At 41.6% G+C, this 72,089-nt stretch overlaps 1 protein-coding gene across 1 annotated transcript; it reads right to left on the reverse strand.

Moving 5' to 3' along the window:
* Positions 1–35,036: 35,036 nt before the first annotated feature.
* LOC105923475 lies at positions 35,037–43,499 on the reverse strand. Its single transcript, XM_036129719.1, has 3 exons — positions 43,409–43,499; positions 39,656–39,730; positions 35,037–37,385 (listed from the first exon to the last, which is right to left on the reverse strand). Exons 1-3 carry the CDS (start codon positions 43,489–43,491, stop codon positions 35,780–35,782), a joined length of 1,764 nt encoding a protein of 587 aa, XP_035985612.1. The 5' UTR covers positions 43,492–43,499; the 3' UTR covers positions 35,037–35,779.
* Between the last annotated feature and the right edge of the window lie 28,590 nt (positions 43,500–72,089).

Below are 72,089 nucleotides of genomic sequence, written 5' to 3' on the forward strand. Positions count from 1 at the left end.
CCGAGTGCTCACGAGGATAGCCGGTGGTTAGCAGCTGGAGGGCAAACTGATGGTAAGTCAGCGAGGGATACGGAGCGAGCCACTACAGACAGGGGAGACAGACGGTTCGACCAGAGATCAGAGGGAACCAGCAGAATCCAGGGAAGGGAACCTCGAGCCCGGCTGAGTAACATCCAGAGAGTACAAGGGGAAATGCCAGAGTAACATCTGAGCTTCGGGGATTCTCGGAAGCTGGTTCGTCGAGCGAGACGTCAAGGCGGGTGAGTAATCCAAACACAAAACACGACTGGGTAAGGCTCTGGCATCCTCCATCTGTCTGTGTCTTCCTTAAGACGCCAGTAAACAGCGCTCCAAACGAGCCACAGGTGTGGGCCACGCCCCCAGCAAACTAGACCCACCTGTGGAGCACAGTTAGAGCACCGGCCAAACAGAGAATGCTGACAGATGGCAGCATCATTGATGCAATCAGTTCTTTTAGCTGTTCTTGATGTAGTACTGGACTGCCATCTGCTCTTCTGAAACCTCTTTGTTTCCAAACAGCAGCAAACAGATAACACACCCCATGGGCATAAGCCGAGTCTATGAATATGTTTGCTATTTTTCTTTTTGCTAGTTTGAACGCTTCTGTCAATGCTTTTAGTTCTGCCTTTTGGGCAGAGCACAGTTGCTCACATTTTTCTGCTTTGACTGATACAAAATTGTCTCCTACTTGTTCTACCACGGCATAACCTGCGTGGTTTCCAAGATGATCTCTGAAACATGACCCGTCAACAAAATAAGTGACTTCCGCGTTCATTATCGGAGTTGACTCTAAATCGGGTCTTAGTCTTGTGTATTTCAATGTTTCTGCAAGACACTCGTGGTTCTCCTTCACAGTCCAGAGGTACCATTTCAGCAGGGTTGTTAGTTGTACACCTCTGTACAGTCACGTCTGGATATGTTAAAAGTGGCATGTACTGTAAACATCTTGCCTGAGTCATCACAAACTTTGCTTGATTTCTTAGTTCTGTGATTTTGTGGTGGGTCCGTATTGTTATCGGGTAACCCATTGTTATGGTTGACACTTTTTCATAAGCGTAGTAGACTGCTGCTAGGCCTTGATAACATGGTGGCCAGCCTTGGGCCACATTGTCTAGTTTAGTGCTGTAATAAGCAATGGCTTCTTTCTTGCATTGGTACATCTGACGCGTACATGTTTTTCCTGTTGGCTACATACAGGTAAAATTGCTTGTCGTAGTTTGGCAATGCCAAGGTTGGTGCCACTTTCTTTTCCTGTTTTAGTGTTTCAAACGCTATTTTAGCTTCAGTCGTCCATTTTAACACTGCTTTCAACGACTGGTTTCCGGTTTCTTTTATAAGTTCTCTAAGTAGTGCTGTTTTTTCCGCATAGTTTTCAATCCAGTCTGCATTGAAACCTGTCATTCCCAAACATGTCATCATTTCGCCGACTGTCCATGGACTTGGAGCTTTGCTGACACCTTCCAGTTCAGAAGGTGAAATGCCAACTGTGATATTTGTCTTCCTAGGTAATCTACCTGTGGTTGACAATACTGTATTTTTTTGTTTGGAGACCTTGTGTCCTCCCTCTGCTAATCTTTGTAGAACTTTGATTGAGTCTTGATGACAGTCATCTAGTGGGTTTCCGCAGATTAACAAATCATCCACATACTGTATCACAGTTCCGGTTAAATCGAGTCCTTCCAAATCTTTTCTTACAACCTGATTAAATATGTGCAGGCTGAGTTTAAACCCTTGAGGCAATCGGGTATAACTTAGCTTTTTACCTCTGTAGGTAAATGCAAATAAATGTTGCGACTCTTCCTAGTCCTCAGAGACATTTTTAGCATGCCCTGCATTAATGGTTGATCTTCAGAGGAACCACCTCTTTTAGATCAACAGACACTGTCACAACTTGTGGATTTGCTGTCATCGTTGTTTCACATAGGATCTTGATCATTGTTCCATCACATGATTGTGAAATTAATGGATTATCTGTTTCTTCCCATTTTGTATCAGTTGCAAGTTTCATCATTGGTCCCAGATCTTTTGCATGAAATCCTTTATTTACAAACAATGTTGTGTGTGGTACTGATTCTGGAACATTGTACCACTCTGAAATTAAATCATTTTGTTTCACATTTAAAGCTGCACCTTGGTTTCCAGTAACAATACATTGTATTTCAAGATTTACAGTTCTGTCTTTTGTAGAACTGTCCCATTTTTCTTCAAACTACGTGCTCTTTAAAATTTCATAGAACATGGTGCAATGGTAATCTAGAAAATGTTTTCTGGCTTCTGGAATTTGAGCTTTAATGTACCAGCCCCATTTAGTGACTGCATCTTCAATTGGGCCTGAAATGTCTCTAAGCCAATAAACATAAGCTTCATGTGTTTGCATATACATTTGAAAATCCAAACCTGTTTTGTCAACATACAAACCCTGAGGTGAACACCAAATTTTTAATTTCATTGTGCACAATGCATCTCTTCCCTACAGGTTAATTGGTGTTTGGTCAGAGACAAGAAGTGGTATTTTTATCTCATCCTCATCAGTTGCCAGTCGTACAGGAGCTGTCATTTGTATTAGCTGTCTTGTTCCCGAGAACTCTACTGTTGAAATGAATTTATCAGACATGGGGAGGTGCTTTGCACAATTTGGACTTACACATGTGCAAGCTGCTCCTGTATCGACCAGCATTGGTGTTTCTTTTCCTTCAATTAGAATTTTTAACATAGGTTCATTTTCAGCACCCTCGCTAACGATCGGGCACTGGTTCTCCCCTGTAAGGTTCTCTGGGCCCCCCTAGTAACCAAAATCTAGTGGGTTCACAGGACGTCTTGTTTGACCTGGGCGGAACCGGCCACGCGATTGCCTGCGGTAGATGTTGTTGCCTCTTGGGCAATGCTCGGCACGATGTCCAAGTTCATTGCATGTCCAACATGCTCCCATTATTTCAGGTGCACCAGGCCTGCCTCTGTTAGTCCAGGCGGGACCTCTTTGCTGTTGTCCACGAGGCCCATATGGCTGTGAGTTAAATGCTTGAGGATAGACATTAACCACCGGTTGTTGCAGCTGGGCAGGTTGAGGAGCTGAAAAACTCCTTTGTGCCTGATTTGTCACATCAGGTACAGGTTCTGAAAAACCTTGAGGTGGTGTTACATGTTCAGTCGCTTCAATCATTGTGGTTTGAGTCTTGGCTTTGTTTTTTCCTGACAGTTCTCCAAGCTGCATTTGTGCCAGTTCCCTTTGTATGTTTTTATCTTGTTCTGCAATCTTCATCTCTTCTCTTCTGTACTTCTCCACTGCATGTATCACATGGTCACGGAACTCTCTGTGTGGCATTGACGTCAGTGCCACCACATCCTCGAGCCTGCTTCTCACTGGACCAGGCATTGCTTCAACGATGGAGTTCCGGAACAGAGTTGTCAGCACAGGGCTTTTATCAACTTCCTCTTCTGTTTCCTGTTTCCACCTTTTTATCTGCTTTGCGATGTAAGTGGCTGAGTTTTCTGTGGCATCAATGGGATTTGCTTTTAATGGCTTAGGATCAGTTTTCATTGGAAATTCCTTCCGCGGTGCTTCCTACAGTGCTGTGCGAAATAAATTGAATCTGATTACATCCGCTCTCTGTTGGAGCATCCACGCAAAACATTCCATTAAGATGTTTTCCATAGTATGTGTTCCCATGCACTGTGCAAAAACAGCCTTTAAATGCTAGCATATTTCCGACAGATTCTTTTTCAAACACCTTTATCCACTTGCTGGCACCCTCGTTAATGTCTGGCAACCTGCCAACCAGTCCGACTAAGTCTCGGGATGTCCATGGAACATAATTAGCAACACTCCCTTTTACAAGTATAAGTAACTGTTTGTTATCTGTATATCTATCAGGTGAATGTATGTTGGGTCTGTATCTCAAATTAAAATCACTTCTCCTTCCAGTAGTGGGTTGTCTTCCTACTCCAGGGTCTTTCACTGCCTCTTGTTCTGCTATAAGTGGATTTTCCACTAAGAGCTCGCTGGGATTTTCTGGTACAATATTTTGTCTTATGGCTTCCTCTTCGATTTCCTCTTCCAACTTCCTCTTTCAATTATGGTGCGATCAATTTCTCTTTTCAAATCTAACCCTTCGTGATCTAGATTTACCCAAAATGAATCACCCTTTTGCTTCCCAGTGTAGTCTTCATAACAATCCACTCCACCCATAGGCTTCAGAGTCAACGACCTTCTCGGATTCCCAAATGTCTTCTTTGTGGTATTGCAATGCTTAGGTGCCAGATTCTGCACGTTTACAGGGAAGTTAATTGGGCCTGCATTATTCTGATGTGTTGCAACTGAAGCAACTGGAGATCCTGACTTATGTTCTTGTGCTGGAAATCTCCCATAATATTGACTGTGCCAGAAAGACTTGGATACAGTCCAACAAATTGAAAAATTTCTGCCTGAACATTTGCAGACTGCTGCTTCATTTCCATATATTTCTGCTTTAAAGCACTTCTATAAGCCTGACCTTCCTCCCTAAATATATTTAAAATCTTCAGCTCGAGGTCACGTTTCTCTTTTCTTTTTTTACTATTGTTGTTTGCTTTGTAATCCATAACTCTGGCTTCCATTTGCTCACAAAGAGACGGGTCAAAACTGCCTGTTTCAGGCCAGGGCGAGTTAAATTTCTGTGTTCTTTTGTTCCACTTTTTAGAGATCTTTGGAATTTTTTAAGCATATTCGGGGTATTTTAACCCAATAATAACGATAGGAATGTTTGCCATTTTGCTCTGCATTAGTTTAGTTAAACCAAGTTGTTAGAGCCATAAATGGAAAATATTTAAGTTATTTAAGATAAGATATTCTTTATTGATCTCACAATGGAGAAATTCACTCGTCATATCGGCTCATACAAGAAGGTGCAAAGTAGGGAAAGTGCATTCAGTTATATACAGTGAATCTTTATATATACAATGGATCAAAAAGAATACCAAAAAAAAATACAAAAAGAAATAGGAATGGGCATATGATGTCTTATTTACATTCATAGTGGTCTATATATATATAAACATATATATATACTTATATATATACATATATCTATACGCCTACATACATATGTACCTACACGTATATATGTGCATATACATTTGTGTATACATTTGTACATACATACATACATACATACATACATACATACATACATACATACATACATACATACATGTGGGCTGACTTATGTTCAGGTGTTGATAGCAGCAGAAGTCACTACATCAGGATTATTGCACGGGTTGTAGGACAGTGTATTAAATAGATTATTGCACCTTGGTTATTGCACATTAATTATTACAGTTATGGTCACAGTTGCAGTTACAGTCCAGCATTGTAAAATCTGATAGCAGCAGGAATAAATGACCTGCGGTAGCGCTCCTTTTTACAGACAGGATGTCTAAGTCTGTCACTGAAGGAGCTGCTCAGCTCCTCTACAGTCTGGTGCAGGGGGTGGAAGGTGTTGTCCATGACGGATGTGAACTTGGGCAACACCCTCCTCTCAGCTACTTCCTCCACTGAGTCCAGAGAGCAGCCCAGGACAGAAGTGGCCTTCCTCACCAGCTTATTCAACCTCTTTCTGTCCCGCTCTGCACTGCCAGGGGCCCAGCAGACGACAGCGTAGAGGAGGGCTGAGGCCACCACAGAGTCATAGAAAGTTTTTAGCAGAGGTCTACTTACGCCAAAGGACCTCAGCCTCCTCAGGAGGTGGAGCCGGCTCTGGCCCTTCTTATACAGGGCGTCGGTGTTATGAGTCCAGTCCAGTTTATTGTTGACGTGAACACCCAGGTATTTGAAACTCTCCACAGTTTCTATGTCCTGCCCCTGGATGTTCACAGGTGAGTGAGGTAGGGGTCTTTTCCTAAAGTCAATCACCATCTCCTTGGTCTTACTGGTGTTTAAGCACAGATGGTTCATCTCACACCAGTCCACAAAGTCCATGATGACCGACCGGTACTCCAGCTCGTTCCCCTCAGACACACAGCCCACAATGGCCGAGTCGTCAGAGAACTTCTGAAGGTGGCAGCTGTCAGTGTTGTAGGTGAAGTCCGAGTTGTAAAGGGTGAAAAGAAACGGCGATAGAACGGTGCCCTGGGGGGCCCCGGTGCTGCAGAGTGCCACCTCTGACTGACAGCCGTGCAGCCGCACGTACTGAGGGCGGTCAGTGAGGTAGTCCATGGTCCAGTCAGCTAGATGTTTGTCCACCCCAGCGTCCTCCAGCTTCCCCCTCAGCAGCACCGGTCTGATGGTGTTGAAAGTGCTGAAGAAAGTCAAAGAACATGAGAGCGCTCCCGGTGGTCTCCAGGTGGGTAAGCGCCCGCTGCAGCAGGTAGATGATGGCATCCTCTACTCCCATGTTGGGTCTGTAGGCAAACTGCAGTGGGTCCAGAGTGGGGCTCACCACGGTGCGCAGGTGAGCTAGGATGAGGCGCTCCATGGTCTTCATCAGGTGGGAGGTCAGAGTAACTGGTCTGAAGTGGGCCTGTTCCCTGGCGTGTGGCGTTTTGGGAACCGGTACCACGCAGGAGGTCTTCCACAGGGTGGGGACCACCCCCAGGCTGAGGCTCAGGTTGTAGATGTAGCTGAGGACCTCACAGAGCCCATCTGCACAGGTCCTCAGTAGCCTGGGGGGGATGCCGTCCGGACCAGGGGCTTTCCTCTGTTTCAGCCTCGTCAGCTGACCTCTCACCTGCATTGGTGAGACTGTGAGGGGGGGGGGGAAGTAGGGCTGAAGGTGTGGATGGGTCGGTCATTGATAAGAGTGGCGGTGGGGGGGATGGTAGGTCTCTGGAGGGCTGGTGGTTGGAGACGTGTAGAGAGTTGACGGCAGGGAGGGGGCCAGTGTGGGGGGAGTCAAACCGGGTGAAGAATGTGTTCAACTCATCTGCAGACTTGGTGTCTCCGTCTGCAGCCCTGCTGGTCCTCTGCCCGAAGCCGGAGATGTTCTTCAGACCTCTCCACACATCTCTGACGTTGTTCTGCGCCAGCTGCTCCTCCATCTTTTTCCCATAGTCCTTCTTTGCCACCCTGATCCTCCACTGGAGCTCCCGCTGGACTCTACGCTGCTCCTCTCTGTCCCCTGAGTAGAAAGCCCTCTTCTTCTGGTTCAGGAGGACTTTCAGCTCAGGGGTCCCCCAGCGGGGGTTGTTTGGAAAGCATTGTAGCCATCGTGATGGCACAATGCTCTCCACACAGAAGTTCATGTAGTCAGTGATGCATTTAGTCAGGCTGTTGATGTCATCTCCATGAGAGCTTTGGAACATGCTCCAGTCTGTCATTCTGAAACAATCTCTCAGTCTCTCATTGGCCTGATCTGACCAAACTTTCACTGACTTCTTCTGTGCCTTTTGTCTTCTCACCAGTGGAATGTAATGGGGGAGCAGATAGACGAGGTTGTGGTCTGAGCGTCCCAGAGGAGGGAGGGGGGCGGAGGTGTAGGCGTCTTTAACATTGGCATAAAAAAGGTCCAGCGTTTCAGTGTCCCTTGTTTTACACGTGACATACTGGGTGAGCGTGGGGAGGGTGGAACGGAGGGAGCCATGATTGAAGTCCCCTGTGATCAGCAGTAGAGAGTGGGGGTGCTGTGTTTGCAGATTGTTTACAGTGGCGTGGATCCACTCACACACGGTGGCGGCGTCCGTGGAGGGAGGGATGTAAACACAGAGCATGATCACGTGGCAGAACTCTCTCGGTAAGTAATAAGGTCTTAAACTCACTGCGAGAAGTTCAACATCCGAGCAGCATATCTGCTGCTTCACGTGAACATGCGCCGCGTTACGGCATGTATGGTTTGATGTGTGTTTGTTACTTTTACCTATACTCATTTATACTCATTTTGTTTGCTTTTATACTCATATATGGAGAAATTTTTTGGTAGATTCTATGCTTGAGCTCTTTGACTTTTAGATGAAGTATTTTTTTAGATTATGGACTACGTCGCTGCAGAAAAGCTCCATCTCCAGGCTCTACCTGGATCTTGAGGCTCTGTTAGCCCTAGCAGTCCAGCTACCATCTCGAGACTCCAGGCTCTAAACAGTCCAGCTACCACCTCCTGGCTCTGCTTGGATATTGAGGCCCTCCTGCCTCTCCAGGACCTGGCAGCCCAGCTTCCATCTTCTGGCTCTACTTGGATCGTGAGGCCCTGGTAGCCTCTCTAGGCCTTAGCAGTCCAGCTACCATCTCTAGGCTCCAGGCCCTAACAGCCTAGTTACCAACCTCCTTCTCTGGCTCAGCTCTAACCCTGCTACCATCTCTAGGCAGTTACTGTCTCTAGGTGCTGTATGGATCCTGTGGCCTTGCTGGCCCTTCCAGGTTTCACTTGCATCTTGGGGTTCTGCTGGCTTCTCTGGGCCCTGGCAGCCCAGCTAACATCTTCAGGCTCTGCGTGGATCCTGAGGCCCTGTCAGCTCATTCGGGTTTTGCAAACATCCTCTGCTAACATGGCTTTTCTTTTAATGCTGCTTTGCTCATTGTTTGTGCAAAATCTAAGATCAAGTGATTTACACTGGGTGAGTACATCTTACAACATTTATGGCTCTTTGGACGTAGCCTATGGATTCAACTGTTCAGCCTTTGTGCATTCCCCTCAAATGCCGAAAGAATTGGCAGAGGGCTTAAATTTAGCCTGGTTTCTACCCAGAGATATTCTTCAGCTTCAAAATCTCTTGATTTTAAATGACTATTTTGCATTTGATGACAGACATTTCTGGGACTCTCATTTTAAAAACTCTACAGATCTTTTGAATACTGATGGTAAACAGAGATGGTTAATATTCTTATTGCTGCTTTTGTCTGGCAATGTGCAGCCAAATCCAGGCCCTGAGTTGCAGTGTATTCCATTGCCATCTGATGTGAAATCCATGTCTGGTTTGAGTGTAATTCACCTAAATGTCCGCAGTTTGTTACCCAAAATGGATCTGCTTAGAATTCGGGTGAATTTAACAGATGCAGATATTGGTGTGCTGTCTGAAACCTGGCTGACAAAATCAATCATTGATACGGATATTGGAATGGGTGGTTATAATGTGTTTCGTACTGACAGAATAAGGAAGGGTGGTGGGGTTGCTATTTATGCTAAATCTAAATTTAATATGAAGTTAGTCCATTCAGAATCAATTGGTAAGCAGCTGGAATTTTTGGCAGTGAAGGTTGGCCAAGGGCCTTTATGTTACTGTTGTTGCGTGTTATAGGCCTCCTTCTGCCCTGAGTACTGCATTGCAGACTCTTATTCAACTCTTATCCAGATTGGACTACTCTGAAATTATTTTAGCAGGTGACCTAAACTTGGACTGGCTAAAACCTTGCTCAGATGAATTTAAGTCATTTTGTGATTCTGTCAATTTTACACAGTTAATCAACTCTCCCACTCGTTTAAATCTTAAGTGCCAGGAGAAATCCACTTTAATTGATTTAATTTTGACTAATGTCCCGCACAAATTTTCTGCTGTTGGTGTTTTTTGCAATGACCTAAGTGACCACTGCGTTATCACTGCTGTAAGGAATACTAAGTTGCCTAAAGGTAAACCTCGTGTAATATGTAAGATTTGTTTAATTGTTTAATTGTGATTGGAGTAGAATAGAGCTGATTCCCGATGTGGAGTCAGCCTGGATCTTTTTCCGGGATAGTTTTCTGCAAGTAATAAATAAACACGCCCCACTAAAGAGATTCAGAGTTAAGGGGCGGGATAATCCCTGGTTTTCCTCTGAGCTTGGAGATATTCTTCATGACCGCAATTTAGCTTGGGCCAAAGCAAGAAAAACGGGCTCTTCATCTGATTGGCTTGTTTTTAGACAGCTAAGAAATAAATGTTCTTCTTCTATTAAGAAAGATAAAATCTGATTTTTATCTGTCAGCCACTACTAATACCTTAAATGATCCCAGAAAATTCTGGAAGGCTATAAAATTACTTTATCCTAACAAAGATAGTATTAATGTTCCTTCTTCTATTATGAAAGAGTCTGTAGTAGTTTATGACAAGCTGGAGATATTGAATCATTTTAATGAGCATTTTATTAAGTCGGGTTCTTTGTTTGACACTGCTTGTCCTTATACTGTGACACCCTATGGAGATGTACCAGTCACTACAAGTGTCTTCAATCTCGCTCCATTTTCAGTGGCTGATGTTCAAAAAGCCCTAAAAGGACTAGTTCCTGAAAAAACCCCAGGACCTGATCTTATAGAACCCTATTTCTTAAAAATAGCTGCTGATTGTGTAGCACAGCCTCAAACGTACCTTTTTAACCTTACTTTAAAGAGCAACACTATTCCCAAAATCTGGAAATCTGCATTTGTTTGTCCATTACTGAAAGGCGGTGACCCGTCAAACTTAAATAATTATAGACCAATTTCTAATTTGTCTGTTTTGGCTAAAACGCTTGAATCCCTGGTGAGTGATCAGATGAAAGACTTCTTACACGCACAGGATATTTTATCCCCAGTTCAGTCAGGTTTTAGGAAAAAACATAGTACCATCACAGCTGCAATGGAGGTGATAAATGATATCTCTGTTGCTCGTGACAAGAAGCAGCACTGTGCATCACTTTTTATTGATTTGTGTTGGATTTATTATAGTTATTCTACTTTTAATCTATATTCTAGTTATATTATGTTTCACTTATATTAACTAAATGACTATGCAATCTTATATTTTACTAATAACATTCTTGACCATTTACAATATTATATTATACTTATTACTGAAGTGTTATTTCTCCTTGTATCAGAACACAAGCATGCGAGCAGTTGCAGGTTGCACCCAATTGTATCTTGCAGCTGCCTGTGGAAGATAAAGAAGTTACTCCCATAACAATGAATGCTGTTGTTGTGTATTGGTTCCCTGCCTAATAGATTTCAACTGGTTTGTTCCCCTTCCCTCAGCAGTTGAAATCCTGTGTAACTAGGGCGTTCCAATTTTCAATAAAAAGCCTGGCGAGCGGAGACTGCTTCAGAGTGGTTTGGAGGATTGTAACTAAGCAGTCTCCGAGCACTCTCCTTGCAAGTAAAATTTAACTAATTCTCTGTGTCTTCTTTGTGCAGGTTGCTGAATAAGATGTTTGGTGTTTAAACCTAACATTAAATGGTCCTTCGAGCCGGATTTCAACATACCTAACGATCCCAGCAGGTAAAGTGAGGTTCCAGCAAGTCTGTGGCCACAGCACTAAGACCCTTTCCGGGACTGGTCCCTCCTTTACGGGCTGGGATCCGAAGGTTGAAGAATTCCAGAGACACAGAGAATTGTGAGTAGAATTTCGTTAAAGAGGAATGAGTGAACATTTCAGATAAAAAACAGTTAAAGTCCGCAGGAGGACAGACTCCTCTAGTTTAAACTAACTAGTTAAATTCTGTGAAGGACGGCGGAGTCCTCTGTTTTCTGAGAAACAAGATAAAACCCTGACAATCCTAGGCACTATCAGGTAGCAGATAAAAAACAGTTAAAGTCCGCAGGAGGACAGACTCCTCTAGTTTAAACTAACTAGTTAAATTCTGTGAAGGACGGCGGCGTCCTCTGTGTTAGATTAAAAGTAAGAGCTCAAAAGTGTGACTGTGTGTGTGTGAGGAAATACAAATACCACTAGGTATTTTATTTCATACCAAAACAGGCAAGAACAAATATGACGAGCTTTTGTGGATGCATGTAGGCAAGAAAACTCCACCTTGAAGGTTGAAGTGAGTTTTACCACAAACAGTTATTGATTGTCATCTTGTCTAAATAAACCCAGTGTTAGAACACAGCAGGTGTTGCAACCCACTGGGTCCAAACATTCACCAAAATGGGAAAGGGACAAAGTGAACAAAAATGCGAGCTACTCAAGAACTTACATGTAAAGATTGGAAAGTTGTTGAGAAAGAAGATAAAGCAGCAATTGTGCCCTTATGTTATTAGATAAAAAAAAGGGTACAACTTCAATGGCAAACTATCCACTTCTGGCATAAACGAACTACAGGAAAAAATTAAATTAAAATGCAAAAACAAGGAGAAGCAAATGGCAAAAGAAGGTCTTGCCCAGACCCAAGTCTGGATAAAAACAGCAGGACCCACTCTGATCAAATTTAACATTTAGCTACATGGGTAAAATAATACAATTCAGGTTTAAGAGGTGACTTAACAAACAGAAAATAGCTAAAATTCCAGAAGGCTATCATTAATAAATCGGGAAATTTAAAGGGGAAATACAGAGCAACACTCTGGGAGTTTTTTAGAACAAGGAGGTTTCGTATAAAAAAAAAAAAGAGAGAGACGTCTCGCAGAACACTACGCGCAAGCTGTCTGTCTGTCTTGTACAACATATTGTGTCTGTGGAAATGAGATCATTTTGTTTGAGTGAGTGGGGGAGAGACTGCTTGGATCCGCGGAGATTGATGTCTGTGCGCAAATGGGTTTTTGTGTGTAAGTCTGTGTGTGTAGATTTGTGCGTATGACAGAGCTGAGAATAGCAACTGAAGCGTAAGAGAATTACGATGCATTTGATTGAAACTGGGGATAAAGGTTTTGTTTTTGTGTTATTTGGGTGCCTAATTATGGAGTACAGTTAACCAGAGCCGTGGGGAAAGTATTCAGTTACACTATTAATGCACGAAGCTTGTATTTGACAATGGATTCATGACAGCTGTAAAAAATAATAGAGTAGGGTTTTTTATATTGTAATGTTATAACTTTATTAACTTGGCACACAGCATATGGGGAGATTATATGGGAGAAGTGGAACTGGATGGGATATGTGTAAGGGAGACTTTTTACACTGAGCTGAGGCGAAACTCAGAGGGACAGTTTAACCTAAAATGGGACAATAGAAATAATAAAAAAAACTGACCATGATGTAAACATCTGAATGTTTATGACGAGGACGTGTTGGGCCGAGAGTTAACGGTTCCTGGTGACACCCCCAGGAACAACACATTATTAGAAACACCCACCAACCATCTATTACTACACCTACAGCCCCAACATAGCTGAAAACAGCCGAAGATTGGTCACTGATAGTTGATACTGTATGTCCCGCCTGCTGCTCACTGCGCAGCCCTCCCTTCAGGGGCAGACCTTCTGTCTCCGCATTTAACAAACTGAGGGACCGCTCAGGAATATGTGTTTGAGAGAGAAATAATAAATCAACAATAAAACTTATATCTTTGTTTAGGAGTCAAAAGATATTTCAACATGAAATATTTATTTATTCACACATTTGTTTATACATTGTGTAAACATCAGGGCATTATGATTTAGCTCATTATTGGTTATAGTTTATCATTTTATGGCACCAGAATGTTGTCATTCCAATTCTGAAAAGTGCCTAAAAAGAAAAATATTTTTTGTATAAGCATAAATTTAACTAGTGTGGTTTATTGCAAAAGTGCAAATGAAAAGTTAGAATACAAGATTAATTGAAATTAAAAATGTAATAGTTTGAAAACCCTAGTTTGAATATAATACACTAGACTTAAATCTGGTTGATCTAAGGAAAGCAGGAATTAGCTCACTAACAACTTCTGCTAATTGTAGGTCTAGGAATCACCAGTTAGCAGAACCAAAAGTTAAAAGGGAGCTTAAAGATGTTTGGTAAAAGTACAACCTGGTTGATTTGATAGATTTTATCAGCCCTAGGTCTAGTCATGCATCAGTTTTTACAGTTATCCTCAGATGGAGTTGCTGATGTTTATGAATTTATGAAGGATGTTACTGGTTTAAATCGTTTTACTACAGAAGTTAAACTTTGCAGAGCGGAAGAAATCAACAGGAATGAAAAAGGATTTGGAAATATTTTAAAGGACAGATCCCAAAAACATTTATTCTGTGTAGACACGTGGGTTAGTGCAAATGCTCTTGTTACAGAATAATTTAGAAGAAGAGAAATATGTTCCTTATTCATTACTGAAACAGGATTATTAAAGTATTTCTGATTCTGATTCTGATTAGGTGATATGCCTGGTGGATAAAATTCCTAGTATTGCAGCTGTACTGCCCTCTTCTGTTGCAACATGATATTGAAAATGATGCTCGAACATTCCACATGCCAGATGAAAACTTTATTGTCTTCAGTAATTTCTTACTTGAAAGATGCAGTTATACTGTATTTTCCTTAACACCCTAGCAGTGGTTCCTAAATTTGATTGGGACCCACAACAGTGGTGAATTAATTAGAGAAATAGTGTTAAAAGGTGTATCCTCTTTAGTATTACAGCTGATGAAACTAAATCGTTTATAGGCCTGATTGTGATTATGCTCGCTGGGACAAAACATTTGGTACATAATTTTCAATGTGGCTCAGGATGGGGAGAGGAAGAGAAAAAAAGGTATTACAAGATCTGTTATTTAAATTGCAATTACAGGGAACAGAAAGCGAGTAAAAGAAAAAGTGAATATAAAATGGTTTCAGCAGTTGGATCTTCAACCCTAAAGGTGTCACTTCAGTTTGATTAACTCCAAGGAGGAGGCGTGCCTCCTTTTCTCTATTCTTTATATATTTACAGGTCTATTGGTTACTGAAGGTGGAAGCAGATGGCTTGATGGTCAGTGTGGCGTCGAGTATTGAACGCAGGGCGTGATAAATGAGTGTTTGGAGCTGATATGGTGGACATGTTAAAGCACCCATCGACATTCAACTGGGATTGTCCTGGACATAGAGCAACTGTGGGCTGTTTCACTCCAGCAGCAGGTCAGCCTTGTATGGAGCAATCAAATCCTAACACAACCTCACCTCCACAAGATCAGTACCCCTGCAAGGGGATAACTCTTCTGATGACACACCCCTGAGCATGGCCAGCTGCATGAGCACTGCAGACTCCGAGCTGTCAGCGGAAAAGACTGCATGAACTTTTGGTGGACACTGGAGCCACATATGGGCCTCTGGGTTGTGGACTAAGACTGTCACTGAATATGATACTGAGAGAAGAAACAGTGTCTGCTGTTGTGACCTGAGGGGGAGAAAGCATTGCTGACATCTATGGAGGACTGTGAACAGAGCCTGCTACAACTGGTGTTCTCTCCAGTTATGGAAGATGTAACGTCTGGGTTCCTGCTCTTCCTCCCACCTGACCCGCCACACGTCACTCTGTTCTACGAGAGGAACCACACAGACTGGTATCATGAGTCTTTAAGGTAAAACACAGACAGTCATTTCTAGGAATATGTATGTGGCACGTAAGTGTTTGGCAACTGCTACTGCTGAACAATTTATAACGATATATGATGTCGGATAAAACGATTTCACATATTTCTCTTTCTTTCCATGTTGAGCACCAGAAAGAAGTAGGGGCATGGTTAAACATTCCCTTCAGGCAACTGATTGGGCTCCTACCAGCGTGCAGGTTTGTTGTTTTAAAATATACTGATACCTTTTAAATTGTCTGTGATGTAACTGATAAGTTTATTTCAAACATGAGTTTGAAATGTTACCATGGCCGGGAACGTACTGATCATCATTAAGCAGCAGAAGGTCCACGGAGGTGGGAATACTTTCATGTGTTCCACTTACATTTAAGGTTAGTAAAGATAAAATTGCAATTTGCCAGGAAACGTGTCTTTACAGGGCTTTGTTATTTTCCGCAGGAACAACTGATGTGTCCTCCAGCAACAAGCAAAGCGTTCTAACAAACCCAAACTACAGCGCGTGAAAGACATATTATTGTTTTGGGACAAAATGGCTGCTGTCACAACTACATGGTGGGTATGTTGATCTCACGCAAACTTTGAGGCACCTCGTGAAAATATCAGGTATGATAAACTTGAATAAGATTTGGATTTGGATTCAGGATTCGAGGAAGTGTTTTTTTTTCCCTACTTCACCAAACATTAGCCTATGCAGTTGAATTGACTCTTATTGACGGCTTCTTATGTAATGATGGGTGTGGAGCAGAACCCGATATTCTGCAGAACACAGTGATTCTTTTAAACTGGATTTAATGGAAGACAGGTGAGCATAAACAGGATCCAAATAGAGGTAAGGCAGACATCCAAGCAAGCTGGACGGGAACTGGCGAACAGACTGGGCAGAATAAAGAGAAACAGGTAATCCAAAACAGAATCAAGGTGCCGGGGCTCTTACCAAAACAGAGAGTGGAAAAGAGGAGGAACAGGAGCATGGGCATGTGAGTGTGACGGACCAACAAATAACTGAGGAGGAAGTGAGGCTTAAATAAACAGGTGAACAGGTGAGCAGAGGGAAATAATTAACCATTGAACAGTGGAAGGAATAACGATGCAGACAGAAGAATAAACCTCAGACTGAGGATAACACAAAGCACAGAACACAGATAAGGACTAATACAAAGACCGGAAAACTTAAAACCATACACAGACTAAACAGGAACCTAAAACAAGACAGAACCTACAAAAGAAATAAAACCAGAGGCAGGAGAGAACCAACTTAACCAAACAATAAACCTAGACCAAAACAGAACGTTACATTTTGCTGTTGTTTCTGGAACAAAACTAGTTTTGATTCCAAAAGGGGGATGTACATATCAGTAAATGTTAGATAAAATAGAAAAACAGGGTGCATGGCATCTATTGAAGAAGAACTGAGAGAGGAATTGATTACAAGAAGAGTGTAGGTGGTGCGTTGGAGTAGAACGGGTGCTGTAAAACGACGTGATGGTGTTTACTCCAGGACTTAAACAGGAACTTTTTCTGAAGCACCGGGCAGTAGAACATCTGAGGTTATAGAGATTACAGCAATGTCTTGTGTAAAGTAGTGCGATGCGTGTTCACTTTAATCCAAAGAAGATTCAGACATCGTTACAGGAAAAAATTTACTTTGATTTCAAACCACACTTAACTAACTTTTGATTCCACAGACACGGTGATAGACATCCGAGGTTTAAAGTGTTTGTGTGTGCGTGCGTGGATTCTTTTACAGGACGACCAGAGGCCTGTGAAAGGAGAGAACAGAGAAACTATGATAAAATGTCTCATTAACTATTACATTTCTAGGCGTAGGTTTCCTGACAGGATGAAGATGGACAATGGAAGGTGGTAAAGATTAATTAGTATCTGAAAAAATAATTGGCTGAAATCTGTACACAGACTAAATTGACATGGGGTAAAGTTTTGATGTTTGTTTCTTGTTGGAGTGTTCAGTTAATTTCATTACAGGATGCATTCTCTGACTGGAAGAAATTTTTCGGGGGTGCAACGTCAACCTCCCGGGATTCACAGGTAGCACACGAAATTTGACATCTCAAGATTGTCGTGTAGTTTCAGATTATATTGAAGATTCTTAAGGAATGTGAAGGAGGGTCCACCAACCCCCAGACCTCGGCTGAGTGCGCGCTAAGGTCAACGAAGGAAAGAGGGGGGGGGGGGGGGGGGGGGGTTGTGATTTAGGGTGCTCTGACCAGAGTGCGGAGCCGTGAGGTCCCAGCACAGGGTGCCAAAGGAAACACCAAGACCAGTCCAGAACCAAAGTGGGAACTCCGGAAAGTCATCAAAAGAAAGTGGTCAGAACCAAGGTGGACCGGCCCGTACCAGATGGTGGAATGCACTTCGCACGCAGTCAGGCTCAAAGGAAAAGACGACACCTGATATCATTGGAGTTAGTGTGCAGCCACTGAGGAACCTCAGCGATCTCAACATCAGGTGCGCCAGGATTTACTGGATAACACCACAACGCCGTGGCAGGGGGGCTACCGGTGAATCCTCTACTCAACCAGGGTCATAATAAAACCCGTAGAGAGATTCAGTGAGCTTAAGCTCACTCACAGAAATTGCGCAAAGGAGACAGAGCAGAAGAACAAAGAAGAAGAGGCGGAAGTGGTCATTTACGGATCAACCACAGGGCAGTGAGCCGCTTTCCTATTCCAGGAAAAGAAGAAAACCAAAAGAGACTCAGAGAACTGAAAAAAATATTGTTTTTACCTTTGTATTTTTTCCTTTGTATTTTTGCATTTCTTCTTGAAGTTTGTGTGTTTCTCCACAGGTGTTTTTCCACAGGGGCACTAAAACAGCACAAAGCATGTGGGCAGGAAGACTTGTGACCAAACCCCCTAAGGGTTGGGTTGCAGGAGGTTTATTATTATCAGTTGTTATTGTTAAAGGTATATTGTGGTATCTTTGCAACCTTCCATTCCTAAACATGTCCAGCTGATCCACTTAGGAAGACCACAAAAACATGCTATTACAGCAGCATCCAATGACTGGTGCTTAAAACAATACGGCGGAGTGGAATTAAATTACAGTCAGGGGGCGACAACCACCTTCCAAGTCGACCTTTGTGATATTATAAATGCGGTAGTAAAAGTAATTATGGACAGTGGAGCACATAATAAAAAAAACAGATCAGTTGACAGATACCCCTTCTGCATTTCACTTGAGGTTTTCTGTACATAATTAAAAAACAAAGCACACATTAGAAACAAAAATATTGGCGAATGCGAGTAGGAGGAAACTTTAAGATTTAACTTGCAATTAAGATTATTAAACCCCTAGGATGTTAATTGCTTTAAGTCAGAGCTGTTATTAGTGAGCTATATGAAGGTCAAACGCATTTGCGAGAGAGGTTCTGGCCCAGAAAAAAAGATGAGATAGGAGCCGCTATATGAGGGATTTTCTTTTACTTTCCTAACAAAGTTTTTATTTAAATCATCGAATACTTATATAGATATGTTTTGAAGTTTAATAAACCCACAAGGGGTTTTAATAAGATTGAAAGAGGCACCTTTAAGATACAATAAGCTTTGCAAAATACAACATGCATGAGAAAAAATAGGGGACACTGCTAAAAGTAATTAATTTTGCACCAAAATGTAAATATACGTGATGTAAGCATAGAGCATTTTAAGAAATTATTCAAATGGCTACATCTGTAATATACTATTATTGTGGTGACCATAGGCAGCAATAAAAGCATTAGAAGGATTGTGCACATTCTCAGAAACCATGCACAAGCACTCCGTAATCTCTAATCCGTTCGAGGAGTGGATGACTGGTGTGTTTGGCAAGTGAAAAAGTCTGATCATCTCTTTTTATCTTTCTTGCAGTATTTGTAGCAATATTGATTACATGTGGTTGTCATTGCATTCAATGCATTCGCTCATTGACAGTCCGCCTCATATCTTCCATCATTGAGAAACAGAACCCCAGAGTCATGATGCCTTTGTTAGTCACAGCACCTGTGGAGGAGAACGAGGACACTGGGTTTGAGCTGATGCATGTATAAGATTTAACAAGAAGTATTACTGTTTTTTGGGAAAGTATGTGTTTTTCTTTTATTACTTATTACCATTGCAATATAATCAAGTATTTACCAAAGGTGTCATGACATACCAGTACATTTAGGGTTTTCTACTGCAATAGTTTATGGGTGAATTCTTAAAAGAGTTCAAAAGGGGGAATTGTGGAATGTTTTAACTTTGATCCGTTTTTTAGTACACATTTATGAAGGTTTAACATGCTTTTAATATGCAATTTATTTGCTTTAAGGCTGCATCTGTTGATCAGAAGAAGAGAATGTGAATAGATTGTGTGTATGAGCAAAAGTATCAAGAGAGGGTTTCAAGGTCAGTTCCTAGGCAGCGGGAAAGAACAGAAACTCCGGTTCACATGCAGCAGGAGGAAACAACAAGAGAAGATAGTTATTAGGGAGTAAGATAGCAATAAGATGTGTGCGTCATTCATTGTGTGACCTTGTATAATCTATGTTCTAACTTTAATAAAAACAAGCCTAAACAGGGGGAGAGTGAGAGTTGTTGGCCGCAGTCGGCAGGTGTATCATCTCTCCCCTTTGCAAAGGTGAAATGGAATTCTGCGTCCATGGCTGAGTTATTATTTGAAAGTCCTGCACAACGAATTAACGAACCCGGGGGAAGCAAAACGGCTTTATCACTGAATGTGATAACCTTAGTGTAGCCTTCAAAACTATCCTAAATTCAATTGGTTTTGGTCAAAATGTGCATAAACTGGTGCAATCTTGGCTTCATACTTTAGACCTTGTGCTGACATATGTGATTGATTGTGAAGAATTAACAGTATTTCCTCACAACCCTGTCCTATCTGACCATTTTTAAAACCCCTTGAGTTTATTATAACTGAGTTCTCCACCCCCAAAAGAGGGTTCCATTATAGTAGATCTTTATCGGACAATGCTGCATCAAACTTTAAAGAGTCTGTCCCTCTTTTAATATCCTCAGTTTTGCAGAAATTCCCTGCAGATGGCAGCAATGCTGTTTCTTCCCATTCACAAATAGACACGGTGTGACTTCCTCATTGCGTTCTGCATTAGACAATGTAGCTCCCTTAAAAAATAAGCTGATTATTCACTGGAAGCTGGCTCCCTGGTTTAATTCAGAGCTGCGTTCCTTGAAGCACAATGTTAGGAAATTGGCGAGAAAATTAAGCTCTACACACCAAGAAGAATCCTATCTAATCTGGAAAGACAGTCTACTGTTGTATAACAAGACCATTCTCAGAGTTAGAGCAGCATATTTTTCATCATTAATTGAGGAGAATAAAAATAATCCTAGATTTCTCTTTAGTACAGTTGCCACACTTACTCAGAGTCACAGCTCTGTTAATCCATCCATTTCCTTAGCTCTTAGCAGTACTGACTTTATGAGATTCTTCATGAATAAAAATTTATTCTATTAAAAATAAAATAATTGGCATATTCCCGGGTTTGAACTGTTTAAAAGCAGTAGAGCTTTCTGAGCTATCTAAAAATTTAGCTTAATCTAAACCTTCTACCTGTATGTTAGACCCAATCCCAACCAAGTTGTTTAAGGAGATATTCCCTTTCATCAATGCCCCTATTTTAGAAATGTTTAATCTATCCTTAGTAAATGGATATGTACCACAGGCTTTTAAAGTAGCTGTTATTAAACCTTTACTTAAGAAGCCATTTCTTGATCAAGATGAGTTAGTAAATTACAGACCTATATATAATCTTCTTTTCTTATCTAAAATTCTTGAGAAAGTAGTTGCTAATCAACTTTGTGAACATTTACAAAGTAATGACCTATTTGATGGGTTTCAGTCAGGCTTCAGAGCTCATCGTAACACTGAAACAGCTCTGGTGAAGGTCACTAATGATATTCTCATGGCCTCAGATAATGGACTTGTGTCTGTACTTGTCCTGTTAGATCTCAGTGCTGCATTTGACACAGTTGATCACAATATTCTCCTACAAAGACTTGAGCATACTGTAGGGATTAAGGGGAAAGTATTAGGCTGGTTTAAATTTTATCTATGGGACAGATTCCAGTTTGTTCATGTTAATAATAAATCTTCTTCAAACTCTAGGGTCACTTGTGGAGTACCACAGGGTTCAGTCCTTGGACCAATTCTATTTACTATATATATGCTTCCGATTATCAGACAACATGAGATTAATTTCCACTGTTATGCTGATGACACTGACCTATATTTATCCATAAATGCTGATGAATCCAATCAATTACTTCGACTGCAGTCATTTTTTGATGACATCAAAAGCTGGATGAATTTCCTGCATTTAAATCCTGACAAGACAGAAGCTTTAATCTTTGGACCAGCATCCTCAAAAATAAACTTCTTAATCAATCATTTAATCTGGATGCCATTAATTTGGCCTCTGGTAATAAAGGAAAAACCTTTGTGTCTTTTTTGACCAAGACATGTCATTTAAATCCCATATTAAACAGGTTTCCAGAGTTCATTTTTTCACTTCCAGAATATTGCCAAAATTAGAAACATTCTGTCCAGGAGCGATGCTAAAAAACTAGTAAATGCATTTGTTACTTCAAAGCTGGACTATTGTAATTATTTGCTATCAGGAAGTCCACAAAACGCAGTTCAAAGTCTTCAGCTGATCCAAAATGCTGCAGCAAGAGTTCTGATGAAAATCAACAAGAGGGATCATATTTCCCAAATTTTAGCTTCCCTTCGTTGGATTCCTGTTAAATCAAGAATCAAATTTAAAATTCTCCTTCTAATGTTTAAAGCCCTTAATAATCAAGCTCCATCATATATCAGAGCTCTGATTACCCCGTATGTTCCTTACAGAGCACTTCGCTCTCAGACTGCAGGTCTGCTGGTGGTTCCTAGAGTCTCTAAAAGTAGAATGGGAGGCAGATCCTTTAGCTATCAGGCTCCTCTCCTGTGGAACCAACTCCCAGTTTTGGTCCGTGAGGCAGACACCCAGTGTTATGCCATTACGGGACGTGACAAAAAACGGCATTAATTCGGGACGTGACGGACCGCATTACCCATGATGCAATGTGGTCAAAATGGCCACCAACTCCCATCATGCAACGCGGCCCAAAATGGCCGCCGCCCTTACAACTGAGCGGAGAGATCATAGACATAGGCCGTTTCTCAATTCACGAGAACGCGAGTCCGTACTCGCGTTCTCGTCAAGTCTGTTCTCGGTAAGAACACAGGAAGATCGGACTTGACGAGAACGCGAGCACGCAGCACGTATTGTGCATTGGAACAGAAGTATACTCGTGACGTCATCACACCCACAGCGCTTGAGCATTCCTTTAACGTTCAAAACTATTTATACACTACACCATCATATCTTATTGAAAACGTTTTTTATTTAAATTAATTTCTAAGTATAGGTATAAAAAATATCTAAAATAATTACAGAACTGTGGGTATAAAACCAGCAATAGCGTGAATTTCTTTGTGGGGAGTTGTAATTGTTGTAGTTGCAGAGGCGATTGAATCTTTAAAAATCAGCACTTTGTAGAAGCAAAATGAGCGATACGAGCAATATTGCTGTTGCTTCAGTCGTTGGTCAGCTTTACCAGCAGGCTGAAGAGGAGGTGATGCAGTTGAGGAGGCAAATCCGAGCAAGGAGAAGATTGATGCGGCAGAGGAGGCTCAGAAGGCTTTGCTCACCCATCTATTGCCAACTGGTAGGCATTTTAAGATTAACAGCCTATTTCCTACTTTTATCTTTAAAAAAACCCATTGATGATGATATTAAAAACGTGATCAGGTTGAAATTGTGACTATTTTTCCTATATTAATAAAAATGAAGACCCAGTTTTAACATTAATAACAGTAGGGTTAAGCTACTTTATTGCACCTACTGACCTTCACAGCATTGATCATTAAGAAAGGGAAAAAAAAACATTTTTATGTCTGTCCACCTTTACAGTGATTAATCTATAAATTATGTGCAGTTAGTTCAGCCCATTTTTTCAGTGAAATGGTAAAAATACCAGAGAAGGGAAGCCATTTGTTACGTTTACTATACAACACTATACATTTTACCTTTTCTTTCTTGAGAACTATAATAATCTGCATGTTAAACAGGTATAGTTTTATGCATAGAAAAGGTGACAAAAAACAATTATGGTAACATTTGGCATTTTTTATTTACATGAAGAAACAAAAACAAAATACATGAGGATAAACACTTCTGTGCCAATCCTCCAAATATTTTTTAATGAAGGGGACCTGAAACCAGCCTTCTAGCTAAACAGGGCCACCATCGTCCTCCTCCTTCAGCTGCTGCCCATCCAGAAGGTCCATGGATGGCCACAGGAGATAGAGGTGACCCTCTGCTGGCTGGCCTGCGGTGCATCCTATAGGGAAACAGCTTGCCAGTAAGATCTCTTACCTTCTTGTCCTTAAATAGAGCCAACAATGACACACAACTGATACATAGATTATATTAATTGGATAGAAGATTAAGACAAATCAGCATATTACCTAAATTACAAGTTAATTTTATATTTGGTACAGGTCAAGTGGAGGCACGCTACAACAGGCACCACGCCAAGGCTGATTAACATCATTGAGCGCGCCTTTGGTGGTCTGAAGACATGGTGGCGTTTCAAAAAGTAATCGCCGCCTGCTGCATCCTCCACAGTATTAGTATAGAGGCAGGGGACCAGCTAGATGAGGAGGATGAGGAGGTTGATCCAGAGGAGGACGAGGAGGTTGATCCAGAGGAGGATGACCATCCAGCGGCTGAGGAAAGGGAGCTGCTGCAGCTGGCTGCATGTTTAAGTGAACATGACTACACCTGACCTAATGTAGATCAGTTGGAGTCATGTTCACATGCTGCTTCATTTCTTTTTTTTTTACCACCTGGAAAAATACATAAAATAATGTGTAAATTAATTTCCATTCCAACTATTTTCAATTGTAAGTTTATAGGCATTGTCTGTTTGTATAAGATCTTGTTATTTCTTTGTTTTAAACCATGTTAGTAACTGTTAATAATTTGTTGAATATTTTACACCTTCATTCTGTTCCAAAGATAAAACATTTGTATAAAATAAATGTCAGTTTTTTCATATAGTATTATTACTATTATTTTCTTTGCCTCTTTCTCCTCTCAATTATTCGTGTCCTGACTCAGAAGAAACTCACTTAGATAGGAAAAACATTTATAGAATGTATTTATTTATTTATTTTATATGCTGCAGTCGTCCTTGGCAGACATTTACAATTTATTCCAGCAAGTATTGAGTTAATAAAGCAACACACGTCATATAAACACAAAACAAATAAATAAATCATAACCAGCGGTATTATGCACTCTACTTCTTTTAATTACGCACTAACTCTGTAAACAGGCCACATAGAGAAAACTTAAAAGTATAATGTTCTCGCCTCAAACGATCTTAAAACGTACTTTTGAACAACAACAGCAGCAGAAAAGGGAATTTTTAACTTACCGCTGTGAGCTCTGTTTGCGCTGTCTCGAATCAAGCTGCGGCCGCGGTGCATTCTGGGCAAGCGGACTGTCTGAAGAACGCACAAGTCTGCTCTGATGCATGCTCGATAAAGAGGGCGGGCGAGAACAACATCCGGGGAATTCGGTGCGTTCTCGATTTGGCGTTCTCAGCATAGACCCTTTTCACAGTGACGTCATGCAACTTCCGTTCTGCGGTGAAGCAGGGTATCTTTTCTTCCGCTTTCTCCGCGAGCAGTGTTTTTACATAGGGAATTCACACAGTCCCTCACCAATCTACCCAAATTTCGTTTGGGAGACGTGCACAGAATGGCACAAAAGCTTCCGGCCACACCAGCCTCCAAACTCCACAAAGATGACAAGTTCTTTGTGGAACAGTACCTTTTCGATTATGAAGGTAAGAGCTTTGTCTTCTTAGCTCTGTTGTTAGCATAGATGCTAGGATAATGGTAGCTATGCTACCAACAGGACTTTTGTCATTTATTAGTTTTCTATTTCTCCATTATATTGCTACGCTAGCTTTATTGCTATATCAGCTATTCTGTTTCACAGCTTTTAGTCAATGAGTCACACCAGGGATATAGTTGATGTAAAATGTTGAGCCTTTTCATACTTTGTTTTGGAACAGTGTCAATGCTGTTGGCCACTTGGTCACAGCTCTATGAATAAAAATGAGGAGCCTCATTCCCTCCCGTTTTTTTTTTTTGTGTAGTATTTTACTGAGGTTGCAGACTTTTGCAGTATCCCACAAAATTCCTCTGTGGGTTCAGTGTGTTTCTCAGTCTCGTCAGTAGATCTGGAGCCTCAATTAATAAAATAATTCTGCCCATTCCTGTTAAAACTGTGATAGTTTAGGACATCATAGACTGAGAAAGACGCTGTCAATAATGTTGCAAGCACACTGCATGCACACTAATAATCAGTTCATTATAGTATTTATGGATTATGCTGCTGTCGGGGCAAACCCCTTGTGTCCTATACTGTTATTTTTCAGGAACTGGCCAAAAAAACATGGATTTAAAAAAACTTCAGACATCACACTTCATATATTTTAGTTATTTATTACATAGATACTTCTTAGCAGCTCTGTCCATTTTAACTTTTACCTGTCCTGTTTATCCTGCTGCCTTGCTCCGGTTCCCCTCTGCCTTACAGAAGAGCCTGCTGCCGAGCTCTGGTGGGTTCTCCCCTGAACTGTCAATTCTCTGCCGAGCTGTGGACCCTGCTGCCTGTTCCTAGTTCCAAGAAGTCTCTCTCCGGGCTGTCAGCTCCTGCCAACACCATCACCCTGTTCCCGTGCAGTTCTACCTCGCTGGTTACATCACCTTCCATCCCATCAAACCTTCAATAAAGACTTTCATTTTAAGTCCCTTGTGTGTGGTTCTGGGTTCATCCATTGACAAATCAGATTTAGACAACTTTATTTGTCATTATGCATGCACAGAGTGCGTACAGAACGAAATTCCGTTTGCATACAGCTTGAGAATTACAGTAAATTACAGCAGTGATTTAACAGTAAACAATTGAAATGTAAACAATGCAGGAGAAAGAGACAGTGTGCGATCACAGTGTACAGGTGAGTATTTTTAAAAACCATTTGTATGTGCAGAAATTAATTAATTTCTCAGATTAATTTCCTTTCATTAACAAATTGATTTTGACAGCTCTAATAAAATTTTACGTGGTGAGCCACTGAAATTATCTTGGGAAAAGCTAAATTAACTTATAACTCAATTATCTTTAAGAAAGAAAGATGGAGTTTAATTTGTTAAAGACCACTTGCAGAAACATAGGTGTCCTCGGAAGAGAAGTGCTGACTGCAGGCGTAAGTGCTGCCATGAAGGATTTTCAAATTTGGCCCCTCGTCTCTTCTTATTGCCGTCACCCAACGGGCTCCAGTCTCAGCATCAGCCGGGAAGTCGTGAAAACTGAGATATGGAAAGTTTTTTTTGTTGTTCGAACACTGTGGGACACTGCAGTAGCGGTTTCTCTGTGATTGAGCCATGCTTGGTGGATATGATGCTGCTGAGAGATGGACACAAGGGGAGAAAAAAATAGATTAACTATAATACTTTTTAAAACCTTTATTTAACCAGATAAACTCCCATTGAGATTAAGATCTCTTTTTTAAAGGTTGATCTGACTAAGAGGTCAGCAGCACATGTCATTACTAATACAGTATAATAACAACAATTTCAGGCTTCTACTTAAAATATACAGTATTTTGCACAAAAACTAAAAAAAAGTGCATTAATATAAGTGCAAATAATATTATGAAGAAAATTCATTATAATACACAAACACAAGTACTGTCCAATAGACCCACGGTAATTTTTTTTAGGAATGAACAAAAAGATTCAAATGGAATAAGATCGTTTGAATTCAGTGACTGCAATTATATATATAACACGTCACCATAATCAAGTAAAGGGAACAATGTAGCAGATAAATGTCTCTTTTTTCACTCAGTGAACAAGATTTATTTCTATAATAGCAAAGCTACAGTAATCATTTTATAACATCTACATCAGATTAATGACAGGTAAAGTAAGCTAACAAGCTGCTCCATGTTAGCTTTGATCTTCATGTTACTGTCCCAATCAAAGCATCTATATAACAGCAATGATTGCTACAAATACTAAGGAAAATAAAGATAGTCAATAAGACACGTTTAATATTGTGCTCTCAGTCTTACCTAATGAAATCACGCTGATTACTGATAGGTAAAAGTTTGGTAAGGTAAGCTAACAAGCTGCTGCTAAAGTCCCTTAAATGAAAGTTGCGCCAACTCAGCGAGTGGCGCCATTTTGGGTCTAAACTTGCCACAGGCAGACGCTTTAACACTGTTATGTTATGCTCGTTTCGCACCTTCTAATACCTTTCAGGCAGGTGTTCTGAATAAAACACAACTGAGTGTTGATGATCACCTACTAGGCATCCAGAAAAGCTGATATTACATTTTAATAAGACTTGAGAGAGACATTTTTAAGTGAACTGTATACTTCTCTTTTACTGTCTTGAAGTCCAGAATTGGTCCCATAGGACAAAAATCAGACACACATTATGCTACAGCACAATGAAATAAAGCAAGAAGTCCAGAAGAAAATTTCACATAAAAAAATCGGACGGTCGGTGAAAATCAAACATGTTTGAAATTCAGTCGGCCGTCGTGAGGTTTTCGTGAGCGCATCCTGCTGTTCAAGCAGAGCTACGAGGGAGCGCCCTCCCCTCCCTCCTCTCCGTCCCCGCCAGGGGAGGGAGGGGAGCAGGCATCCCCAAAGCGACCTTCGCCCGGCCCGGGACCCGCGGGGCCCGCACGTCGGCCAGCGCGACGCGCTGGCCGCCTGTTTCGGCACGCCTCCGCTCGCGGATATTTTGTTATAGCGGAATTTTGAGTTGAATGATTTATTATTAGGCGCCTGCCTTGCATGTGCAATGAGGAGGCAGTGCTGTGCGAAGCACAGCACTGCCTCCCAATGCAAATGCATGGGCAGGGCCTATTACTATTCACCTCTAAAGGCGTCTCTTTATTAATATTCTTTTTTATTCTTCCGTCACGATTAATGCGGCCCGAACCATAGCGTGCACCCCCACAATATAGTTATCAAAACGTGCGGTTTGGTCGGGAATAGTGTGCTACTACTTTTATTGGGATTTCGAGTTACCATGGCAACAAAATTAGCGAAAAACCAACCCCCAAAAAACCCATAATAATCAATGGAGTCAGGTAGAAAGAAAGCCTCAAAAAAGCCTCAAAATGACCATTTTCAAAGCTGTACTGTGTCGCCATGCTTTCACCTATGAACACCGTTTAACTTCCAGTGTGTAGATATATCTGTGAAATACTCAGAAGTGAAAACGGCATGTGGATATCTTTTATCGTCTCCTCACAGTTACTCCTCAAAGCTCATGTCCAAAAATCAGCGAAATCATCGTTTATAATGAAAGTCAATGACGGAATTCTCCAACCGCTAGAGTGGGCCACTCTAGCTTTTTTAAAGATTTCAAACCTCCGAACAACTTGACCTTACTCGCTCAATTTTCACTCTATGTAGACAAATTATACATCAAAACGTAGGTATTTTTGTCAGGATTCGGGAAATGTAACCCTCATTGGTGTGGCATTTATAGATTTTTCGCAAATCACCTCAGACCGACACAAACCCGAAACCTCCCCCATTCATTTCCTATGGAGCGGTTTTGAAAAATGACGTCTAAAAATCCAAAACATCACATGTTTTCGCATCATCGCTACTCCTAAACCGTTTTATGTACAGGATTGAGACTTTCACACGTGAATGTCCCAACCCTTCTGGCACTCACAAAAAAGGAATTTTGTGGATAACTGTTACGGTTTTTCCGCAGGAACAATTTGTTCGGGAGTAGCGAATGTGCAAAATCCTAAAAACGCTTTGGAGCTGCATTTTCCCACATCAACCACTTTTTTACATCGTCGCTGTGTCTACACCGATTTTTGTACAAACATAAAAGTGAGGTTCATGGTCCTCAAAAGCCTGCTGATACTCATGGTGAAATAATTATTTTGATATCTCTTATACTTTTTGAGTTACAGCGATTGGTTCGGGACCGCGTTTAGAGGATTTCTGAAAATCCATAAAAATCGCCTTTATATCATAATTTTTTACGCCTTTATTAAACTTTTTCCAGCAAAAAACGATAGCTTTTCTTCTTCCCCTATCCGTTACGAACTAAACACAGAAAAAATTACGTCTCTACCATTTATGGATCAAGAGATATGAAGCGTTGTTCGGGGCAAAGTTCTCCATTATAATCCAATGGGACTTATTGTGAGCAAAGTCTCTGCACTTCGGTAGACTGCAGCTGTGTCAGTGAGTTGCCATGACGACGGAACTCTGAGGGCCAGAGGGAGACGCACCATTGAGATACAATGGCAACTTTCATCGCTCACTGCAGCGGCTGTGATTAATGTAGAAATCTGAAATTCGCACAGTCACTTCCTCTTAACATTTTAAAATTTTCATGTGACTTTCAGCCATGTGTCAGTTTTCTGTCCCATTTGGGATTTCACATGCTTTCCTATTGGGCCTTTGCTTCCAACAGGACCTGGCATGATAACCAGACACAACCCAGTTGGCCAATACAGCACCACCCACCTGTGGGAAATGGCGCTACTGACAATTTTGGTCAAATGTTGAGTTCTAGGCCCAGATGTGGTGAGGCTGAGTTGCTAAAGGAGGCCAATGTGACCCATGAACTTTGGTCACGTTTGGTGACATTAAGTATTGGCACCCCTATTTGAGGCTCATCCCATTACAGGATTTGGACCAAACTGACAGAGTACAATCACCTGGTCATACTGAACACAACCATGTTAGCGGCTAACAGTTAGCATGTTGCTAACCGGAAGTAGCTCTAGGAAGGTCTCACCAACTTCTGCTTCACTGAAACTGTTCTTACTTTAGAGAGAAAGCTCCACAAGAAATTTGGGCTACGTCGCATAAAGCATCTCCAAGCTATGAGGTGTCAAACATCCAATGCTTTTCAATGGGGGACCAAACCCCTTATGGTACCAATAATGCATGACCATATATGGTGCTCCAGTATAGCTCAGATGGAAAGTGCAGGCCTTGCATGCAAGAGGTCATGGGATCGAAACCCGGCGTGGGAGACTAAGATTTTGTGTTATAATCCCCACAGTGTTTATATTAAAACGTGTGCTGATCCCATTAAGTATTTTTTTGTACCACCCGCCATTTTCAGTTACCATGGCAACGTTATAAACAACGTTTTTTCTCCCTATTTGAGGCTCATCCCAGTACAGGATTTGGATCAAACTAACAGAGTACACTCACCCAGTGATACCAAACACAACCATGTTAGCGGCTAACGGTTAGCATGTTGCTAACCGGAAGTAGCTCTAGGAAGCCTGTACAAACTTCTGCTTGACAGATTTTGTGAATTTTAGGATTTTCTCCCTTTTTAGGCACTTTCTACCTTTTTAGGTACAGGATTTCAACCAAACTAACAGAGTAACATCACCCGGTGATACTGAACACAACCATGCTAGCGGTTAACCATTAGCAAGTTGCTAACTAGAAGTAGCTTTAGGAAGGTTCTATCAACTTCTGCTTAGCCAGGGTTCTTCTGCCTTTACAGACAAAGAGAGGGCTGCAGCTTTCAGTGAGTCTCCATGACAACGCTGCTAGCAAGAGGCTCCTAGGAGGTCCATTGACTTAACATGGCACCTTTCGACGGCCGCTGCGGGGGCTGTGAAGGCCGTAGGAAGCTGAAATTCGCAGTGTTTCTTCCTGTTGCTATTTCTGACGGTACGGTACGCACCAAGTGGCAGGCGCCTTGCTAAATTTCTTCAGAAATTTTTCTAGTTTAAATTATAATACCAAATTATAATTAATAATAATAATAAGCATATTCACACAGCTTCTGGCACCCAGTCTACTTTTAAGACTAATCTTAAAACTTTGTGACAAAGCTTATAACTAGAGTGGCTTATGTTGCCCCGACCCACCTATGGGGATGGGTTTCTATGGGCTTAGGCTACTGGAGGACATCAGGATCTATTTTTCTCACTCTATCGAGTTCTACTGTTCTTCAATTATGCATTGCTTGTCATCATTTCTGCTTATAACTTTTTGTTCTCTCTCTTTTTTTTCTTCATAGTAGGTACAACTGGTCTGGCGTTCTGTTAACTGTGACATCATCCAGAGAAGACGGCTCACCCGCTATTACCATCTAATGTAAAACTGGATCAAAGATTACTGGATCAATGTGTGCTTCTGTGCTTGTTTGTCTCTCTTGTTGTGTCTCTGCTCTGTCTTCTGTAACCCCCAGTCGGTCGAGGCAGATGAGCGTTCATACTGAGCCTGGTTCTGCTGGAGGTCTTTCTTTCCCGTTAATGGGGAGTTTTTCTTCCCACTGTCACTTCATGCTTGCTCAGTATCAGGGATTGCTGCAAAGCCATGGACAATGCAGACAACTCTCCCTGTGGCTCTACGCTTAGACACCCTGTCTGTAAAAAGGAGCGTTACCACAGGTCATTCATTCCTGCTGATATCAGATTATACAATGCTGCATTGTAACTGTAACCAATGTGCAATAATCTATCTAATTCACTGTGTGATAACCCATGCAATAATCCTGAAAGAAGTGACTTCTGCTGCTATCAATAACTGTAACCACAACTGTTACAACTTCGGGCAATAACTAATGTGCAATTAATCTATTTAATACACTGTGCTATAACCTTTGCAATGATCCGGAAGAACTTCTGCTACTATCACCAAGTGAATATATGTCAGTACATGTGTATGTAGGCATATGTATGTGTGCATGTATGTATATATACGTATATATGTATGTATGTAGGTATATATGTATATGTGTGTATATATGTATATGTGTGTGTGTGTGTATGTGTGTATATATATATATATATATGTGTGTATGTAACCGGAAAGTACACACGACATCATCTGCCTACTCCGACATCGACTTCTTTTGTATTTATTTTTATATTCTTATGTTTTTCTCATTTTCTTTTTGATTCACTGTATATAATTGATGCACCCTTTCCCACTCCTGACTATTGACTGACTATTGAGCCAATGTGACAAGTGAATTTCTCCAATGTTAGATCAACAAAGACTATCTTATCTTATCAAGACTTTGATGCAATCAACTGGTTCTCTTATATTGGAAATATTTGACCAATATGTATAATCTGACCCAGTGTCAGGTTCAAACACCTAAAACATTCATTAACAACACAAGAAGGAGAGACAACAATGAAGTTGGTTTTCAAATAATCTTGCAAGGAGATCAAACGGAGATGCTTAATACAGATCTCCAAATCCGATCTGAAGCAAATCCGTCGCCTCCTCTCTATTTATTAGGAAAAGGAATCCCTGGTTCCATTGTCAAGCTAAGGGGTAGGGATAAGCAAAATAACTGTGACCTTCGAGATAAAACCAAGCAGTTCACACAGTGCAGCACTCCAGATTGCTGAATAGAGTTGATAAAAACACTTATCATAGTCACAACATATTTCTCTGCTTTCTGCAGGCCTTCTGCAACCATAAGAGAGAGATCTAAACCTTAAAACTTCTTAGTAGTAAAGAGTAAATATATATGATAAATGCAATGAAAATAGTAGATAACATAAAATATGTAGACATAGTAAGAATAATTCTATCACCCAGTCTCTAAAATCTGATTGATTTTGACTTTGTAAAGTGCCTTGAGAAGACATGTTTCATGAACTGGCGCTATATAAATAAAATTGAATTGAATAAGTGGAGCATAGGAACTAAATGCTGCTTCTAATAGTAATAGTAGTAATATCATCTTTATTGTCATTGAAACATACAGCAAAATTTGTTCTCTGCTTTTAACCCATCACCCTTGGGGAGCAGTCTGTGGTTAAGGGTCTTGCTCAGGGACCCAGAGTGCAGGCGCTGGGGATCAAACCAGGTACTTGCATCCTTCTCTGACTGCAAGCGCCCTGCTCTAACCACTAGGCCAACACTCCCCATACACCGAGACCCATGCACCAGTAGGAAATTTGGCAAGGCAAGGCAAGGCAAGGCAAATTTATTTATATAGCACAATTCAGTACAAGACAATACAAAGTGCTTTACATGATTAAGATATACCAAAATAATAAAATGTAGATAGAAAATAGAATAAAAGCAAGTAGGGATAGAATGTAGTAACAAAAAAGAACATTAAAAACAGTAAAACTGTTTAACTAGAACAGTCAAAGGCAATTTTAAACAGATGTGTTTTTAATCTTGATTTAAAAGAACTCAGGCTTTCCGCACTTTTACAGGTTTCTGGAAGTTTGTTCCAGATAAACGGAGCATAGGAACTAAATGCTGCTTCTCCATGTTTAGTTCTGGTTCTAGGTATGTGGAGTAGGCTGGAGCCAGAAGACCTTAGTGGTCTGGAGGGTTGATACACTGATAACAAGTCTGTGATGTATTTAGGTGCTAAGCCATTTAAGGATTTATAGACTAACAGAAGTATTTTAAAGTCTATTCTCTGAGATACAGGGAGCCAGTGTAAGGACTTTAGAACTGGGGTTATGTGCTCTACTTTCTTAGTCTTAGTGAGGACGCGGGCAGCAGCGTTCTGGATCAGCTGCAGCTGTCTGACCCACTTTTTAGGAAGTCCTGTGAAAACACCGTTGCAGTAATCAATTCTACTAAATATAAACGCATGGATTAGTTTTTCCAGATCCTTCTGAGTCATTAGTCCTTTAATCCTAGAAATGTTCTTCAGGTGATAGAAAGCTGACCTTGTAATTGTCTTTAGATGCTTTTGAAGGTTCAGGTCTGAGTCCATCACTACACCCAGATTTCGGGCCTGATTGGGGTTAAGTGCCTTGCTGGAATCAAACACACAACCCTTTGATTGCCAGACGACTACTCAACACATCAAGCCACAGTCGCCCCACATCCCCTGTGTAACTTGCTTTACCTCCTCCTGTCTCCCCTCCTATATATTTTGTCAGCTCAGCCATTTCTAGTTGTCAGGTCCCCCAGCATCAAAATCATCAACACAATATTTGGATTGAATTAACTTTATTTATGTTGTACCACTTCAGAACATGTCATCTCAAGGCACTTTACTGCATTGACTCAATTGTTTTGCGATAATTAAAAACATCTTCAAAATTAGCATTAATCATGATTATTATATTAAAAATAACTGTTGGGATAGTTTTAGAGATCACCACTTTGATTTTAGAATTGAGAAAAAAATACATAAAATCACAAGAAGATTTGTCTGCAATTAAATCAGATTTTCACCAACTAATCATTCAGCCCCAAACTCTGCTTCCCACTGATTTTATAAAAATAAAATGTTTACACTGGTAAATATAAACAAAAGAATTAATATATTAAGGAAAATATAAGAAAAATATAAACCTTTTTCTGTGAGTACTTTAATCCAAAATAGGGTAAAAAAACAACTCTGAGTACTTCCCTTTGTTCATTGATATATATTAAACATTGTTAAAATGATCCTATGTAATGAAATTTGAAACATTAAATAACAAAAAATGGTCCAAGCATTTCCAGCTCCTCAAATATTTTAAACAAACATACAGAATTCATGATTCAATGATCCATGATTGATGTTAACTTGGTTACCAATTTTTTTTATTTTGGGACATTTTTAAAAACGCTGGTTGTGAAAAAGTGTTAAATTCACAGAAGATTTCAAATTGTGTCTAAATTCAGAAAAATGTACTACAAACAAAATCTATGTAAAGGATTCATTAAAATAATGTATTGGAAATATGTTTTAAAATCTCAAATATAAGAAAAGCAGTTATTTTCCTGTATGTTAGTAAATCTTAAAGTTACATTAAGTCAAAGCTAAATATAAGTTTGTTGGATCCCAATAAAAAGAAAGTAAATATAAAAGAAGTCAAAGTTTTATATAAATGAGCCTTTATTACCTTTTATCTCCATGTTGTTACCAACCGACTGTTTTTAGGATAGTTTGACTTCCAAGTTCTAGAAGAGCCATGGTCCAAATGGGTCCAAGCTTGTTTTATGAATGGCATCTGGCATGGTTGGAAGCACTGAACTATCAGATTAAGCCATATACATAGCACAAATTTTAAATTTGACTTTGTAAAATTGGTTAAAATTGTCAATGAGAGGCTCTTCTAGCACTATTTAACACAGTGGCTTGAGTAGTTGTCTTTAAATTGGAAGATTGTGGGTTCGATTCCACCTTCCCCCATCCCATGTCAATGTGCACTATATAAAGAGTCCTTGCTCTATAAGATTATTCAGATGGAGCCTTTATATACACTACAGGAGCGTAATTTGGTCACTGGGTGGAGGTGTTGAGTCCTAGATTACAATCTTTTGCCAAATTAGGCAGGAAACTGCCTTTGGTATAAAAATGTTAAAACGTGAAAAAAGAGAAAAAGGTTTTGAAAAACTTTCCCTTTCTGTCTTTTAGTTTAGCAATAAATCAATAATGACAGAATATATTGCTTAAAAGTATTCTCAGTATTATCATCTCACTTTCATAACCAGTTAGCACTCTGAGTGCTAACTGGTTATGAACCAAATATCATGCTTCACTCAGATGAACAGATTTGAATCAAACACCTTTTTCCTTTAACATTCCATAAACATTTTCCTGATTTTCTGCTATTGTCGTCGTCTCTAATTTTCTTCTGATATTGAGCCTCTCCAGGGTTTTGACCTTTTCTTTATCACCCTTTTCATTCATCTTCTCAATCAGGAGGCTCAGGTCGTCAATAGGGATCATTGAGTCAGCTTTCAAGGCGATCTGCTCCAGTTCGACAATGAAACCCCAGGCCTGATCCAGTAGCATCGACAGCTCTGTTGTCAGTCTGGTCATTTCAGATTTAAGGACATCCAAAGGAGCTGATGTTTCCTCACACTTTTCTTTATACATATTATATCTTGCCTTCATGTCCTCCTTGGTCTTCAGAACCATTTTGGTCTTTGTCACATATTTCCAGTCTACTTTAGAATGAGCAGATAAAGTGCACTTGTTGGTACAAACTGTGCAGGAACACCATTGGAAGACGTTACAATCTGCTACAGTCCAGGCGTTTGTGCATCCAACATGACAGTTCTCCTCACAGTTATTACAGATGACGGTTCCTTCGTTATAGATCCCATGCCATCCACTCTTGACTTTTTTTTTGTCTTTGTAGGTCACAGTTTCATAATAGGAGAAATTCTCGTTATTCTTCATCTTTTCTTCATTTTCCTCATACTGTTTTGTAAACTCTGTAAGTTTTTTCTTTTTCAGCTCAGTCTCCTTGATTTTTTCCTGCACGTTCTCGATGCAGGCGATTAGTTGTTCCCGTTTTTTCATAACCTTCACAGTTTCCTTCAGTGGCTGAGGTTTCATCTTTTTCAGGATGTCTCTCAAACGATCCATTTCTTCATTTGTAAAGTCCCAGGACAACTTCAGAGCGAGCTGATCTCGCTTTGACGTGTTTCTCTGTTTTTTCTGTTGGTTATTAAACAGGAAGTGAACAGGCTGATCATTCTCATCTTTGGAACATTTAATATCTGCTGCATTCAGAGCCTGAAGAACATTTTCAGGTGTTCCTCCATCAGAGTGTGTGACCAGAGCGACAATGTTTCTCTCCAGGTCTTTTCCAAACAGAGACATCACTGAATCATAGATATACTTCAGACGGTCACTCAGACGGTTATCAGTCGCTTTCATCACCAGACCGACTGCATGAAGTTCATGAACTCCATCTTCTGATTGAAACAATTGACGCAATCTTTGACTGACCACCTCATCTTTTTCTTTACCTCTGGTGTCTCCATATCCAGGTGTGTCGATGATGGTCAGAGAGAACGGCAGAGTTTGATCTTCAAACCCAAAGATCTCGTACACGATCACATCTGATGTCTGACTTTCTGTCTCACTTCTTTTCTCATCTTCTACAATCTGAAACCAGACTTCATCCTTAAACTTCACTCCCACAGCGTAGTTGAACAGAGCATTGGTCAGAGTGGACTTTCCTGTCCCTGTTTCACCAACCAGTAAGATGGTTTTATTCAGCTTCGTTTGATCTTTTTCACCAACCGTCACTCTGGTCAGAGTTCCTATCATCTCTTTCTTTGGCTTCAGCTGGTAGACTGCAGGAGGTCCTTGATGGATCGGACTGTTGTCTGACATCAAGGCTTTAAAATTAGATGAGTTAACTCCCCTCCTGTAGAAAATAACAAACTTTTATTCATTAAATAAAATCAAACTACTTTACAATTTTACCTAATAGGATAATGGAATAAAATATTATTTATTCAAGTAAAATGTTACATAAAATGCAGTTTATTACACATGTTTGTGTTGTGAAAGCTACTAGGTGGTGCTCTATTGATGAAACATCCAGTCCTATCATTCTCCATAACCAGTATATCTATCTGTGGTCAGGAATGTTTTGACCACAGGTAGATATACTTAATATGTTTAGAACAGTGCAGCACAGATCCTGATGAGAAACTACGACCAGATCACTCCTATTCTCCATTGACTACACTGGCTTCCTGTTTCTGCTAGGATTGAACACAAGTCTCCATTCTCACCCACCAATGCATCTATGGAAACGGTCCACCCTACCTAAGAGAACTGCTCCCCCCTCACTACACCATGATCTGTCCTCAAAGAAAACCCAAATCTCCTTTCAGTCCCCAGAACAAAGCTGAACACCATGGGTGATCTGCCTTTTGATCAGCCGCTCCACAGACTTTGAATGCCCTCCCTGACTATCTGAGAGAAACACAGACAGTTGAGACTTATAAAAAAGGACTAAAAACATTAATTTAAGTTTTAAGCCTACACAATAATGTTGTTGCACTATTTATTCAACACGCCATGTGGCTCACTACAGTTGGAAATATTTGCGCCTATTTTCTATCTTACCAAAAGGTGGAATTTGACTTAATCAATATGAAAAAGATACAGGCAAAGGGGAAGGAGAAAGTACCTTCTCTATTCATGTGAAACTCTTTAAATTTAAACAACGACGAAATATGGATCAACCTTTTCTCTATATAATATCACTTACAGCCACAAGCACGGCTGAGAATCTTCTGGATCATCAGAAGACAGTCTGACTATTATGCAGTGTTGTAGTACTCGAGTCCGAGACTCGAACTCGAGTCCGAGTCATTAGCTAAATTTAGAGACTCGTGACTTGACTTGGACTTGAGCACTGATGACTCGAACTTGGACTCGGAATCCCACATTTAGATCATTCTGACTCGGAAATTGAGAAAAAGACTCGACTTTTTTTTATATCATTAGGCTATAATTTTAATATGTGATTAGAATATTATTTGGTGTATGATTTTAATATCTAAATGTCGTACCGCGCACGTGACGTCACCATCTCATGAGCAACGCCCCAGTTGCTGCTAAGGAAGGGCAAACAGTGTGAGAGCGCACGTAGCAACCAGCCATTACACATGCAACAGATACAACGATATGACCGACTTTTCAGCTGTTAAACTTTCACAAAAGGATGTCCAGGCGCCCATTTTACTGGTAGAACTGTGGAACAACATACCAACGTTCAGCTCAAACGATGGATTGAGTGTCGAGGGCTTGGAAAGACTGGAAAAACGGGCCGAGTTGATAGGAAGGTAAGTCGATGTTTTTCTCCTGCTCGGCGTTCATGGCGTCATCGGCCGTTTTTTTTCTGTTTGTAGTCACCGTCCAGGAATTGGTATAAATTTTCCGGCCCGCCGAACAATTTAGTCCGGTCCGGTGGCCAAATGCATTATCATTATCCAACGGCTGTATCTCCTCGCTGCATCGACCGATATGCATCAGATTTGTTGTGAGTCATGGTGGAACACTGCCGAACGCGTTTGTGGGAATCGCCCGGTGGACGGGCGAGGAAAATGCGTGACAGCATCTGCTGTGGCGGGCGGCCGACATATTAACATCCTTCATATGCCGCCTATCAGCGTACCTCGAGTCGCTGTTGCACGTTCCATAACAACAATGTTTAAAAACCACGGTTAGGAGACGTCTTAGACTTGGAAAAAGCAGTCGTTTTACCGAGTAAAACCAAGGGTAACTACAGGGAAAGAGTGGAGGAAAACGCATATTTGCCCTGTACGTGATATGACGTCACGTTCTAAAAATAACTCGCTAGCGGAACGCCATTATTAGTGCAATGGAATGTTACTGCTTCATGTCATACATCACACGTCACGGCATGTTCCTACAACGAACTTGGATCAATAAGTGACTCGACTCGGACTTGACTCGGATGAGTAGTGGACTTGACTCGGACTCGACTAGGATTTTTTTTTAATGACTTGGACTTGAACACTGGAGACTCGAACCTGGACTCGGACTCGAGGCATAGTGACTTGACTACAACACTGCTATTATCACACTAAAAAGGAAAAGTTGTTCTGCAAATTAACCTCTCAAATGCATTTCAGAAATCATGGATGTGTACAAACTTACAGAACAAAAAAGAGACTGAGGTAATGTTTGGCCACATTGATGATAGTTTCCAGCATCCGCTTGAATATGGAATATCTGTGATGATACGTGGCATAATTAATAAAAAAAGAAAAGGATAACAAACAGGAACAAAAACTTCAAAGTCATAAAATGTCAGATGCAACCTGTCACAGAGAAATCATCAACCACTAAGTCATATAAACTGGGTTTACTAAACATTAGATCTCTGTCAGGAAAATACCTTTTAATTAATGACTTCATTATTGATAATAATCTTGATATAATGTTTTTAACAGAAACATGGCTGCATGAATTTAGTGAAGCAGCTATACTGATGGAGTCGATTCCTCCAAACTACAATTTTCTTTGTGAGAGCAGACAGCAAAGGAAAGGTGGAGGAGTAGCAACATTGTTTAATGATTCACTAAAGTGTAAAAAGGTGTTTTTGGGAAAATTCGACTCTTTTGAACATTTGGCTCTCCAGGTAAAGAGCACGGTACGAACTATGTTTCTGAATGTTTACAGGCCTCCTAAGTCCACATCCAAATTTTTTTAATGATTTTTAGTGACCTGCTGTCTGTGATATGTGTTGATTATGACTGTTTAATTATTGTGGGAGACTTCAACTTTCACGTTGACAACCCTGAAGACAGAGAGCAAAGAACTGTGTGACACACTTAGAAACTATGGTTTAACTCAACATGTTAAACAGCCAACACACAAACAGAGACATATTTTAGACCTGATCATCACTAAAGGCAGACCTCTCAACTTTTATCAAAAGTTAGGAGTGAGATTATGCTAATTTGGGGGCGGGGCTAACCGGACCCTGGAAGAGCCGGTGGAGTCAACTCCATCTCATTTTTATCCCACCAGACAATGAAGTAGACATGTATTACTTGTGTTAAAAAGAGAAAGAGACATATTAATACTTTATTGTTCAGTTAATGGATTAAGACATAAAAAATACACAATTGTTCAAATAATACTGAATAAAATTAAGTAGATTTTAATTATTGACCGAATTATTATACTGTTACAAATTCATCTATGGGTTGTTTATCATTGTAAATCTATAACCTGATTGGTGAATCAGGCTGAGTTTCATCAAGCCTTTATGATCCCCTCAGCAGCAACACTGAAGCACACAGAGGTTCACGCTTCGTCTTTACGCACGATCCAGCTGCTGATGTCTCCCTCTCTTCAGCTCAATGCACTTCTAGACTGTTACAGTTTATAACATTCTCATCACCCTTCACAGCGACAGGTTTCTCAGTCAGTCGCCGCACTGACCAGACAAATCTCTATTGCTCTCGTCAGTGCGCCCAGAGCGCACTGACGCCCAGAAAGCACCTGCTCCGAGTCCGAGGGAAAGGAGGGGAGGGAGAGGAGCAAGCGCGGAGGCACAGAAATACGGTGCATGTAGTTAAAAAATGCAGAATTAATAAAAACGAAACGTATAAACAGACCAAGTGGCGTTTTAAACTGCATCTGGTTAGCAGAACTGTTTTATGATCCAGCGTGCAGCCATGACTGGTTCTGAATGAACCGGTCATCTCGCAGCAGCTCCGCCCCCTCCCCTCCCCTCCTGTGTACGCGATACAGGACCTTACCGGCTCACTTTCACCACTGTTAAGACTAAAATTATTCATAACTCTGATCACTCTTCCTGCTGCTCTGTTAACATGAACTGCAGCAGGAATTACTGATGGCCACAAGTTGTAAAAGAAGCCGAAACAGCTCAGCAGAAGGCGGAGTTTTGTCGTCCGCAGCCCAGACGGACGTTGGGATTTTTATGCTTGAGAAATGCCATGTTTGCGTGTGAAATGCCATGTGTTGCGTGTGAGCGTGTGAAGTTAGTGAAATGCGTGTGTCACACGGTCAATGCGTGAGAGTTGAGAGCTATGACTAAAGGTCTAAAGATTTCTAATGTCAATGTAACTGATGTTGCCCTATCTGATCACTTTTCTGTTACCTTTGAATGTATCATTACCAGTGACTCATTTAGCCAAAGGGACATCGTAAGAAAACGCACCTTTAAGGACAATGCCACAGAAACTTTTATTCAAGCTTACTCTGCTACTTTAAGCTTGGGCTGCAACTCAGTAGATGAGCTAGTAGATAACTTTCATTCTAAAGTCTCAGACATCATTGACATCATTGCTCCAGTTACAGTGAAAGCTCTTTCCGGGAAGAAAAAAATCTCCTTGGAGAAATGCTCCAGCAGTTAGAGGTGAAAAAAGGGAATGTCGGAAAGCTGAACGCAGGTGGAGAAAGAACAGACTGCAGGTTCACTACGACATCTATAAAGAGAGACTTTACAGATATAAAGGGGAGTGGTGGCCTAGTGGTTAGAGCATAGAGCTTCGGTCCCAGAGGTTCTGAGTTCAACTCCCACAAGCTGCCTTTCTGGGTCCCTGAGCAAGACCCTTAACCCCTGATTGCGCCGCACAGTGGCAGCCCACTGCTCCCCTAGGGGATGGGTTAAGATGCAGAAGAGAATTTCTCCATTGTGAGATCAATAAAGTTTAATTATTTTGTATTATTATTATAACTTAGAACTGAAAAATGCAAGAGCCTTTCTTCTCTGACATCATCAACAAGAACATTAATAATGCTCGTGCCTTATTTGCCACAGTCGAGAGCAGTATTGTATAGTAACGGAGTAAAAATACTTCACTACTGTACTTAAGTATATTTTGTAGTACTTTATACTTTTCTCGAGTATACATTTTTTTGATAACTTTTACTTTTACTTCACTATACTTCCAAACTTAATTGCATACTTTTACTCCGATACATTTTCAATGTTTGCTTTAATTACTCCTTACAAAAAAAGCGAGCGAGAGAGAGAGAGAGAGAGAGAAAGAGAGCGAGAGAGACACTCACGCACGCAAGTGTTTTGACCTCACCTACTGATTCACCCCTGAAAAATTATTAATTCAGAGTATTCCTGCGTGTCGGTTTTTGGCTCTGCCAGACGTGCGTACATGCAAAGGTTTGTCCTGGAGCGCCTCCATTTCAAGCGCTTGGCGTTCCAATGGTGTCATTTCAATGCTGCTGTGTGCAAGCGGGGTGTGGCCTGGCGCTCCTCGCAGCCAATCACTAACGCGCCTGGCCTTTGATTGACAAGGTGGACACCATAGATATAATATAAGAGTAGACCCCGCATTGACTGCTTTCGTCTATGGCCGCTGACGGGATTTAGGGCCGCCATCTTGGGGAGGTTGACAGCTCAGCTCAGTGTAATGTGTTGACCAGGTGCCGAATAAATTTTAATCAACTATAACGCGTTGAATATCAAATCAATTTTCACACGTTTTTTTTTTGCTTAAAACTGTAGCTACTATAACAAATGCTTCAGTGTGTTTAAATAATCTCAGTGGGGTTAATAGTAATAGAATATTCTGACAGGATATATGTATGTTTCACAGCCACTCATAAATTTTTATAAGTTTTTCTATTACTACATAAACAAACACATTTGTACATGTACTGTATTACATTGAAACCAAAGAACAAAACTTCTGTGAAAAAAGAACTTTTTACAGGCCCAAGCATTTGTTTAACAAATAACAAATAAATATTTTTTTTGTTAAACAACTACTGTGCTGTAAAATAATGATTTTAATCAATATGAACTAAAGGCTTCAAATTGTGGAGATCAGCGACCCGAGTCTGGATTAGAATGGGAAAAAATGAGAAATGATTATGAAAGAAATACACAGTGCAGTAGAACAAATAGTGACTCACGTGTATGTCACTGCTCTTCTGACTGACCCGCTGCATCCTGACTCCGCTTTGTAGTATTTTTTCTTCTGAAGCCCGCGGTGCATGTGTGTTTTTTTGCTGGAGAAGAACATAGTTGTCAGTGGTTGTTGTCGCTCTTTTTTTCTTCTGGGCAAAAAGATTCTTAAAAACCGACATCCCACCATGGATTACGTTTGAGAACTGTAATGAACGGCTCATCAATGCAAATCCGTGAAGCAGGGAGACAGTGAAAGGTGAACCGCGGTATAGGTTCTCTCTCTCTCTCTCTCTCTCTCTCCTCTCTCTCTCTCTCCTCTCCTCTCTCCTCTCGTCCTCTCTCCTCTCTCTCTCTCTCTATATATATATATATATATATATATATATATATATATATATTAGTGCTGTCAAACGATTAAAAATTTTAATCGCGATTAATCGCATAATGTCGATAGTTAACTCGAGATTAATCGCATTTTTTATCCATTTATTTCTGAAAGTGTAATAGCCTGTTTGGGCATTTTAATGTGCAATTTTGCAATAAATGACACTAATAAAATACATGCTTGTACAAAACATATTTTTATGTTATTTTTCAAGCACTTTTCAGAATTGGAATGAAAACATCCTGGTGCCAAATGTTAAACTCTGGACTATAATGGCTAAATGACTAATCATGACGCCCTGATGTTTACACAGTGTGTAAACAAATGTGTAAATAAATACCTGTTTTCATGCCGATATATTTTTTTGCCTCTTAAACAAAGCTAGACATGGTATTATGCATAAACATATAAATTAATAAAAATTGTACATTTCAATAAAGTCATAAGTTTTGTTCATTTCTTCACTCTCTCTCTCTCACACATCTAATTCTGAGCTTTCACACCAACAACAATATTTTTGCTTGCTGTTTATATCCATATTCATAGAGTTTAAGCCTGGAAAAAGATTTTAAATTTCCAGGTCATTCCAGTCTTACACTTTGCTTGCAACTGGGCAGGAGCTTAGTACCCTGAAAGAGACTGTTTAGCAACTGTTTAGTAACTCCAGGTCCTTCGTTTGGCAACGTAATTCAGCCTTAGTTTGTCAAATACAGAGACAACAAATTAATAAGCATTAAAGTACGGTTTATGGGTTGGGTTTCTGCAATTTTAACAACGTGTAAAAGCTCATCTTCAGAACCAATGTCTGATAAAATGGTGATCTGCACCATGTAATCTACTTTCAGCAGTTATCACCGGTTATTGCTCCGTAAACTGCAGAAAATATGTGCAGAGTTGCTCTGTCTGCCTTTACTACCGTCGGCTCCTATGGCGGAGGGATATTTCAGCTGGATACAAAGTGTGGGCAGTGCAGGCAGGTCTCATAATAACCGCTGTTTCGTCACTTATTTTAGAGCCCAAATAAACAATTTCACTTTCAGAAACGTGCCCAAAAAAAAAACGCAACCCGTGACTCATGAAATTTAGAAGCACTTTTAGAAAAAAGAAGCCCAAAGTCGCATGTGTCCGAGGGTAAAAGAAACTTCGCGCTCACTGTTGGAAACAGTGAGCACAGCGCGGGTCTGTTCTGCTACAGTTTTCTAGCACTCTTGAAACTACGGAAAGCGCCGAGGGTAAAAGAAACACAGTCCGGAGAGCGTGGCGGGGTGAAAAACATTAGGGAACGGTGTGTGTGTTTTGACGCGACGCGCGATTAACGGCGACAAAAAAATTGTCGCGTTAAAATAAGTTTGCGTTAACGACGTTAATAACGCGTTTAACTGACAGCACTAATATATATACATACACAGTATATATGCTGTTTATTCACTACTGTCTAACAAAGCTCTGATTCCTTCACGGAGCAGATGCAATTTTGGAGAGACTAAGTCACAAAGACTTGGATGTGTAGACCTGAATCTCTCTACCTAATATTAGAAAAATCACATTCTAATAAAAAATATTAATTATATATATATATATATATATATATATATATATATATATATATATATATATATATATATATATATATATATATATTTTTTTTTTTTTTTTTTTTTTTTTTTTTTTTTTTTTTTCCCCCAGTCTCCTGTCTAGCAATATGGCAATAGGAATTGATGTCTCAATGCCGGATAGAGCTCGACAGATTTTGCTTTTACAAGTGGAGCGAACAGCTTTCGCCATAGTGCTCCACTTGATTTATGCTTGTAAATAGCTTTATTGTGATTCCTGCAGGGAGAATTTCAAATTATATGGACATTACAATGGGAGAGTAAAGGAAGAACAAGAAGCGAGAGAGAGAAAAAAAAAGAGTAGAGGTGAAAGAAAGAAGAGATAAAAGGGAGAGAATGATAAAACCTTCTCCGTCTGCTCCATCACCTGGAAAGAGAGATGCAAAAAGAACAGCACAACCAACAGACATAAAGCAACAGATACAATCGAATAACACCTAGATGCCATTGCTAAATCATATATATTATTATGTAAGCTGACATGTGTAATGTGATACCTGAAAAAAAGAAAGTGAAAGAACATAAATAAATAAATAAATAAATAAATAAATTATAAGCTTACTGTATATAAGTGAACATTTAATACCTGGGACCCAGCACCTGTGGGAGTTTGTGAGAGTGCACTAGTTTAGGTGAAAATTATCCAGAAGGAAATAGCTTGATAGTGGTTGTGGAGAACCAAAGGCCCGCCTTCCCTGAGCACAGAGGCAAGAGTCAGGGGACCCATAATCCCGGACTCCCAAAGGGGTCCCTAAAGCAGGGCGCCCAGGAGGGGCCGACACAGGATATCTGCAACCCCCCCCCCCCCCAAGGAAAGAGTAGAGACGACCCCGAGGAAATCCCCCAGCCACCGTAATGCCGATGCCCCCAAGAGCCGCGGGGACGAGCCCGTGGGCTCCGCCGGCAGCTAGCCCCGCTGAAGTGGTCCCGGCCATGGGCCCTGGGGCGCCCCGCCCCCGCGACCTTCCTGGTCGCGGATCTCTCTTATATATTTTCATCTTACTTGTGAAACGTTATCCCTCGAGTAATATACAGTATAAGAACACTAGATGCTGACTAAACAACTGCTATTTTTTGTTTAGACTTTTGCTTAGTTATAATAGTATGATTAGGGTTCCACAACATAATACTGCAATTTATTTGACTATTTCTACTTCTAGAATTAGGATAAAGACAAATAAAACAGAGGAACACTATTTACATTGCTTTTATTATACATAGATTTCCACACTGTCCATTAGTAAATTAGTACAAACCAGGGGCAGAGCTAGACATTCTCATCACCAGGGATTTATTCACAACATATTTCATCATTACGAGGGTTACTTGGTACACCAAATAGTAAGAAATTATTTATTTCTGTTGATGTGATGACAAAATTAATTTAATATAGGCCTTTACATATCTTAAAGTTTAATCTGCTATTCTTTAATAGTCATACTAGTATATACCAATAGTACATTGATATATTCTCATTTGAATGATGAAATGGACAACCACTCAGGTTACAATTCAGTTTTGGAGTCACCCATCTTACTCAAAGTACAGTATTGGGTCTTCCATGCTGCTTATGTATAAAGGTTTACTGCACATTTAAACATTGATAACTCACTATTGTTAGGGAAATAATTAGTTGTCTAAGAAGATGTAGGTAAGGAGAAGCTGTTATCTACACTTCAGATATATGATGTAAGAAATGTGTTTGGAATGCTAAGATAAATTACATAAAATGGGGTACACAGAGCAACTACAACCCAGTAGTACATTTGTTGAAGTTTGAATTTAATATTTGAAATGGTGTCAGTGTCAGTTAGAGTTCTACTTCCAGTGCAGAGTAAATACAATACATTTATTTGCAGTCCCGTAATTTTTTCTGAGTTTAGTTCGTAACGGATAGGGAAAGAAGACAAGCTATCGTTTTTTGCTGGAAAAAGTTTAATAAAGGCATAAAAAATTATGATATAAAGGGGATTTTTATGGAATTTCAGAAATCCTCTTAAAACGGTCCCGAACAAATCGCTGTAGCTCGAAAGGTATAAGAGATATCAAAAAAAGGTAAAAAACAAAGCAACTGGACTTGTTTTCCGTAGTTGAAGACGTTTCGCTTCCTCTCCCGGAAGCTTTCTCAATTCAAAAAGTCTGGAGTAATGATGAGTAACAAGCTTTATACCATTACCAAAAAAAGGCCTGTAATGGCTTAGATAACATGCAAATTCAACCGAAACAGGACCACCCCTTAGTAATGGGCGGTCGTTAAAGCCATTAAGCCAGCAGAATGGACCGACAATGGACAAATGAATGGACAAACAGGACCCTCAGACTGAGGCTGGTGCATCCCAAGGACAAAACCCCCAAACCTAAGATGAGCGGAGTGGTGTATGCAGTTCAGTGCAGTGAGGAATGTTCTGATCTTTATATTGGAGAAACCAAACAACCTCTCCACAGACGCATGGCTCAACACAGGAGAGCTACCTCCTCAGGTCAAGACTCTGCTGTCCACTTACACCTAAAGGACAAAGGACACTCTTTTGAGGACCAAAATGTTCACATTTTGGACAAAGAAGACAGATGGTTTGAAAGGGGTGTGAAGGAAGCCATCTACGTCAAGAGAGAAAGACCAACCTTAAACAGAGGAGGAGGCCTTAGGTTCCAACTCTCAAAAACTTACAACACAGCTATAGGATTAATTCCAGCCAATCGTCAACTTAACTCTCACCCTCATTCAGGTGATTAAAACATTGTTCCTTTAAGCCAAGCCAATAACAACTCTAACGACTCCTCGTTACAGAGAAGTAGACCAGTTTCGGTCCATTCTGCTGGCTTAATGGCTTTAACGACCACCCATTACTAAGGGGTGGTCCTGTTTCGGTTGAATTTGCATGTTATCTAAGCCATTACAGGCCTTTTTTTGGTAATGGTATAAAGCTTGTTACTCATCATTACTCCAGACTTTTTGAATTGAGAAAGCTTCCGGGAGAGGAAGCGAAACGTCTTCAACTACGGAAAACAAGTCCAGTTGCTTTGTTTTTTACCTTTTTTTGGAATGACCATGACCTGGATGACTGAGAATCTTCACCAGCAAGAGATATCAAAATAATTCTTTCACCGTGAGTATCAGCATGCTTTTGAGGACTATGGTGCTCATTTTTATGTTTGTACAAGAATCGGTGTAGGCACAGCAATGATGTAAAAAAGTGGATGATGTGGGAAAATGCAGCTCCAAAGCGCTTTTAGAATTTTGCACATTCGCTACTCCCAAACAAATTGTTCCTGCGGAAAAAACGTAACAGTTATCCACAAAATTCCTTTTTTGTGAGTGCCAGAAGGGTTGGGACATTCATGTGTGAAAGTCTCATGCCTGTACATAAAAGGGTTTAGGAGTAGCGACGATGCAAAAACATGTGATGTTTTGGACTTTCAGACGTCATTTTTCAAAACCGTTCCATAGGAAATGAATGTCAGTCTCAGGTGATTTGCGAAAAATCTATAAATGCCACACCAATGAAGGTTACATTTCCCGAATCCTGACAAAAATACCTACGTTTTGATGGATAATTTGTCTACGTAGAGTGAAAATTGAGCGAGTAAGCTCAAGTTTTTCAGAGTTTTGAAATCTTTAAAAAAGCTAGAGTGGGCCATTCTGGCAGTTGAAGAATTCCGTCATTGACTTTCATTATAAACGATGATTTCGCTGATTTTTGGACATGAACTTTGAGGAGTAACTGTGAAGAGACGATAAAAGATATCCACATCCCGTTTTCACTTCTGAGTAGTTCACAGATATATCTACAAACTGGAAGTTAAACGGTGTTCGTAGGTGAAAGCATGACGACACAGTACAGCGTTGAAAATGGTAATTTGGAGGCTTTTTTTGGGCTTTCTTTCTACCCGACTCCATTCATTCCCATGGGTTTTTTGGGGTGGTTTTTCGCTAATTGCGTTGCCATGGTAACTCGAAACCCCAATAAAAGTAGTAGCACCCATCGTAATCGAGCCGCCGTTTTGATACCTATATTGTGGGGGTGCACGCTACGGTTCGGACCGCATTAATCGTGACAGAAGAAAAATTAAGAACAACAAATAATCCGTTTAGAGGTGAATAGTAATAGGTGCCTACATGCACTGCCTCCATGCATTGCAATGAGGAGGCACAGCACTGCCTCCTCATTGCAAATGCTATGGCAGGCGCCTAATAACCTTGTGGTACAGGTAGAGCATCTAATAGTAGAGCCGGGAGTCCTAATTTTCTTAACTAAAACATGGTAAATGGCTTGTACTTGTACAGCGCTTTTAACTAGTCTTAACGACCTCCAAAGCGCTTTACACTACAGTCAGTCATTCACCAATTCACACCCTGACAGTGGTGAGCTATGTTAGTAGCTACAGGTGCCCTGGGGCAGACTGACAGATGCGAGGCTGCCATACATTGGTGCCAACGGGACCTCCGACCACCATCAGCAGTCAATGCAGGTGTCTTGCCCAAGGACACAACGGCAGAGACAGTCAGAGCAGGGGATCAAACCGGCAACCCGCCAATTGCAAGACAAACTCCCTAACCTCTGTGCCACATCGCCCCTACCTGCAGGTGTATCTATTAGCAGGTTTACCACTTCCTGTAAGTTAACTAAGCCTGGTTTATCACCTAACCATGTTCTTAGTATATAGTAGAGAACATGGACCCAGTTCTGAAGTCCTTCCACTAAGACTAGAAATGTAGAGAACATGGACCCGGTTCTGAAGTCCTTCCACTAAGACTAAGAACGTAGAGAACATGGACCCGGTTCTGAAGTCCTCACTAAGACTAAGAACGTAGAGAACATGAACTGGGTTCTGAAGTCCTCACTAAGACTAAGAACGTAGAGAACATGGACCCGGTTCTGAAGTCCTCACTAAGACTAAGAACGTAGAGAACATGGACTCGGTTCTGAAGTCCTTCCACTGAGACTAAGAACGTAGAGAACGTGGACCCGGTTCTGAAGTCTTTCCACTAAGACTAAGAACGTAGAGAACATGGACCCGGTTCTGAAGTCCTTCCACTAAGACTAAGAACGTAGCGAACATGGACCCGGTTCTGAAGAACGTAGAGAACATGGACCCGGCTCTGAAGTCCTTCCACTAAGACTAAGAACGTAGAGAACATGGACCTGGTTCTGAAGTCCTTCCATGGCTCCCTGGATCTCAGAGAATAGACTTTAAAATCCTTCTGTTAGTCTATAAATCCCTGAATTAGCACCTAAATACATCACAGACTTGTTATCAGGGCATCAACCCTCCAGACCACTCAGGTCTTCTGGCTCCAGCCTGCTCTGCAGAACCAGAACCAGACATGAAGAAGCAGCATTTGTTCCTATGCTCCACTGATCTGGAACAAACTCCCAGAAAACTGTACAGGTGCTGAAAGTCTGAGTTCCTTTAAATAGAGATTAAAAACACATTTATTCAGGATTGCCTTCGACTGTTCTAGTTAAACTGTTTTACTCAAACATTATTAGTTCAACTTTTTTTGTTGTTTTTTTAGTCCAATTGATTTTAATGTTCTATTTTGTTTCTACATTTTATTCCTACTTGCTTTTATTCTGTTTTATTTTCTTTCTTTATTTTTTATTTATTTTTATTTTTTTCCCAGTGTCCTGTCTAGCAATATGGCAATAGGAATTGATGTCTCAATGCCAGATAGAGCTCGACAGATTTTGCTTTTACAAGTGGAGCAAACGGCTTTCGCCATAGTGCTCCACTTGATTTATGCTTGTAAATAGCTTTATTATGATTCCTGCAAGGAGAATTTCAAATTATATGGACATGACAATGGGAGAGTAAAGGAAGAACAAAAAGTAAAAGAAAAGAAAAAAAAGAGTAGAGGTGAAAGAAAGAGGAGATAAAAGGGAGAGAATGATAAAACCTTCTTTGTCTGCTCCATCACCTGGAAAGAGACACAAAAAGAACAACACAACCAACAGACATAAAGCAACAAATACACTCGAATAACACCTAGATGCCATTGCTAAATCATATATATTATTATGTAAGCTGACATGTGTAATGTGATATTTGAAAAAAGAAAGTGAAAGAACATAAATAAATAAATAAATAAATAAATTATAAGATTACTGTATATAAGTGAACACTTAATACCTGGGACCCAGCACCTGTGGGAGATGTGAAAGTGCACTAGTTTAGGTGAAGATTATCCAGAAATAGCTTGATAGTGATTGTGGAGAACCGAAGACCCACCTTCCCCGAGCACAGAGGCAGGCATCAGGGGACCCGTAACCCCGGACTCCCAAAGGGGTCCCTAAAGCAGGTCGCCCAGGAGGGGCTGACACAGGATATCTGCAACCCCCCCCCCCCCCCCAAGGAAGGAGCAGAGACGACCCCGAGGAAATCCCCCAGCCACCGCAATGCCGACGCCCTCAAGAGCCGCGGAGACGAGCCTGTGGGCTCCGCCGGCAGCTAGCCCCGCTGAAGTGGTCCCGGCCATGGGCCCTGAGGGCCAGAGGCCCCAGGGGCGCCCCGCCCCCGCGACGGGGGCCCCGGCCGCCCCCCGGGGGCCAGGCCCCGTGAAGAGGCCGCCGGGAGTGGGCCGGCGCACGCCCGGGAACCCGCCCCAAACCCGAAGCCAACCAACGCGCCAGGGGGCCAAGGCGCCCGCCAACAAAGTGGAGGAGGGCAGGACGTGGGGGGATGGGCTACGGAGGGCTCCGGAGACTTGAGATGTTCTTGGGAGAGGGAGCGGACCACACCCATACCTGGGAAAAAAAAAAAAAAAAAAAAAAAAAGGAAAACTCATTCACCCCATCCCTCCCTTGTGCCCCACTCACCACACACAGAGAAAAAAAAAAAAAAAAAAGACGCTGTACACACATTCCGACATAACACTCACATCCAACACTGACCAAAGGGGGGGGGGGTCACCCCAAATCGACTATACGACTGCTTGTGCCCGACCCCCGGCCCCGGCCCCAGACCAGACGCCCCCCGGACCGGGCCCCCCCAAGAGGCCAACACGACCCGCACGAGCCACCCGGCCAGAGCCCCCCCCTCCCCCTAAATACCTAATAAACCCCCTCCCTCCCCCCACCTTACCCTTGCCATCCCTGCCCCCCGCGCCTCCTGGGGGGAGCGGAGGCATCAGCCCCAGACCTGGCAAGCCGCTGACTACACACCGCAGCCCCCCGCCAAGACCCCGGACACAGTGGCCCGCACCTCCTCCAGGCCCCAGACTCCTTGCCGCCATCGGAGAACGGGGGTGTGCAGAAGACCCCGATCCTCCCTACGCCTGCTCAAATGTTGTGTTGTTGCATGTTGTTCTCAAGTGCGTTTAAAAACTGGGAGCGCCGAAGGGGATGCACGGCACAGCCCACCCCCCTTCCGGAAGGTAGCTGTTGTCAGCGCACCCCCTCCGGGCGACTGCCCAGAACCCTCAATGTCTAAGTGGGAGAGGAGGTGAAGGGAGCCGTCCGAGGTGAGGCCCACACAACATAAGCCCCCCCCCCCCCCAGACGTCCCCCCCCCCCCCCCCTACCATGGCCTATATGAGTGTGCGATGTGAAAAATGTTTGAAGTGAAGGTGTCTAAGATGCATGATAAAATTGGGGAGAGGGGCGGCACCAGAAAGTGGCAACCTCCAGTAACGCCCCTCCCTCAGGACCTACGTGTGTGGCGGCGTGATGGAGCAGGCAGAGGGAGGAGTCCGGGGATGGGGAGCAAATGACTGGGAAGCCAACCCAGGGAGCCAGCTCCCCTACTGACTCCAATAGGCACCCCCGCTCCCCGAAAGCCCCACTCAGAGAAGGGGGCCTCGCCAGCGGCACCACCGTAGCCCGGGGGCCAGGGAGAGGCCGCAGGGCCCGCCAGCCAACCACCCACCAGGACCAACACCTCAACCCCCCCAGCCCACCCACCAAGCCTACTTAAACTAAATAAATAAATAATAATAATAATAATAATAATAATAATAATAATAATAATAATAATAATAAGAGGGGGGGACCCTGGCCAGCCGGCCCGCACGAGCCATCCCAAACCCCACCCCCCAGGTGAAACCCGCACCGGAAGACGACACGGACCAGGACCGGGACAGGGGGCCGGACACAAGCCCACCAGAACGTCAACTCCCCCCAACCCCCCCCCCCCCCCACCCACCCGTAGATTTAACCCCTCCCCAACACTAACGTTCAAACAACTCACCATACATTCGACAGTAGACATCCAGGCTGGGTAGGTCCCTACTCCCCCTCCTTTCCCCCTCTCCCCACTGGCAGAGTGCCTATCCAATGAAGGAGAAGAGCATCTGCCCAGAGATGTTAATGACCATGCCCCCCTACCAGCTCAACGGGCCCCGAGGCCCCCCAGCGCACCAGAGGCCCCGTGCAGGGGCGGACACCCGGGCGCGCGCCGGCCCACACCAAAAGCGGCACACCCCCCGGAACCGGAACCCCCGAGGCCCCGCCGGGGCCCGCGCCCGAGGGCGGTGCGCCCCAGGGACCCCAGACCCCCAGACCCATCCCGGCCCCACCCAGCGGCAGCACAGCTACCAGGTCAGTAACCCACGTCCGTCAACACGCAGCTCCCAAAGAGCGCCGCAAGCGGCTGCTGTAGGCCACCCGTAGGCCTCCCAAACTCCTCCCAGATGGGGGCAACAGACCCCAGAGCCGGATCCACCAGGCGCCCTACTCCAAGTGCCCCCAGGGCCCCAGGAACCCCTCCATCCAGCCACTGCGCCCTGCAGGAAGCAACCCACCGCCCCCTATTCCACTAAGTGATGGTGTTGATCAGAGGAGCCCAAAGAGACCAATCAGATGTGGAATCAGATGCTGTCTCTAGATTAATATGATCCTTAATTTTAATCATGAAAAGCACTTTGCATTGTCTCTGTACTAAACTGTGCTATAGAAATAAATTTGCCTTGCCTCAAACATCAGTGTTAACCTGGTTCTTAAAGTCAGGATCTGACACTGACAGCTACTGACCTGAGTGTAAGACTTTATCTTACAATCTTAAGTCTGATGCTCAGTTAAAATCTGTGGTCCTGTCCAGCTTTTTCATACTGAGACAGCTGAATAAATATTTGTATGTATGCTTTAATTACAACGTGCCTAGATTACTGCACTCCACTTTACTTTGGGCTTAACAAAACTGTAGAGGCTTGACTGCAGCTGGTCCAAATGCTGCTGCACTACTTTTAACTGCTACCAGAGAATGAGACATTTCTCCAGTTTTAGCAGCAGTTTATTGGCTACTGGTTCACATTCGGCTTGATTTTAAAATTCTTTAATTTGTTTTTAAATATCTTCATGGTCTTGCTTTTCTGTACATGTCACACCTGCTTTATCTGCACGCTCCCTCGTTTGCTCAGGTCTACAGATCAGTTTTTAGTCATTCATGTAACGATCCTGGCACTGGAGCTGATACACAATTCAGCACACCTGCTCCACTCCTCATTTCTGCAATTAGTCCTCACTGGTCCCACCTGTCTCACCTCTATATATACCCAGTCCAGATCAGCCCCCAGTGCCAGATCGTCTCAAGCCAACCCTTGTTACTTTCCAGCCTTCCTGAAACCTGCCAGTCTTGCTGTTATTCGATCTGAGCCCGCCACCGTTTACCGAGCCCGCCAGACCCCTGAATTGTTCCTGTTCGCCCGCCTGTGTGCCCGACCTGATCAGCCTTCTGACCGCCGATTCTGTCTCTGCCCTGGATAGCCTGCTTGTGTACCGGACCCCCGCTCTGATTAAGTCTTCGAATCTGCCTGACCCCTTTTGCATCTCTGCCCACCAGTTAACAGACCTTGGAACGGACCTGGATTTCCCTGCTGGATTGCCCCTGTTTGCCTGCCGCTCAATGGCCTCACAATCACTGTCCGCCGTCGGACCTCCGCCCCGGACCTGAACCGGTCCCGAACTCTGAATCCCTCTACCAGGTTAGTGATCTTCCTTCTCTCTCCTTGCCAGTTTTTTTTCCTTTTTTTCCGATCACTAACCTGTAGTTACAACCTGAGCTGCCTTCTGTGCGCTCCCTGTGCCGCGCTGCCTGCGCGTTTTCCTCGACACGCTCAGAGCTCGAGTAAATAAAAACACTTAAAGGCTCATACTGTTTGTGTGCATATTGGGTCCTTATTCCCGTACGTTACAATTCAAAAAACAAAGAGTGCAAGGAGGTAAAAACACTTTCTCTGTTGTTGCCCCAAAATTCCTCAATGGAGTCTGTGGCGTCTGTGCAATTGCGACCAGTGGGGCCCGGCTCCACCAGATCACTATGGAGCTATACAGCCCCACAACATTTGTTTAAATAATGAACATCTGAGATCGCAGTGAGCATGCCCAACACGCTTTGATTAGACAGCTGTGGGGCCTATGGCCAAGCTCAGACTGTCCAATTAGAATACTGGATATACACACGTTATCTTTACGTTCTGCTTCAATCTAGGCTAGGCTAATTTATCTGTGCAGCACATTTCAGTACAAGTCAATGCAAAGTGCTTTACGTGATTAAAACATTGGAAAATAATTGGAATAAAATGTGTGAAAATTTTAACAAAATTTAACATAATAATGGAAAATAAAAGCAAATAATGATCTAGTGTTGCTTGGCCTTGCTAGATTATTAAAGGATTTTTGTGAATCTTTTCTGTTTAATAAATTAACAATATGAGTCTTTACTTGAGTCTTTACTTGTAGTTTTACATTACATTTAGTTTATATAAATATCCATGAGGACATAGCACATTTTGTTTGCTCTTTAACAGTCAAGCTGTTCCCACATGTTTGGAAAGTAATCTGTTAGTATCCCCATTGTCTTTAGTGAGTTACCTTCATCTACGATTTGTGCCCCACTATGTCTACTGAGAGCGTAGTGGGCATGCGACATCCACAGCGACATCTGGCCACACTGGCCCCAAATGCAGAGACAACAGTTAATTTGAAATTATCCGGCAGTTGAATCTCGAGCCTGCTAATTTATGATCCTTCCTTTGTTTCGCAATTTCCCCCCTGCTGTTTAACATGTGGTAGTTTTATGACCATTCAAACAGTTAGCCAGGAACCAAGCCTGCATTTGTTGCTATGACTCCCCCACTGCATGCTAACGACTGCTGGTTCTAACATCTACTGCATAATTATTATGTGAATATTCTTTTCATGCTTCCTACGCTTGAAATTTATCTAAATCTTTTGAAAATCTACACAAACTGCTGATGTTGACTGTCCGTGATTCATACATTATTACTATTCAAATGTCGCCATGATGGAACTGATCCAAAGCTTTGATCGTTTCCTTCATTTTCTAAAATTGATTAAAATTGATCATTTTTTAGTTGTTCCTTAGTTAAATGATTTAATTTGTATTTGCCTTTTATCATTAACGTTTTCTTTATTAGTTAGGTATGGTCTAGTTTGCTGAAAAATTTGTTGGCTTGCGTAGTTTAGTTATATCAGGAAGTTATTTGGTTTAATAAACTTTCACATAGATGAATAGACAAATTTATGTTTATTTTATATGGAAGTGATTTGCAAAGGCTAGTGCTCGATCAATTCTCTTTAGATTAACTGTTGATAACAATTGCATTTATTGTGATTTAGTTAATAGTTAGGCTGTCAAACAATGACATTTTTTATTGTGATTAATCACATGATGTTTGACTCGAGATCAATCACAAATTAATCGCATATTTTATCTTTTACTTCTGAAAATGTAAAAGCCTATTTGGTATTTTAATATGCAATAAATTATACTAATTAATATATAAATATATTTGTGTAACCAGGGTACTTTCATATGTGATTTAGCCTTAGTTTGTCAAATACAGAGACAACAATTTAATAAGCATTAGTATAAGCAAAGTAAGGTTTATGGGTTGGTTTTTGGAATGTTATCAGCGTGTAAAAACTCATCTTCAGAACCAATCTCTGCTTAAAATAGTGATCTGCGCCGCCTAATCTACTTTCAGCAGTTTTCACCGGTCATTGCAGCCATAAACTGCAGAAAATACAGACATAGTTGCTCTCTCTGCCTTTATGTTCCTATGTCAGTCTAGAGGAGGATGTGCTGCAGCGTAATAAGGCGGGGGGATATTTTAGCTGGCTATACTTAAAGTGTCTGTAGCATAAGCAGGGCTCTCTATAACTCCTGCTCATCGTTGCTTATTTTAGAGCACAAATAAGCAATTCACTTTCAGAAACAAGAGTCTTGGGAGTCGTGGCTGAGTGGTTAGAGCAGTGTGCTTGCACTCAGAGAAGGATGCAAATACCCGGTTCAATCCCCACTGCCTGCACTCTGGGTCCCTGAACAAGACCCTTAACCCCACATTGCTCCCTGGGCGCCGCACATTGGCAGCCCACTGCTCCCCAAGGGGATGGGTTAAAAGCAGAGAACACATTTTGTTGCTTTGTACTTGTGACAGTGCAATGACAATATAGTTATATTCTATTCTATTCTAAGACCAAAAGAAACGCAACCAGCGAATCTTGATATTTAAAAGCGACTTTAGGGAAAAGAAGCCCATCTTCTATTTTGTGACCTTGTATGGATATATGTGTGAGCAAGCTTAAAGGAGTCAAAACTTTCTGTGTGTGTTCTCTCCATAGATACAGGATGAATAAAAGGCTTAAATGTCACTTGATTTTTTTTTTTTGGTATTTCATCCTCGTTTTTGCCACAACAAACAGGTTAGAAATGATCGATAATGTTCTGACAGATATACAGAATCAAAGAACAACACTTTAGGATCACTTAATAATTTGCTTTGGTCCAGATATACTCACGGTGCCATGATTGTGCCAGAATTAGATATCTGTGATCATCAGGAAAAAAAAACTTTAGAAACTATGAATCACTTGGAACCAAAGACACTTACAAGATCAATTATTCCTAAAACGTCTACTTACTCAAATTCAAACTTCAAATGCAACCAAATATTTGATTATTCTACACTAGTTTTAGATGTGGATTTTTAATTAAGTTTTTACTAAATCGATTTTACATGTTTCTGTTAGATGAAGAACTTTTAGTTTCTAGAATAAGCTTCAGAAAATCTGGGTACCAAATATCAATATTTACATCTGATCCCATTTCTAAGGCCTTGATATGAACTTTGTTGCTTACCAGCCACTGTGACTAGTGGTTTGCCAAAGTTACTAGCCACTCAGATTTTTGAATAACCACAATTTAGTTGTTGGGAATTGTGTTTAATATTATTAAAGCTGACGTATGGCATGCTAAAGTTTACTTGAACTAAATTTACAAACTTTTAAAATGTAAATGACTCTTGTACACACTAATATTAAGTATACAGAAAAAGTTTAACTCTACAGGTTAGTATCAAATATTCAGCTCTGATAATAAACAGCCCCAATAAAAATATTCAGTTGGTAAAATGTATTAGTTTAAATATCCTCTCCGCCTTTCTTAAATATAGAATACAATTTTATCAATCTAACTAGCATATAGCAGCAATGTTTTTTCTTCCTATTCATAAATTGAGGCTTTTGTTGACGGTGTCACTTAAGAAACATTTTGACTGATCTGTATAATCTGATTGAATTTGACTTTGGAAAGTACCTTGTGATGATACGTATCATGACTCGGTGCTATATAAGTAAAATTGAATTTAACTTCTGTCAGCCTGGGTGTTTCAATTCTCACTTATTTTCTTTTAAATATATATTTTTTTTATTCCAGCTGTTTGAATATTATGCAGTAGACAATACAATTTCTCCTACCTCCTCCTCTTGGTTTCTTGAAGCTCTGTAGAGTTGAGCAGGAAGATGGTTTTCACGCTTATATACTGTTGAAGAAGCTGCTAAAACCAGTTTATCCTGCTGGGTTTCAGACAAATCATTTAACTAAATGTCTCAGGTTATGTGATTTCACAGAAACCCTCTACTTATAATGCTTACATTGATCTTAACTGAGATAAGCAATAGGCATCAGGAAGTGAAACCATATATTTATATAAATAAGAATCTTTTCCTGGATACAATCTTTATTTTTCTTGCAGATTCAAGTAGTTCCCCCCAGTTGGCAAAACACCCCTCGAGTGAAACTGCAGTTTGTTCAACATTTGGCACAACTATAAACACACAGGTATTTGTAGGAAATTAAGGAACACATTGCAAAGGACGTTCTCTGTACTGTGGTGAGCACGGAAGCCTGACGGGAAAATATCAAAGTGGCTGGTCATTGATAAGAAGGTGTTTAATTGTTGAAACACAGCTTTTCCAATAATCTCACTGATAAAAGGGAGGTTTCAGGAAGAAGGAAATAAGTGTGCAGGACTCCAAAAACAGAAAAAGGGGAGTAGATGGATGCACGGTTCTGGGAATGGACCTTCCCTGAAACCCATTATTTTCAATGGCATGCACAACGGTGGAAAGGCACAAGAGCAGAGCAGCACACGGCTTTGCGAACACCAAACAAAGTTCAACTATGTTCAACTTTGGTGCTGAAGCCCTGAGCAAGAGTAGCACTACACCACGTCCCGTCTGGAAGGCCCTTAACAATACAAATTGATGCACTTACAGTGTTTGAGAAGCAAGGTTTCATTTTTTCCACATACATTACATTTTTAAACGCCTTATTTGGACACTCCCAACAACCACCGGCAGCTTTTCAACAGGTAAAGTGTTTTGTTGAGTTCTACTGACAGTATCAAGCTTTCCTGATGAGCAACATATTTGCAAGTCAGGTTTGCTTGTGCAGTTTTTTCAGAAGAGAAAGAAGAAAGGAAAAGAAGACAAGTATGGAGATTTATTCAGGATGGAGCCTTGAGATGACTTGTGTGTAGTAAATTGGTGCTATAGAAATAAAACAAAATTCAAAAATGTTTTTGAATTGAAACTCTCTGTTGGTGAAAATGAGGACCAGAAATTGTAAGTTTCCAAGAATCTATCCTCAACAGCTTGGCTGTTCAGATGAGAGTTCAGGACTCTCATCTGGTCAGCAGTGGTCAGCAGTGCCGGCCCGAGCCTCTTGGGGGCCCTAAGAACAAGTCCTGATCTTTAATCAACAACTGTGCGGGATAATGAATAGGATATGACTGTCTTTGTTTTATCTCACGGCAAGGCTGCGGTCAGGTATTAGTGAGGAGAGAGTCAGAGACAGCAATTCCATCTATGTAATCGCTGCTCTGTTTTTCAATTAAGTGCTGGAACTTGACCACTTAACCGTTTCCTTATTCAATAAGTCTGGGAAGTCAGTTATTGTTTGATTTTCCTACCACTAGTCTTTAACTAGTCTTGATGACCTCCGAAGCTCTTCAAACTACATTTTAGTCATTCACCCATTCACACCCTGACGGTGGTGAGCTATGTTAGTAGCTACAGCTGCCTCAGAGGAGACTGAATCTGCCATACACTGGCGCCACCAAGGCCCTCTGACCAGCAGACAATGAGGCTGAAGTGTCTTGCCCAAGGACAAAACAACAGAGACAGCCAGAGTGGGGGATCAAGCCAGCAACCCACCAATTGCAGGACGAACTCCTTAACCTCTGTTCCACCGTCACCCAGACACTAACCACTAAGCAGTTCAGAAAATGCAGCTTGTTGTTGTTGACATCCTCTCTGGTAAACCTGATGTTGTCCGCTCAGTTGATGGACCTGGTGAAAGCTTCAACTTCTTTTGCCTGGACTTTGACCCAAGTGTTGTCCACATATTTGAACCAGTGGCCTGGTGGTGTTCCTCTGAAAGAGTCCAAGTCTCTCTTTTCCATTTCCTCCATGTAAAGATTGGTCACAATCGGTGACACTGGAGATCCCACAGCACAACGTGCTTCTGGCTGTAAAAGTGATCACCGAACTTGTAGTAGGTTGTGGAAAGACGATGCTCCAGTAGGGTACAGATCTGGTCCGGAGTAAAATTAGTCCTGTTGTTCAGGTTATCATGTTGTTAAAGATGTTTCCTGACTGTTTCTATCACATCTGATGAGGGTATGCATGCGAAAAGTGAGGGGACATCAAAAAATGTAAGCGTTTCTCCTGGCGCCAACTTTAGATGTTTGACTTTGTTTGCACAATCTGTGGAGTTCTCTATGTGATGTAAAGTGTTTCCCACCAGAGGGGCTGAGATACCAGCCAGATGTTGAGCAATGTTGTAAGTCATTGAGTAAATGCTGCTGACGATGGGTCTGACTGGTGTTCCTTCCTTGTGCATTTTGTCCTGGTAATCAGAAGTGTTGAGGACCATGGTGTATCTTCCTTTATCAGCTGCTAAGATGGTGATACTTTGGTCCTGGCTAAGAGATGTTATGGCTTTCCTTTGGTCTTAGGTTAGAAGGAGGTGGTTTGGCGTTGGAGAGGGTAGCTGTTATTTTCATCCGGAGTTGTTCTGTCTCGGTTTCCTTCAGATCGTTGTTCCCAAATACGGATTCAGTGGCAGTTATGAGTTCCACAGTGGGTATTTCGTGTGGAGAAATGACAAAATTCAGACCTTTACCCAGTACATCCATCTCTGGCAACATCAGCGACATGGCAGAGAGGTTTTTATTCCACTTGTCTTCAACATTGGTGTTGGTGGCCTCCTCCTGTTGTATACTAGTATCTTGTGCAATTGTTGGTTTCTGTTATAATTTTTGGCATTTTGCTTTTTACCTTTCTTTTGTTCTCTGGTGTTGTGAACCTGACACCATTGAGCTGAACATGTCCCCACTAGGACAGAAGGGAGAAACAAGGAACACAAACACATCAGAGATTCTCTCCAAACCTGCGGAAACCCTGACTTTTGTCAAATAAGCAAGGAAATATTCTAGGAATAAAACTCAGCAGATCCTGATTCTTGGTGTGATGATCATTACTGACCACGTTTTCAACCACTAAGCAACCACCACATGAGGTTCCTAGGGTAAAGTAGGTATAAGAGGAAGCATACAGGCTCCTTCTCCTGGCTCCTTCCTCACTGACTGCACTATTCAGACAGCTCTGATCACTTCTGCTTTGGCTGAAAAGTCCTGACCTAAAAGACGCATTTGGATGCAGCCCAAATGAGGAAAAAAGTATGACTCAAGATATGATGGATTGGTTTCTGTTGCGTGGCATCAAGGCCATACACACCAATATTGTAAGTGACCAGTCAGCTGAAGGATTTCTAATAGCCCATTGTGAAAGGAAACATTAAAGCTTGAGGTCCTAAAATCATGCCAGACCTATCTCCTTCAGAAACATCTAAGCTGCTGCACTCAGGGAGAAGTCGGCTTTACTCTCCCCCGGTTGAAACTATCAATGTTTGGATTTTGTAATGTTCTGTTCTGGTTCATGTTGTTGTTTTGGTTAAGTTAACTTTCCTGCCTTGGGTTTTATTTCTGTTTCTAGTTTTGTATTGGATTCATGTTTAGCCTTAACTGTTTTAGTTATCTGGTTTTCTTTATTAGATTTGATTAAAGCTTGTGTTCTGTTCAGTCTTAGCCTTGTTTTCTATCTTGGGTTTTCTCTTTATGGTTATTTTTGCTCTGTAGTTGTTCATCTTAGTTTCTGTCCCATCAGCCTCTCTGTCACTTCCCCTTCCTTGATCACTCTCACCTGTTCCTAGTTAATTAGAAGTCACTTGGTTTCACCTGTCCACCTGTCTATTTAAACCCTCCTCAGTTTTCTGTTTGTGGCTGGAACTTCTCACACACGTTTCATTGGTAAGAGCCCTTCAGCATTTGTATGTATTCTGATTACCTGACCAGTTCCTCTGTTTTTTGAGTCTGTCCCAGTTTTTGTTGTCACCTGGATGTTTGCTCTGTACACCTTTTTGGATTGTTTTTTTGTCTGCCTTCCCGACCCATCATCTCCTTAATAAATCCCATCAAGTATTATTTTAGTGTCTGGCTGAATACCAGGTTCATCTCCTCATAATTCATTACAGATTTGAGATGTTTTGCTACATCTGCCCTGGTCAGCCGATATAGCAGAGTGTGAGGAAGAGGTAGACACAGATTCAGAGGAGACAAGGGCTGAGAGCAGGCAGAAGGGCTGCTGTGGCCTAGCCAGGGGCGTGATTACTTTGTCTCTGTTATGGTTCTCAAAAAAGTGCTGGAGCTTGATGAAATCACCGTTTCTTTTTATTCAATAAGTAACTGAAGAATCAGTTATTATTTCCCACAACACCTTTCAAAGTTTTACAGCATTACAGAGAAATCCATGAAAGCTGCGGTCTGATTTCTGGGAAGAACTTTATGCGAGTCCCAAACCTGCCTTAAATGAGCTACAATTGATTATAGATAAAACTAACCAATGCAAGAAAACAATCTGAAAAAAAAAATCCTGTACAGGCTAGGAGGAAGTGGAATGTTCACATGGGGAGAATTTCAAACTTCAACTGAACTAGAAATACAGGAAATCCAGGAAGTTTTTGAGTTTGACTGCTCCCCCTAAAGATGGTTGAAGATCGTGAGAGATGTAAAAGTAATAAAGACAAAAAATCCCTGTTATCCTCTTCCTGCTGTAAAACCTGTTCTAAACAAGAAAGGGGAAAAGCAAAACTAAAACTAAAAAGTGAGATCCTGCTACAATTCTTCACAGCAAGTCCTTTCAACAATGTAACCTGTGACACACCCTGTTCTGGTTGGTTTCAGGTGATTTCAGATAAACTGTTTTAAAATCTACAACAAAGCATGCAATACTGGAAACTTCTCAAGCAATCAGAAATTAATTAATTTATGATTACATGCAGAACAAAGATGTATAAATACACGATCCATTATGGTTCGTGTTTTTCTGCTTGATTTATGTCTGTGTTTAATATATTTAATTTGACATGATTTTTTACAGCAAAAAATAAAAATTCCTTAAAATGAATGCATTGATATATAAATTAATCAAAAGTTATACAAATGCCCATTTCTAGTTTAGTCATTTTTATTTTGTACTATATATCTGGTTAAAAATGTCTCACATTATAAATATTTTTGCTGTTTTCTCAGTAACTCTATAATGAATAATACCCTAGCACAGGGGTCAGCAACCTTTACAACCCGCAGAGCTGTTTTTGCCCTCGGTCCAGCTAAACATATTTTGTTTAGAGCCACAAAAGTTAACCATCTCTTTGAAACAAGAACTTGTTTTTATAGTATACTACAGGAGATTTGTTTTTGTTTTTTTTTTAATTAAAGATCATGTTTTTATTATTTAACCAACATTATTTTTATATTTAGGTTAGGGCTGGGCAAGTTAACGCGTTAATTTCGCGTTAACTCATTAGACTATTAACGGCGATATTTTCTTTAACGCGCATTAACGCATGTTGCTCACATGCTTTTATTTTGTGAAGGTCTGTTGCTGCGGTGTAGGGTTTTGAATCAGAACAGTAGGTGGTGATAATGCGCCAATAACCTCGCTGTCAGCCAAACCTCGGATTCAAAGAGGAAGAAAGGTGCTGGCCGGAAAAAAACAAAGCCGACATGCGGAAGGCGGTGCTTCCCGCAGGAATTTGCTTAGGCGAGGCGGTGAGTTGGCGAACGGAACAAGTTTTGTGTGGAGCGGAGCGGGGGGGGTCTGCATCGACGCCGTCGGTGAAGTCGCTTCTCGCTTCAAAGTATCCATGTGTTTTTGCCTGTTTTTCCCTGCCATTCACTATATGCACGCGAGAAAGCAACAACAAAAACCCGCGTGTTAACATCAAATAAACGCAAGCAACGCAAGCATATCGAGTTAGCAAGCATTTCAGTTTAAAGTTCTTCCAGCATTGAATATGACAGAAACAACTTAGTTGTAACCACTGCCAAGTTAAACTTTGGTATTGAACATAAAATGGTAATGCTGCTCCCTGCTGTTACCTCAGAAATTGCCTGTTTTTGGTAGATTTTTTCCTCATAAAGAGAATTCCCTGTCAGTGGCAATAAGCTTTAATTTATTATTATTGCTATTTTTTGTTTTACATGTTTAAGTTGAGCTTTACACTTTAGTAACAAATATGTGTTACTGATAAGTGCTACAAATGTTACAACACTTTTGTTCATATGGCAGCAGAACATTAAAATAAAAGTGTTCTTTACACTACTTTTCAATTCATTCTTGGAGTTTGTAAATACAATGCGATTAATCGCGATTAATCAGGCAAATTATGCGATTAATCGTGATTAAATATTTTAATCGTTGCTCAGCCCTAATTTAGGTTTAATGCATTTTCTTCAATTGGACAATTGGACAAATCAATTTGATTTTTCTAGCAAATGGCATCAAAATGATGAAAAAGCAAGTCGTTTGCAACCTACTGACTGTCATGTTTGCCTTGAGGTGTCGGGCCCACATGCAGAAAACACACTCGGTAACACAGGTCAGACTTAAAGGATTTATTGAGCACGGGTAAACACGGGGCCGCAGCGCTAGTCTGCGGGAAGGAGGACGACGATGGCTCGAACTACCCCAGGGCCAGGGGACCGGATCAGTCTAAGGGGGTAAGGGGACGTGATTAGTTATGGAAATAAGTAAAAGAATAAGCTATGAACGTAAGCTTACCACGAGGATTGGATAACCGAACGGGGAAGGCGGTGAGGAGGACTCAGCTTGGTTGTCTTGAGCAGGTGTTCGGGCCGCCGGGGAGCGGGGCGAAGGGGTCCGAGCAGCACCGAGAAACCCAGGGATCCAGAACAGCGAGAGGAACCGGAGAGAGAGTTGAATGAGCCTTGCGATCAGAATGAAGGTATGTCTGACGGAACCAGGAGGGCTCGAGAGTCACAGGGGGTTCGCTGGGACACAAGGGAACCTTGAGAGACACAAAAAACGTAGAATTAACGTTGTGGAAAAAGGGCTGGCTAGAGGTCGTGGCTGTCAAGCATACCGCAACGAAAACACTCTGGCGTCCTCTCGCTGTTCGAGCGCTGTTCTTGAAGGGAGCTCAGGTGCTGCTGAATGAGCCACAGGTGTGCGCACTCCGCCCACCGACCAACCACGAACACCTGTGGAGAAGCAGAGGTAGCAGAACTGGCAGCAAGCTGCACAGCCCTGCTAGCTGAGTCCTGACACTGACAAAAAGATACTTAATTTATCTATAGTAAAATATTATATACACCATTAATTTCTTTCTTTCTGGAAATGTTATGCATATTTTGCAGAACTAAATAAATCCAAAAGCTAGCAATTTTAAAATACCTTTAAATTACCACATTTCTGGTCCAAGTTTTTAAGAGCCAAAGCTGAAGCTGTAAAGAGCCACATGCGGCTCTGGAGCCACAGGTTGCAGACCCCTGCCCTAGCATTTAGCTAATCAGGGCTTCTCCGAGGGGCTCGAGGGAGATGGTGGGTCCCCATGATGTCTGGTCCAGGCTCTCATTTCATGGCCCTTCATACAAACCCTGAAATTATCGATTTCAGCGCCATTGGCCGATCTACCCTGAGTAGAAAGCTGCTACTCTGTCATACTCAGTGTTTTAAGTTTTAAGAGCAGGTGATATCAACCAGGTAACTAAACTCAGTGTTCAATTGAACCCACAAGCATTATGAAAGAAGCCCTCATCAATGGACTACAGATAAAGTGATTCGCCATGGCAATGGGTGGGAATAAGAAGCCTCAAAGTTCACATTTCCCACAAGTGGGATAAGAAATATTTAATGAAGGCTGAAGATAATAAGTCTTCAGGGTGGCCAAGCGTCCTCATCTCTCACCACACAGTCCTCCTGGGACATCAGATCCTGCCGACAACGCCAAATTGCAGTGGATATTAATAATTATCAATTAGGTGAGCACACCACTCATGAAAACAGAAGATGCATCTTTGTGTTTGTAAGTTTAATTCAAAGACATAAAGTGTTTGTGTTGGGGGACAGAGACAATCAGTCAGGACACAGAGCGAGGAGAATAAGAACACACTAAACGTTTATACATTCTGTGTTATCAAAGAAAGTGGGAGAAATCTTCAGAGGAGTGCAGCCAATGGTACGATCCAGTTCATATCTAACTCAACTCCTCTTTGTGTCCTTGGATGTTGGAACACAACAATAAATCTGTATTCATGTGAGCTTCTTTCACACAGGAAAGTTATGCAGGTGCAGCCAGACAAGATTGTCATACTCTCAGGTCTAGGTGCAGGTCTGGGTTCTCTCTCTCCTTCTCTGCAGGGCGTGACGGGCAGGTGCTTCACATCACCGCTAATTAGAGCCCTTCTTAAGGAGCAGAAACCAGGAGGAGGGCATCAGTTCATTAGCGCTTCCAGCGTGGTACTAGACTGACAAACACTTTCGTCTGAGTATCCTCCTAACCTGGTCCTAATTCCATGTTTCTGTGCCTGGACCCATGAGTCTTAGCTCTGGGTCTTTTTCTACAGGGACAGAGAGGACATGTTCCCCAGCTGGCCTGCTTCTGTGCCTGGCGTCGAGGGTCTGGCTGACGCCCCGGGTCCCGTTCCTGACTGTGTGGGTGGTTTGCACGCCACAGTGCCGGCCACTGGCCACCGAAGACTCCACCGAAGTCGTCGGCTGAGCTCTCCAGCACTCCCCAGCCACCTAAGCTCTAGAGTTTCTTATGTTATGCCAGAAGCTGATTGAATATGATTATTATTATTAATTAGAATTTGGTATTATAATTTAAATAATAAGTAATTCAAACTCAAAATTAGCTATGACAAATATGGTTCAAATGGTGGTGATGCCAGAGCTAGAAGATTGTAATGATTTATACTACTAATGTATTTATTAATTAGCTGTTATGAACTCAGTTGTGCTGGAACAAATGATCTGATCGGACTCTGACCGATAAGACTTATCCAGCCACTGTGACAACTCAACTGATAACTCAACTTATAACTTATAACCAATCCAAAGAAAATGTCTCTGTGTTAATATCAGATGTTAACTCCAAGAGGAGGGTAGCTCTGAATTCTGAATAACCATGCAACTCTGATATCAACTCACAGTTGTTCAAACATCACATTTAAGACGTCGGCACTGACGTAACAGCATTGACAGACCAAACAGCTTTGGGATTTCAGATAGACCCTTCAGTGTTTTCCAACAGCTAATTGCAGCTTAGCTGCACCGTACCTTCCCAAGATGGCAGCTATGACGTCACGTCACCTACGACCTTACGTGATGCGTGAGGAGGAGGTCCTAACTACGTAATCAGCACCTCCACTAATGTGGGATGGTACCTTGATTAAGAGGCTGTCTGAATGAGAAATTCGAGAGGAGACCGCAAACTGAGGTTAACAAAGAGATTTAACTGATAAGGAGGAAGCGAAGAGAGAGGGGAAAAGATGGAAGAAGATGAAAAAAGAGTTGAAGAAGCGGAGTCCTTATGAACCACAAATCAACACAAACAAAAACCACCTTCAAATGCATGCACATACAAACAGAAAGATATTCAACAGTTAAAAACACTCCACCTTTGAGTAAACGCAATTAAACTAAATTCTAACACCTGCCCAGGCACATCTAAACCACCCTGTGGGTGAAAAAGAAATAAAAGGGTGAAAACCTGTTTACTTGACGTTGTCCCGGCTGGGTCCGGGAGCGCTCCGAGTCCGCGGATCTGGTCCAGCTCAGCAAACCGGTGCGTCGGACGGCGGGGGACACGGGAGGGGAAGTTCCTTCGTCTCTCTCGGCGTTAGATGCTTTGTTTGGCCAAACAAAAGCGGGGTCCTCGTTGATCACCTAGAGATAAGGCTCTCAGTCTTTGTTCAGAGGGAATTCAAAAGCACCTTTTTAAGTCGACCTCCTGAATCAGAAAATACAGGGAACGTTATGCTTCGGTAATCTTCGGTTCAGCAAAGTTATCGAGCATGTGGCGTGGGGGTTGGGAACCCACGGAGTAAAGCAGCTGTGTGCCTTCCCTGACTGGCAGAACGCCAAGAAGAAGTAAGATTGCCGTCTGTGGCTGGGTTTTATAGCCATTACCATAGCAACCTTATCTCGATCGGCGGCCATTTGGCCGTGTTGCCTGATGGGAGTTAGTGGCCATTTTGACCACCTTGCATCATGGGAAATGCAGTACGTCACGTCTGAACTGGCATTACATACCCCTCTTTAGCTTTGAAGAGTGGGATGCTTGTCACAGTCTTTAAAGCTACAACCAAGTCCATTCTGGCGTGACGAAAATCCATTGTGCATGAGTGGAACAACCTAATAGTCTTTCTAGTAGTCCTTTGGGATTCATGCAGTTCAGTTCATCATCCACAAGGAGGAAAAAACAAAGCATTCATTGTGCCTGGGTCAGTGACCTAGCCTCGGCAGGACTAAGCTATAGCTAGTAATTTCTATTGGCTAATAAGGCAAACAATAAAGTAATAAAAAAGGTAAATGCAAAACTTCAACATAACCATTGTCGATACATTCATTGGTCATCGGGTTTGAACTTTGAACCAAGGAAAGGAGAGAGGAAAAGGGGAATGGAAAGAGACAGGGGTTCGTAGTCTAATAAGCATAGCTCTCAACTCTCACGCATTGACCGTGTGACACACGCATTTCACTGACTTCACACGCAACACATGACATTTCACACGCAAACATGGAATTTCTCACGCATAAAAATCACAAAGCCCATCTGGGTAGCGGACGATAAAAACTCCGCCTTCTGCTGAGCTGTTTCGGCTTCTTTCACAGCTTGTGGCCATCAGTAATTCCTGCTGCAGTTCATGTTAACAGAGCAGCAGGAAGAGTGATCAGAGTTATGAATCATTTTAGTCTTAATCAGTGGTGAAAGTGAGCCGGTAAGGTCCTGTACCGCGTACACAGGAGGGGAGGGGGCGGGGGGTGGAGCTGCTGAGAGATGACCGGTTCATTCAGAACCAGTTATGGCTGCACGCTGGATCATAAAACAGTTCTGCTAACCAGATGCAGTTTAAAAAGCCACTTAGTCTGTTTATAAGTTTAGTTTTTATTAATTCTGCATTTTTTAACTAGACGCACCGTATTTCTGTGCCTCCGCGCTTGCTCCTCTCCCTCCCCTCCTTTCCCTCGGAGCAGGTGCTTTCTGGGCGTCAGTGCGCCCAGAGCGCACTGACGAGAGCAATAGAGATTTGTCTGATCAGCGCGGCGACTGACTGAAAAACCTGTCGCTGTGAAAGGTGATGAGAATGTTATAAACTGTAACAGTCTAGAAGTGCATTGAGCTGAAAGGAGGGAGACATCAGCAGCTGGATCGTGTGTAAAGACGCAGCGTGAACCTCTGTGTGCTTCAGTGTTGCTGCTGAGGGGATCATAAAGGCTTGATGAAACTCAGCCTGATTCACCAATCAGGTTATAGATTTACAATGATAAACAACCCATAGATGAATGTGTAACAGTATAATAATTCGGTCAATAATTAAAATCTACTTAATTTTATTCAGTATTATTTGAACAATTGTGTATTATTTATGTTTTAATCCATTAACTGAACAATAAAGTATTAATATGTCTCTTTCTCTTTTTAACAAAAGTAATACATGTCTACTTCATTGTCTGGTGGGATAAAAATGAGATGGAGTTGACTCCACCGGCTCTTCCAGGGTCCTGTTAGCCCCGCCCCCAAACAAGCCCCGCCCCCAAATTAGCATAATCTCACTCCTAACTTTTGATAAAAGTTGAGAGGTCTGCTAATAAGCTTGTGGCCTTTGAAGAGCTGATGTTACGAACCTGGGGGCGACAAAGGTGAGGGTGTCAAGCCTGGTTTGCAACTGCTTGATCTGCTTGTATGCTGCATACGCCATCGCAGTAGTGATGGCCCATCCAAATACAAGGAGAACCACAATAATGGTCATAACGTGAGTGTCGGTCGACTCTGTAGCTCTGGGGAAGCGAAGCAGAGGGACCGAGCTCAACTCTGATGGAGTGAGACTGAATTTAATTAGCTGGGTGCCTGCAAGTAAAAACTGTCTTTTAATGCCGACATCAATGCTGAAATTGTATCCCTTAAAGACATCTATTATTTCAAGTCATATTTGTCAATGTCAAGGTGATGCAGAACCATATTTCCAATGTGGACTACAGCACCTTGAGGTGGGGAACAGAAAATGGTTTGGTTGGGCAGTTTTAGTTAAGTAACTGTGTCGTGCTGCTCGTAAGATAGGAGTGCTTGTGCCAGCGGTTACCTGCCCGTTCAATTTTGGTTTCCACACCTGCATCTTTGAGGGTCATTCTAGCCTAACAGTTTTGTTCAGGGGATTCATTCCTTAGACCACACAGGTAATTGGTAACGTCTCTGATAAATGGATTGCTTGGACATACCCAGTGGATGTCCTTGGTTTTGGTACACAAATCCAAATTAGGGACTAAATAAAGTTAGGGGTCAGGATCATGATAGGCCAACATTGAGGGGGTTTGTAGGTGTACGTGGGTCTCACCTAGCCAAAAACCGACATTCAATACTGATTTAAGCCTATACACGTTAGATCTTTCAATGATGGGAAGGTTTAACATAAATCCTATTTCCAAGTCGTCAAGATTTACAAATATAGGAGTTGCACTACCTAGGCTGTACGCCAGGTGTGTTTGTGGTGATTGCAGGGTTTCACTAGAGGCAGATTTAAGAACATTTTCAACCAAATCTACTGGTACCAGGTACAGAGGAATCCGTCCTTTAGCAAGTTTATTTATAAATGAACTAACCTCTCGAGTGAGGTCCTGCATTAAATTTTCTAACAACCTGAGTATACATCATGTCATTCTTTACCACTTCTGTGAGAGTTTCCAAAGCAATGCATGGTGTTATTGCTCAGTGTGAAATTATAGACATGAAGTTATGTATGGACATTTGTTTTATTAGTGCATGTTTAAAATGTCCTGATTGAACATGCACCTGTCCTAT

Source organism: Fundulus heteroclitus, unplaced genomic scaffold, assembly GCF_011125445.2.
Source record: "Fundulus heteroclitus isolate FHET01 unplaced genomic scaffold, MU-UCD_Fhet_4.1 scaffold_206, whole genome shotgun sequence".
In the NCBI taxonomy this organism is placed as follows: Eukaryota; Metazoa; Chordata; class Actinopteri; order Cyprinodontiformes; family Fundulidae; genus Fundulus; species Fundulus heteroclitus.

Coding starts and splice junctions, on each gene's coding strand:
- LOC105923475 (XM_036129719.1), bottom strand. CDS start 43,491: ATGCACCGCGGGCTTCAGAAGAAAAAATACTACAAAGCGGAGTCAGGA. Junction 39,731..43,408: donor AGAAGAGCAGTGACATACAC/GTGAGTCACTAT, acceptor GTATCATCACAG/ATATTCCATATTCAAGCGGA. Junction 37,386..39,655: donor CTCAGTCTCTTTTTTGTTCT/GTAAGTTTGTAC, acceptor TATTTTCTACAG/GAGGGGAGTTAACTCATCTA.